Source organism: Vigna umbellata, chromosome 2, assembly GCF_029865625.1.
Source record: "Vigna umbellata cultivar VRB3 chromosome 2, Vumbellata_1.0, whole genome shotgun sequence".
NCBI classification, from domain to species: Eukaryota; Viridiplantae; Streptophyta; class Magnoliopsida; order Fabales; family Fabaceae; genus Vigna; species Vigna umbellata.
The window spans coordinates 33,039,661-33,111,749 of NC_142166.1; the positions used below are offsets into that span (position 1 = coordinate 33,039,661).

General features: G+C 38.4%; 2 protein-coding genes, 1 non-coding gene and 1 pseudogene across 3 annotated transcripts; 2 read left to right on the forward strand and 2 right to left on the reverse strand.

Annotated features, from left to right (window-relative positions):
* Positions 1 to 3,302: 3,302 nt before the first annotated feature.
* LOC148203832 (uncharacterized) lies at positions 3,303 to 3,752 on the reverse strand. The gene has a single exon (XM_088107779.1). The coding sequence runs from the start codon at positions 3,750 to 3,752 to the stop codon at positions 3,303 to 3,305; it is 450 nt and encodes a 149-aa protein (XP_087963905.1).
* A 1,374-nt stretch (positions 3,753 to 5,126) lies between these two features.
* Positions 5,127 to 37,371, forward strand: PDR2 (phosphate deficiency response 2). Its single transcript, XM_088106589.1, has 21 exons — positions 5,127 to 5,582; positions 5,669 to 5,761; positions 11,221 to 11,423; positions 11,652 to 11,724; positions 11,817 to 11,989; positions 12,079 to 12,250; positions 12,950 to 13,054; positions 13,147 to 13,257; positions 13,344 to 13,430; positions 13,525 to 13,707; positions 13,813 to 13,863; positions 13,946 to 14,071; positions 19,681 to 19,760; positions 20,472 to 20,580; positions 24,534 to 24,662; positions 30,159 to 30,224; positions 30,316 to 30,387; positions 34,456 to 34,607; positions 34,860 to 34,971; positions 35,054 to 35,170; positions 36,023 to 37,371. Exons 1-21 carry the CDS (start codon positions 5,334 to 5,336, stop codon positions 37,124 to 37,126), a joined length of 3,567 nt encoding a protein of 1,188 aa, XP_087962715.1. The 5' UTR covers positions 5,127 to 5,333; the 3' UTR covers positions 37,127 to 37,371.
* An 18,859-nt stretch (positions 37,372 to 56,230) lies between these two features.
* Positions 56,231 to 61,514, forward strand: LOC124838237 (uncharacterized; annotated as a pseudogene).
* LOC124838238 (small nucleolar RNA R71) lies at positions 56,272 to 56,379 on the reverse strand. Its single transcript, XR_007028825.1, has one exon. It is a non-coding gene; the product is annotated as a small nucleolar RNA R71 (small nucleolar RNA).
* Positions 61,515 to 72,089: the final 10,575 nt, after the last annotated feature.

The window sequence follows — 72,089 nt, forward strand, 5'->3', positions numbered from 1 at the left end:
TGTGGATTCCACAGATCCTATTATGGAGCTCATTCATGACGTATTGTGCTTCCTCCTTATCGAGGCACTTGAGGAGGGGGGTGGGGAACCCTCTCTGATATAGGTCGTCTCCTATCAAAAGGTAGTGGACAATCTTCTTGGCGTCCGTCGGTTTAATTGGTTGGGCTGCATCCTGCTGGGCCATTATTCTCGGATCTCCATTCGCCAGTCCCTTACTTCATCATTTGACAGCGCCAAACATTCTACTGACGGCTACAGTAATACCTGGCGTATAATCGTCATCAACTGCCCCTTCTTTTTCCCCGAACTTAGCTTTGACAACATGTCCGCTCAAGTGTTGCCTTCGCGGGGGATGTGCCGGATATCAACCTTATCAAATAATTTCATAAGGGCAGTTGCTTTATGAAAATACCGGAGGAAGTGCTCCTCCTTCACCTGGAACTCCCCACTCATATGCCGTACGACAAGCTGGGAGTCCGTACGGCATATGATCTTTCGCGCCCCCATATCCCTTGCCAACTCTAAGCAGGCCACCAGGGCTTCATACTTCGCCTGATTGTTAGAGGTTTTGAATTTGAAGATTAAGGAGTGTTCTAGTAAGAAGCCATTTGGGCCCTCTAAGACTATCCCTACCCCGCTTACAAACTGGCCGGACGCTCCGTCGACGTAGAGGTTCACTCCTCATTGACTGTTGGAGGCAATTCCACGGCAAAATCAGCCAAGTGTTGGGCCTTTACCGATCCCCTTATCGCAAACCAAACTTTGACATTTCGACTGCCCATCCTACCATTCGTCTTGCTAAGTCAGGTTTCCTTAAGATCTTGGAGATAGGAAAATCTGTCTGGACCACGACCTGGTGGCTTTGGAAGTACGGCCGGAGTCTCTTGGATGCGTTCAACAAGGCTAGGGCTATCTTCTCCACTAGCTGGTATCGTGTTTCGGCCTCCTGGAGGGTCCGATTTACGAAGTATACCAGCCTAGGTTTGGGTCGTTCTTGAAGTAGCACAGCGTTGACCGCCGATTCAGAGACGTCCAAATAGATCTGCAACTCTTCTTCGGGTAACGGGCAGTTCATCACTGGTGGATTCATCAAGATGGCCTTCACCAATTGGAACGCTTTTTCACACTCACCATCCCACATGCTGCTCGACCCTTTCCTCATCTTCCATAGCACCAGTCGAACCCGTTTAGCCAATCGGGGGATGAATCGCGAAAGAGCGGTGAACCGGCCGATCAATCTTTGGACCTCTTTAAGGGTGACCGGGCTTTGCATCTCCAGCATGGCTGCACATTTATCGGGGTTAGCCTCGATTCCCCGGGCGGTAAGCATGAAGCCAAGAAACTTCCCGGCAGCCACCCCGAACGTGCACTTTGTTGGGTTCAACCACATCCCATACCTCCGAACCTGTTTGAAGACCTCTTCCAAGTCTTCCAAATGTTGTGGGCTGTCGGGGGAGCAGACGACCATGTCATCAATATACACATTCATGCATCGACCGATCTGCCCAGCAAAGATCCTATCCATTAGGCGTTGGTACATGGCTCCGGCGTTTTTCAAGCCGAAGGGCATAACTTCATAACAAAAGTTAACCTTATCTAAGATGAATGTTGTCTTCTCCCGGTCGGGTTCGTACATAGGTATCTGGTTATACCCAGACTATGCATCCAAGAAGCTTAACATGTTGTGACCCGAGGCCCCGTCTACCAACGCGTCCATGCTCGGCAAAGGATGAGAATCCTTATGATATGCCTTATTTAGGTCAGTATAGTCGGTGGACATGCGTCATTTCCCGCTGGCCTTCTTCACCATGACCACATTGGCGAGCCAAGTGGTATATGTTACCTTCCTGACAAATTCGGCTTCCTTCAGCTTCCTGACCTCCTCTTGTACAACTTTTCTCTTCTCTTCTCCCATTCACCGCTTCTTCTGCGCTACTGGTCGCGCCTCCTTAAACAACGCCAATTTGTGTGACATAACCGAGGGATGGATCCCTGGCATGTCGACATCCGTCCAGGCGAATAAGTCTCAATTCCTCCATAAAACGGATCGGATCTCTCTCCCTAATCCTAGTTCTAGCCCTCGGGCAATAGTGGTGGTCACGGAGGCGTCCTTTCCTACCAGGATCGGTTGTGTCTCCCCCGGTGATTCCAGCCGGTCCTCGGTACTCGTCCGTAGATCAAGATCCGTCATGGCCACTTCGGACCCACTTGTCCTTCTTTTCACCGTGCGGGTGTGAAGCTTTAGGCCCGCCACGTAACATTCTCTTGTTGTTTTCTGGTCCGCCCGGACCGTGTAGATTGCTCCTCTGCTGGATGGATATTTCAATATAAGGTGGGGGGTTGACACGATTGCCCCGAAGGAATTCAGACACGACCCACCTAGGAGCACATTATAGGAGGTGTTAGCTTCTACCAACAGGTACCTAACCATCTTCTCCTCACTGTCCCAATCGGTCCCAAGTCGAGTGCATAAATCCACATATCCCCTAGTGTCTACCCTTTCACTTGCGAAGCCGACAATCTGCTCGTTGTACGAGACAATGAGATCGTTTGACATGTCCATTTGCTGGAAGGTTTTCTAGTAAAGGATGTTCACCGAGCTTCCCTGGTCAATCAGCACCTTGCCCACGCTGTAGCAGGCAATTTCCGCTGTTACTACCATTGGATCATCTTGATCGGGCTTGGGTGCATGAAAGTCTTCGTCTGAGAACGTGATGGGCGACATGAAAGTCAACCGTGTGAACAGATCGTAAGGCCCCCACATGACGCTTCCGAGCGGACGACGAAGATCCTCCCCCCGCGAAACAGTCAGAAATCGTGTTGATATGCCTCCGCAGGGTACGGTCGCGACTCCTACTACGGCTCCTGCTTCACCGTCTCTTAGATCGCGGACGGTCTGTCCAGTCATGCCTAGACCTTTCTTGTCTTCCTGGTCTTTTGGGACTAGTCCGTCGCGGACTTAGTCGATTCAAGGGTGCTTGGGGACGGTCGACCTTTACGTACTTCTTTAATTGCCCCGCTCGGATTAATTCTTCTATCTTGTCCTTTAGGGTCACACACTCTTCTGTGGTGTGGCCCAAGTTTTTATGGTACAAACAGTGTTTGTTGCCGTCCGCCCCTGGCGGAGTATGTCGTCTTTTTGGTTCTGGGAACAGTTAAGCAATTAGGGATTCCTAAAAAATTTTCGCCCGAGGGGCATTCAATGGGGTGTACTGTTGAAATCGCGGTCCCCTGGGTGGTTCTCTCTGCTTGAACCCTCCAAACTTCCCAGTCTGACCATCCGATTTCCTTCCGTTGGTCTTTTATCCTTTACTCTCCTGATTCTCCTTCTTGTACGACTGCTTTATCTCCTCTACCCTTATCTCATCGGTCGCCCTCTCTTGCAGTTCTTCCATGGTTTTGGGTGTTCGTCGGCAGACGCTGTCCTTGAATGGTCCGGGCTTGAGAGTAGGTAGAACGTATTGCAAGGCGAGTTTCGGGCTTAAACCCTTCACCCGCCGGACGATCTTCTGGTAACGATCCATGAATGCTCTCAAGGTTTCTTCCTTCCCCTGCTTCAGGTTGACCAACTCGAAGATAGTCAAGTCCTGAGTGCTATTGTCAGCGAACTGACGGTTGAACATGCGCTGCAACCCTGCGAAATTCTCTATGAAATTGGGATGAAGCGAGTTAAACCACTCGAGTGCCTCCCCTTCCAATGATAAGGAGAATGCTCGGCACCAGATGGCGTCGTTACCTGTATGGAACGCCATTGTGTTCGAAAAGGTCTTGATGTGGGCTTCTGGGTCCGTCGTCCCGTCAAATATCTTAAACTGGGGCGGGACGAACTGCTATGATATGTGGACGTCCATGATTGCCTGGACGAAGGGGAGTAATGTTGACGAGGTTTTGGTTTTCACCACTAACTGTTTGTCCTCCACGACACTCTCCGCATGTATGGATTTGACCTTACTTCCCTTGACCTCTGGTTCCGTGGGTTTCCATATTTCATCCAGTGAACCGCTACGCTTGGTTTTATCTTCCACAACAACTTTCCCACGCTCCTTACCGCGCTACTCTCCCTCCTTCTCTCTTGCTCCTGACTCCCTCTCCTGGGCAATTCGAGCCGATTATTTAGCCCTCATTGCTACGAGTTCTGCTTCTTGGCGCTACTGCATCTCCTCCATCTTCTGTTGCAACATTCGAATCATCTCAACTGGGTCGTCAACACTCATGTTTCTCGTGGTCACCATTGGGTTTATCAAGCAACTCGGCCCCACGGTGGGCGCCAAAATGTTTTGGTTATGGGGTTGAGTCACCAAACTCCTTCACAATTTTCCCTTCTTGTCATCCAGTCGTGCTCCAAGCTCCGCTGTCTTACTTTTCCGTCTAAGAGGGAACCTGTCAAAGATCCTCCGATGCTAAAGTCAGTGTGTGAACCGTTCAACAATTCAATAGAACAGTAATAAATGTGTAGTAAATGCAATGTACCTACCACTTACCTTTGACCTGTATTTATAGTTTTTGTCATGGGCTTGGGATTAGTGAAAAGTTAATCATGACCCAATTTTAGTCCAATAGCTTTAATCGCTGCTTACCTTGATCCTATGTGGTCTTCCTTGGACCGTCCGGTTAGGTTGATCTTATATGGTCTTCCTTGGATCATCGGTCCGTATGATACACACGTATAACAAAGGAGCATAGAAAAACCAAAAACAGAAAAAATATACACACATTTCATAAATTTATCAGTTGCTAATTCATTTTTGCTTTTATTTTTCCTATATTTATTCCAATTTTCTTTTCCTTGTCGCATGTGTGTATGGTTAATTCCCATGATCTTCTTTTCTTAAAAATTTCTTAGAAAAATATATGAAAACGGTAAACTTTTTAAATCATCATTAAATTATAGATTACATGTAAATAAAATGATTATTTGCTGTAATAATTACTTTAAAAGCTATTTCTTAGCTTTAACTAAAACTGATTTGTAATTAATTTAGATGACAAAATATATAACTTATAACAAGATAAAATATATTGTAATTATCCGAAACTTAAACTCCATCTTTTTTTCTAATGTGGAACAATAATAAAGTAATTCATAAATTAAAGGAAAATGGTTAAGTAGTTAAGCTTTAGCGGTGACGTTGAGGGAAAAAGAATAGCTTTAGTGAGAAGAGTCGCTCGCTCGCAAACGGAGACCAAATCGTCGCGAGTGGCGAGGGGTTGAACCTAGCCGCTCTCATCATCGACAGTTAAAGAACTGAACCTTTTTGGTCAGATCTGAGATTTAGAACGCTTCGTAATCTCAAACCCTAACTACTCCGGTGGCCAAAGCCAACGGCGATTCGATGTCGAGTTTCCAAGTCGGCGGCAAGGTTGTGGACCGCGTCGATTTGCTCAGGAAGAAGCAATTGACGTGGCGCCTTGACGTTTGGCCTTTCGCCATGCTTTACTGTGCGTGGCTTTCGGTTATTCTTCCCAGCCTCGACTTTGTGGATGCAGCGATCGTTTTAGGCGCGCTCCTTGCGCTTCACATCCTCGTTTGGCTCTTCACTGGTTGGTCTGTTGATTTCAAATGTTTCGCTCACTATAGCAAGGTAAATTGTTTTTTTGTATCCGTTACGAATTATTGCTAAGTGTGTATAGAGTTATCTTAGTTTTTTTTTCTTCGGTTTGTGTTCAGGCTAAAAATATTGACCAGGCTGATTCCTGCAAGATTACCCCGGCTAAGTTCTCGGGTTCTAAAGAAGTTGTGCCGCTTCATTCTCGGAAAAGTGTAAGTCCCGACAACTTTTTAATGGTTGAATTGGAGCGTGGTAGAGTGTTTATGTTATTCTTTTTTTCATTTGGAAGATAGTAAGTGTTGAAAAACAGGATTTCAGAGGAGGAAAGTATGTTGACTTTATGCATGATAATACATACTAAAAAAGTGTACTGGAAGATGATTAAAGCTCAGTGCAATGAGAATTGGAAGAGTATGTTAGTTAGTTAGTGTCTTGGGTTTAGTTCTTGAAATAAGATGGGTCTTGATATGTTGTAAGGTTCAGTCCTAGAAAGAGGATTTAAAATAAATTATGATCTTTCTAGATTGACAATTTGTGAACCTCTTACGAAAGCAAATGCATTGTGTAATTTGAAAGAGGTGGCTAAATTGTTGCCTTTAAGTTTATTCGGATTTTTTATTTGTTTTTCTTATCGTGGATCAATGCCTATAGAAGGAAGGTTCTTACTATCTGTGCTCAAGGCCTAACCCAACTTGCAAAATAGGCTTTTAAGGTGGATTGCCTAAGCCTTATAGGCACTATTTAGTTCTTATATATAGTCAATTAGGGTCTCAACTGCCCAAGAGCTACATGTCTGGCTGCACTCTAGGATACTTTAGCTTGGTCTTTGTGGTTAGTCCTTTCATACCTTTCCATCCCAGTGATGACTGCGATTTTCTTGAGTGATTTCCTTGGAATAGCATGTAATGAAATAATAACTTTTATAGAATGCTGATGAATTGCCACACTCAGATACTTGGCTATCTATTTTTCTTTGGTTTGGGGGTGAGTGGTGGAATTTGTGCATGGAATATATCTCAGGAAAACTATCAAGTTTTGGTAAGGTGGTACTAGATTATTGGGTCAATTGCCTTAGAAGGGGTTGGTATATTATTTTTCTTTAGTACTTGACGAGATTAGTACTAATTAAAATTGTGAATAGATTTTGGAGCATTCTTCATATGCCAATTTAGAGGTTTTGAGCTATGGTTTGGAGGAAAGGCAAAAGATTCAAGGACTTCTATTCGTTGCTACCTCTTATGGACAGAGCAATCTTAACCTTTTTATGATGCTCGAGATAGGACAGTTTTTTGTAAGGAGAAGTTTGCTGGTGTATTATGGGGAGACATTCCTCTTTCTTTCTATTGAAATACCGGGTATCTATCTACTGGCATCATATCTCCATTATTCACGGAGTGATTCGTGTTTTGTAAAAAAAATTAAGTAATCCATATATTGCATGGAGGAGCTGGAAGGAATCCTTCAAGTACAATTGAGAGAAAAAGAAAGCCAGTTACACATGGATGCTCACATTAGGAGCAGCTTGGGTAATTTGATTGATATGTCTTTCTGATTGAGAAGTTTCCCAGAAGAAGAGTGCACGATGAGTGTTATGATGAAAATGGAAGGGCTTCTTTTTCAATACTTGCAGTCATGTGTTCTGAACACAACTTAGATGATGTTCAAGAATGAAGTCATCGGACATTTTAGCTGTTCATGATCTCACATCTTAATGAATTTTCATGGGGCTGAAGCAAGAGGCCTCTATGGAAGATAAGGGAAATTCAAAACTTTTTTATGACCACTTCTTGTCAGAGGTCGGGATTACCTTTGGAAATCGCATTGAAGGGGATCAAGGAGGAGAGGAGTGTGGAACTAAAAGAAGCATAGTTGGATCCTTGTTTAGGAGTGGAGCTTTGTCCAAATGGATAATTGTTCAAGTGGTCTATAGGCTTGGCCACACAACTTTAAAACACTCTCTCTTATTCTTTTCCAGCTGCCTGCCCTAACTTACTGCCACCAATAGCTACCGCTGCTGTCATTGCTCGCCGCCCCAGTCAAGTTTTTTTTTTTTCTTTTAAATTTTTTTCTTCTTCTCCACTTTTACTATAATTATTTTTCAAAACAATACCTATTTTTCAGCAATGGATGAGTCAAATTTAAATACAACTGTTTCTAATTATTGTGGGAAAGTTATGGAAGGAGTTACTAGAGCAAAAGAACATCCCATTATTGTGGTGTTTTGATATGATGTTATTATTATTTGAATTTCTAGACATAATATTATTACTTTTGCATTATAATTATATGTTGTGGTATTATATTTCTTTTGACCAATGTTTTCGCCATAACTTGTTATGGTTTCCTTTATAACTTTATAAAGGATTTTTGAATCTCTGATATTTTCTGTTATTCGATATTGATAACACTAAAGATAAGGAAAATTTATAGTATATAAGTGAGTGCAAATCTCATCTTATAAGCCAATTTTGTAAAGTTGAGTTAGGTTTAAAATTCACTTTTTAAGATGGTATTAGAGTCATCCAAATCCTATTTTAGCAAAATTTGTTATTTGTTGGGTTTATCATGCTACCTGCCATCAAACCTTTATCGGACTACCCATTGATGTTTTGTGTCACCTGCTAGTGGGATGGTATCGAATGACCTTCTATGCTCGAGATGTATATGTCTTGACGTGATGGGGTGTGTTGAAGATTCCACATCTACTAGATATAAGACGAGTTTACATGATATAAGTAAGTGCAAACCTCATCTTATAAACTGGTTTTGTAAGATTGAGTTAGGTTTAAAGTCTACTTCTTAAAAATATATTTTATCTAATAGATATAATTTAGTTATTATATTAATATATTAATTTACAGTTTTTAAATCATGATTTCTCATAAAGTTATATAATATAAAAAAATGTAATTACTAATGGTTCAACAATTACACTTGAATTGATAAATTGTGGATACGTGTTTTCACTGTCAGGTTCAGGGGGAAAGTATATGGTAGAAGGAAGTGAAAGGAAGGGAGAGACTATTATATATGGTCTGTACAGGGGTTGTTTTCAGTAGTTTTTGGAGAAAATTGTAAGTGAAAGGAAGGAAGAGACAGGTCCTTTTGAAAGCTGTCTGGTTTTCATAGGAAGATCATCCAAGAACCTGTCTTGGAGTTCTTTACAGTGTTAATAAAATCTGGGTACCTATCATTCACATTGAATGCTAACACTATGTGACAGCATAAAAGTACTTAGAAAACTTAGCATTGGTCTTTGTATTTTGACAAAATGGGGTTGAAGCTAGTGCTGTTGGAGTTGGCTTTGCAAGCATTCTTTGATCAGTTCTTGGTGGGGCTGAATTCAATATAGATAAATAGATAACCCCATTAGATAGTTACTTGTAGAGTAGGGTTTTACTCAAAACACTCTAGTGTTCTTATGGGATTCTGTTAGTATGAAAGCTTTAATCTGTAAGTAACTCAGGGTGTATCGTACCAAAATTCCAAAGGATTTGAAAAGATATTACTTTTTTATTATAAAGTCCTATAGTATTCAATGAAGACTTTTAAATGATATAAACAATGTAGTCAATACTGCAATTTAAAACATGGAATCACACAATGTCATGATTCTGCATACCACGTCCAATTTAGAGTCCATGCAAGGTTGCACTAGGGTGGGATTGATGGGATTGTTGTAATAAATGTTAAAATGTTGGAATTGTTGTGTTTTCATGTTCTGCTGTGTTCTAGGTTTTGGGTTCTGCATCTGCCCAAAACTGTTCTTTGGTCAATAAGCTTTGGCTTAAAACCCAAGGCCAATTAAAAAAATTATTTTTCTTCAAGCAAATGTGGTTTCATGTTACTAAGTAGTTGGTGTCACGCTTCTCCCTCCTTCTTGTCTGCTAAGCAACACCTTCCCCAAAGTTGTGGCTGTTTTGATTGCTTGACCACACCATAGGGGAAGCTGTGTGGATGCATAGTACTCAAGATTTCACCCTTTCTCCTTCACTCAGTTTTGACTGCTTTTCTTTTACTCTCTCTCTCTCTCTCTCTCTCTATATATATATATATATATATATATATATATATATATATATATAAATATATTGTATTTATGTAGAATTAGAATCTATAATTGGTGTTATGATCCCACAATTTAGGATCTTGTGAGCCCTTCATAATCCCAACCATCTCAATTTTGATTACCTTGGATATAAATAAGTCTTGTGATATTCAATTAAGATAATAAGGATTTTGAAGTAGGTCATTGAATTCTAGTGGTATCAATTATGGATTTTCAGAATTAAAAGTTTGTTTGTATCGAAGTATATAGATTTTGATGAATCATTTTCAAAAAGGAATTTTGAGGGACTTCACCTGACTTTTTAGTAGGAAGTATATCCATCAAATAATCTCACATAAACCCTTGAGACTTTCCTGGATTCTTTTTCTTTCTTTTTGTTGGTTAGGTTTTTCTTTCTACTATCTAACACAATCTATTATTCTCTCTTTGTTGAAGGGCATAGAGGCATTCATGTGCTGCACTAAATAACTTCACAAAAATTGTCATTTTGATGGATTTCCAATTGATCCAATTTATGAATCTTTATTTTCAATATTATTAAATTTGGTAAGAAGACCATAATCTTGAATTTATTATTTTAACTCAAGAGCAGAAATTAGAAGATGATTTTACTTTTGTGTATCCACACCTTGTATTTCTTTTACTCTTGTAATTTTAAGTGCTCTAAATTCAGAGTTCTTTTTCAAAATTTTTAAATTCTTACACTATGACAACTTTATTTAAGTCCAAACTATAAAATCTCAATTATAATAGTATTTTAAAAAGATCTGACAATTTAATATTTCTTATAGTCTTTTAAAATTTGCAAGACTTTAATGCTAAAGTAGTCTTTTATGATCCCAATCCAATACATCCCCTTAGTTCAGTTAGTTAGTCTTTTCTGTTCCTTTCTGTACGGCTATAAATGCCTTAGCTGATCACTTATGTAAATTGGCTTTTTCACTCGAAGTATAAACTAGTCACTCTGACTCTCTAAAACTGAAAACGGAAATCTTTTCAATTTTAGAGTGGAATCAAGACTGAGGCCTTTGGGTCAAGGAGGGGCAAACTGTTGAAGTTCTGCAAGTTTGCTGTTGAATTCCAGAATATCGTGTTTCTGTCATATAAAAACAATTTTAGAGGGTTTACTGGGTTAGATATATATTCAGATTGACCACATTGCTAGCTTGATGTGTTTGTTCTTGATTTTATATTTATTGATTTTGTATTTCGTGATTGTTAGGAGGATAGGTTTTCAGGTTGGAAAAGAAGAATAGATGTACATATATGTATAATATTTTCATAATTTTATGTTTGAAATTTATTGTATAATTTTTATCTCATGTTCTTGTTAATGCATATTCTGCACGAATTCATAATTGTGAGTCTGTGATGCCTTTTATATCAATACTTTCAAATGTAAACTGTGCTGCGTGTATGCAATTTTCTGAGTATGTTTGTTGGCATTATTTTAATTGTTTTGTTTGTTAATCCAGCTCGCCCCTTTTTACATTGTTTACTTTTACAGTTTGTGTTTTGATAAGAAATTTTATTTCTCTTTCTTCCTCTTTTAGAGGCCCTTCCTTTGATTTGTGTATCATAGTAAAGTTCTTAGTTATGCAGTCTGCAGGTTCTTCATCAGCTGTGGATTTGGAAGAGAACTACTTTGATTTTAGAAAACAATGTTTTGTGTATTCAAAGGAGAAGGGAACATTTTGCAAGCTTTCCTACCCTACCAAAGAAACATTTGGATGTTACATCAAATGCAGTGGCCATGGCTCTGAAGCTAAAGTTCTTGCAGCTACTGAGAAATGGGGACGGAATGTGTGGGTTTCCTTATTCTCTGGTCATTTTATAATTCTTTAAAACATAATTTTTAATTCATAATATTTATGGATTGGACTTGGTTTGGCTTAGATGTAATACCCTAATTTTGGTAATTTTGTTGATTCTTGATTTTGTTCTCTCTCAAGAAGACATGCATCATCTGATCTATTTGCATTATGTTGCTTTAGTTTTTCTCTCTAATAATTTTCTACATGTTGATCTTCTAGATTTGATTATCCTCAACCAACATTTCAGAAATTAATGAAAGAGCATTGCATGGAGCCTTTTTTCGTATTTCAGGTACCCTTTGTTAAATAATATTTAGTTTTCTGTTTTTTGTCTGTAATCTTCAAGCAAACTCTTTGACTTGTTCTTGTTTATATTATGACCAGGTTTTTTGTGTGGGGCTCTGGTGTTTGGATGAATATTGGTATTACAGTTTGTTCACTCTATTTATGCTCTTTATGTTTGAGTCAACCATGGCGAAAAGTAGATTGAAAACTCTAACTGAGTTGAGACGTGTTAGAGTGGACAGTCAGATCCTAATGGTACATCGCTGTGGCAAGTATGTTATCTCTTTCTTAATAATTAATAACCCTATTTTGGATTTAGAGGAGTAAAAGTTTAATACTTTCATTTATATTTGGATTATAGGTGGGTTAAACTCTCTGGTACAGACCTTTTGCCAGGGGATGTTGTCTCCATAGGCCGCTCTTCTAGTCAGAATGGGGAGGAGAAGTCTGTACCAGCAGACATGCTTATATTGGCTGGAAGTGTGATTGTGAATGAAGCTATTCTCACAGGCGAGTCTACTCCTCAATGGAAGGTGTACCTCTTTTCTGAACTACTCACTAAAGTATTTGTCTGATAGCCTATGGATATATGATATAATTAGAAGTATAAATTGTTTTGCTGGGAGGGGACTTATTTTCTTAAATTCTGTGTAGTTGATTCTTGTCTGATTGCCAAAATTGCATTTTTATTTGTTAATTGGTTTGCATATCTTTGGTAGTAATTACTTCTGGAGTATTTCTCGGCATACTTCTATGCTGCTTTTAGTCTTGAATTTCTAAAAGTCATAGATATTTGATTTCACCCAGGAAGCCGATCAACTTGTCATACTATTAATATTTAGTTTGTCCTTTGGATACTGTTGAGCCATAGTTGTGCTGCATAATTATTTTCCTGCTCTCTCTATTTGTTTTTAATATTATAGTCCAACTTCATTGATGATTGTTATACAGAGCATTAATACTGACTTCAGTTTGTTATTTCAAAAAATTAAATGCTTATGCATGTCCCTGAATCCGGTTTACTTGTTTATTATTATATATCTGAACATGCAAATTCGTTATTATATTTGCTCTTCTTTCGCATAAAGGAATAAATAAGCTTGGGATAGAACATCTTTAATATTATGGTTGGCTGGTATATCTAAATACATCTCTGACGAGTCTATGGAGACTGGACCTTATTTTGTCATGTTCTCTTGCATGAATCTTATTCAGAATGTTTATTCTTTTAGATTTCAATTGCGGGTAGGGGTATGGAGGAGAAATTGTCAGCAAAGCGAGATAAAAGCCACGTTTTGTTTGGTGGGACAAAAATATTGCAGCATACCCCAGATAAGGTTATATTCAAGCTGGGAAATTATACGGTTTTTGTTTATTGTTCAGCTAGTGTTCATGCTTCTCATTTTATTTTTAATTTTGTTGGAGTCAGAGTTTTCCTCTTAAAACTCCTGATGGTGGCTGCTTGGCTGTTGTCCTGAGAACGGGTTTTGAAACAAGTCAAGGAAAGTTGATGCGAACAATCTTATTCTCTACAGAAAGGGTAAAGTGATATAAACCTTACCGAGGCTGATTTTTTGATTTCAGTGTTGGTTTGATGATTTTTCTTGTTATTTCTGAATTGACTAGGTGACTGCCAATAGCTGGGAAAGTGGATTATTCATTTTATTCTTGGTTGTGTTTGCTCTTATTGCTGCTGGTTATGTGCTTGTTAAGGTAATGATGCTCTGCAGATGCATGGTTAAGATGGTATGATCTTAATCGTCAATTGTGATATGGCTTGATAAATTGTTAATGTTTTTGCTTGCAGGGGCTGGAAGATCCCACAAGGAGCAAGTATAAACTAATACTAAGTTGTTCACTTATTGTTACTTCTGTGATACCTCCTGAGTTACCAATGGAATTATCGATAGCTGTTAATACTTCTCTTATTGCCCTGGCACGACGTGGGATTTTTTGCACAGAGCCTTTTAGGATACCATTTGCTGGAAAGGTACCTGGAGGCCTGTCTAAACGTTTCTACTCATGTACCTTGTTTGGTATAGAGATCATATGACATTTTTTTTATATAATTTCTTGTACATACCTTGCCATACAGGTTGATATATGTTGTTTTGACAAGACAGGGACACTTACATCTGATGATATGGTATGCCCATATTAGACAATGATATTGATTTAGCCGTTTAGACTATTGGTTGCGGTCTAACTTTTTAATTCCCACTTTGTAGGAATTTTCTGGAGTTGTTGGGTTGAATGGAACTACAGATTTGGAGTCTGATACAAGTAGAGTGCCTGTACGAACAGTTGAAATCCTGGCTTCTTGCCATGCATTGGTGTTTGTTGAGAATAAGCTGGTATGCCTCTCTGCCTGGTGTGATTAAACTGAACCTTAGTTTTTAGGCTTGGCTATAGTATTACTTGAGATCTAAAACTGAGAAAAATAGTTCTGAAGGGCTTGTTAGACCCTTCTCAATTCTCTTATTTATATAGATAAAACTGATACAATAGATGGATGGAAGATGAAGAGATTGTCCTAGACTGCTAGGAACAATCATTATAGATAACCCAACACACAACTACCTACTTTAGGCCGTGCTATACTAATCATAGGTAGACTTAATAATTATTCTAACACTCCCCCTCAAGCTGGAGCATACAAATTGTATGTACCAAGCTTGGAACAAATAAACTCAATCCGAGGTCCCCTTAACGACTTAGTCAACACATCTGCGAGTTGGTCATTTGATCCAACAAACTCAGTACAAATTTCTTTTGACAATAATTTTTCCCGAACAAAATGACAATCAATTTCTATATGTTTGGTTCTCTCGTGAAACACTGGATTTGATGCAATGTGAAGAGCAGCTTGGTTATCACAATACATCTTCATACTCTGGATGTCACAGAAGTTAAGCTCTTGAAGGAACTGCTTCACCCATATAAGTTCACATGTTAATGAAGCCATTGCCCTATATTCAGCCTCAGCTGTTGATCGAGCCACTACATTTTGTTTCTTACTTTTCCATGAGATAATGTTTCCTCCAAGGAAAAACAATATCCAGTAGTAGATCGTCTATCAATAGGAGAACCTGCCCAATCAGCATCACAATATCCTGATACCTGAAGACTTCCTTTTTCTTCATATAAGAGCCCTTGCCCGGGAGCCTTTTTCACATACCTTAGAATGCGAATGATAGCATTCCAATGGCCAACACATGGAGCTTGCATAAACTGGCTAACCACTCCAACTGCAAAAGATAGATCCGGCCTTGTAATAGTGAGATAGATTAGTTTTCCAACTAGCCTCCTATATCTCTCCGGGTCGGGGAGTAATTCACCTTCTTCTGTTGTTAATTTTTGATTTGGATCCATAGGGCTATCAACAGGTCTACAATCAATCATGCCTGTTTCTTGCAAAATATCCAGAGCATACTTCCTTTGGGAGATTACAACTCCATCTTTTGACTGAGCTACTTCAATGCCTAGGAAGTATTTGAGGCTCCCAAGATCCTTGGTTTGGAAATGTCTACACAAGTACTCCTTCAACTGAGATATTCCAGCAGTATCATTTCCTGTAATAACTATATCATCAACATATACTATCAAGTAAACACATTTCCCGGGAGACGAATGATAATAAAAGACTGAATGATCTGCTTCACTGCGTTTTAGCCCAAATGTTTGAACAATGGAGCTAAACTTTCCAAACCAAGCACGTGGTGATTGCTTGAGCCCATATAGAGATCGGTTCAATTTACAAACCATACCAGACTCCCCCTAAGCAACAAACCCTGGAGGTTGCTCCATATAAACTTCTTCCTCAAGATCACCATGGAGAAAGGCATTTTTGATATCCAACTGATGAAGTGGCCAATGACGAATGGCTGCCATTGCAAAGAACAATCGAATGGTAGTCATCTTTGCCACGGGAGAAAAGGTGTCACAATAATCAAGACCATAAACCTGAGTGTACCCTTTTGCAACCAGCCGGGCTTTGAGCCTATCAATGTTACCATTAGGGCCGACTTTAATTGCATATACCCATCGACAACCAACCGCCTTTTTGCCCGGGGGAAGTGGCACAAGCTCCCAAGTGTGACTGCGGTCAAGAGCCTGCATTTCTTCAATCATGGCTTGTCGCCATCCAGGATGATCAAGTGCTTCTTTCACATTTTTAGGAATAACCACAGGAGATACTGAGGATAAAAGGGAATAAAAGGAGGAAGACACTCTGTGATAACTAAGAAAATTATAAATGGGATGAGGGTTTCGAGTGGAACGAGTACCTTTTCTGAGAGCAATGGGCCAAGCAGAATCATCTTCACCAGGAGACGTGACAGGAGATGGTGACGGAGAAGAATCTGAAGGAGGAGATCCACCATTTTCTGGAAGAGGATTACTCACCGGGGTACTGTGTTGAAGGATATCAGTATGTGGAGAGGAAGGTTCAGGAGGACCTTGGGCATGACTTGGATTGACTGAGGCATTGGAGATATTAGACTCAACCACTGGAAGAGGAAGGACCTGGTGGAGGATATGAACATCTTGAATAGAGGGAGAGAAGAAAGGTGTCTGTTCAAAGAAGGTAACATTGGCAGACATGTAGTACTTTTTGGTTTCAGGAGAGTAACACCGGTACCCTTTTTGAAGCCGAGAATAGCCCAAAAAGACACATTTGATCGCACGAGCAGAGAGCTTGTCGAGCCCCGGAGACATGTCGTGAACAAAACAAACACAACCAAAGACTCGAGGAGAGGTGTGAAAGAGAGGATCATTGGGAAAGAGAATGGAGAAAGGAACTTTATGATTGAGAGAGGAGGAGGGCATCCTATTAATAAGAAAACATGCAGTTAAGATGGCATCGCCCCAATGATGAACATGAATATTAGCACCAAGCAAAAGGGTACGAGCCGTTTCAACCAAGTGCCTATTTTTTCTTTCGGCTATACCATTTTGCTGGGGTGTATGAGGACAAGTGGATTGATGCAAAATACCATGGGAGCTAAGAAGTGAAGAAAAATTTGATGAGAAATACTCTTTAGCATTATCACTTCTTAAGACTTTAATTACGTGACCAAATTGGTTCTTGATTTCATTCAAAAAGGATGTGAAAATGGGTAACAATTCAGAGCGATCTTTCATTAGATAAACCCAAGTACATCTAGAATACTCATCAATAAAAGTAACAAAATACCTAAAACCAAAAGAAGAGACGCGACTAGGTCCCCAGACATCAGAATGAATAATAGAGAAACTAGAAGTACACATTGATTGAGACCTTTTTGGAAAGACAGATCTAACATGTTTTCCTAATTGACAGGACTCACATTCTAAAGTCTGAAGACCACTAAGTTCATGACACATCTTTTTTAACTTTGACAAGTGAGGATGGCCAAACCGATCATGTAACACTTTAGGGGGAAGAGCTGCGACACAAGATACCCGTGGACGAGATCCAAAATGGTATAAACCTCCAGCTTCATATCCTTCTCCAATCTGTCTCCCCGAGCCACGCTCCTGTATAACAAAAGATTTTGAATCGAAAGTTATTGAACAATGTAACATTTTGGTTAACTGACTTAAGGAAATTAAATTGAATGGACAGTTAGGGACAAAAAGAACAGATTTCAGAGTTAGAGAGGGAGACAGGGAGACATGACCGACTCCCTTTGAACAAGTTTTAGAGCCATTTGCAAGGGTAATGAAATGGGGTTTTTCTTGGAGGGAAAGGGTTGAGAACAATGAGGTATTACCAGAAATGTGATCAGAAGCACCCGAGTCAATTACCCATGAATTTAGACCTTCCATGGATTGAGAAATGCAAGCTGTGGACGTACTTGGGGATTGAGATGATTGCGCCAAACTGTTAGACTTTAATCGCAGATACTCTTGATACTCTTCCTCAGTGAACTTGGAGTTGGAAGTGGAAGTTTCAGCCTTAGAGATATTGGCGGTTTTTGAAGGAAAGCCATGCAAGGAGTAGCAGTTTTCTTGGGTGTGACCCACCCTCTTACAGTAAGAGCACTGTGGACGTCCTCGACCTCCACGTCCTCCTCCTCTAGTGCCACGTCCTCCTCTTCCTCGCGTGGCAACTATGACAGATGGTTCCATTGTTTCATGAGCTTCCTGAGACTGACACGAAGAAGACGTGTGGTCAAGGCTTCCAAGGAAGGGACCTAATGACTTGTCAGAAGTTGATCTCTGATGTGACTCAAATCTGGATGCAAAGCACGGAGGATCATCACCATATAATACTTGTCAAGCTTCTTTTTGATATCTTCCGAAGATTCCACTTCCAAGAACATTCTCAATTCTTCCACAGCTGCTTGGGCTTCAGTCATGAATGAGACCATATCATGGTCTGTCATTTTGAGACAGGCGAGCTTGTTTGCGGTATCATAGAGACGTTGAATATCATTAGCATAAATGCTTTAAGCTTTCTTCCAAAAAGTGACATGTCTTGAAGGCTCTAAGAGATATCAAAAGCCGGGGTTCCACAGATTGCCACAATAGGGCACACAATTGGAAATCAGCTTGTTTCCATTGTTCAGCTTTGTCAGAAGGGACTTGGCTTCCATCCTGCTCGAGGTGGTCATAATGTCCTTGACCAAGGAACCACATTTCTACAGCAGCAGACCAACATAGATAATTCTTTCCATTTAGCTTTTCGGAAGTGATTGAGGGACTTCCAGAGAAAGAAAGAGCACTTCCAGACGCCATTCTTTGATAAAAAGAGGAGAAGGAACCAGAAAAACCGTGAAGGACCAGAAAAAACCGTGAAGAACCAGAAAACCCTAGGGGGTTTCTTAGGGTTTTCTTAAAGGGGAGCTTCTGGACACGCCAAAGTAATATTTTGAGGGGCAGAACGGACAGAGGAGCAGAGGGCGACAGCTATGGAGGTGGCGCGGCGACTTTCCGGTGAGCAGAGGGCGGCGCGTGGACAGCACGCGCCTGTTCGCAGCGCACAAAGAGGCGGCGCGTGGCGGAGCGTGGAGGAGAATCAGGCGAACCCACCGGTGGGGTTGGCTGTCGCGTGAAGAGGCGAACCAGATCCAGTGGTCGCCGGACGGAACAGTGACGGCGGTCGGCGGCAGACAACGGCGGACGGCGGCGGACGGTGGCGGACGGCGGCGAACGGCGGTGGACAGCAGCGGACAAATGCGAGGTGGCGGACAACCAAGTTGAAGAACTACAAAATGCAGTTGACAGCTGCAGATAGTGGCGAGACAGCCGCGGACAACGGCGAACGGCACCGGACAGATGCAAACAGCAGTGACAGTGCTGGTGGACAACCCAGGACAGAAACCAGAGCAGGATGAACCTGCTCTGATACCAACTTGAGATCTAAAACTGAGAAAAATAGTTCTGAAGGGCTTGTTAGACCCTTCTCAATTCTCTTATTTATATAGATAAAACTGATACAATAGATGGATGGAAGATGAAGAGATTGTCGTAGACTGCTAGGAACAATCATTATAGATAACCCAACACACAACTACCTACTTTAGGCCCTGCTATACTAATCATAGGTAGACTTAATAATTATTCTAACCGTATTGAACGAAATGGATCCTTCTAATGGAAAAAAAACTTGACATTTGTCACCATTGTCATATTCATGAATTCATCTAGGAGTTAGGATCTCACACTGTTAGGTTCCTGGGTATGGAACCTAACTCAGACAATCTCACACACACACAATCAAGAACTCAACAGTAAAAAGAATGATTTCTGTACTGATATGAAAACAATGTACACAAAAAACATTAACAGAGGCCTAATCCCCCTCACAAGGTCCAAGACCTGTCTATACAAAAGAATATCACTAACTAACTTCCTACGAGACCCCCCGGCCTTCTTATACAAAAGAATATCACTAACTAACTTGTTTGTTTGCTCCTTTTACATCTGCTGTTGTTTGTTGCTATTATATTCTTATTAATGAATTCCTTAATTTCCCCAGGTTGGTGATCCTCTCGAGAAGGCTGCACTAAAAGGAATTGACTGGAGTTATAAATCTGATGACAAGGCTGTACCCAAGAGGTAAATGAATTGTTGCTGCTTACTTTTGTTATCTAAATTATGCTTTATTCTCTGTGCAGCTAAAAGATTGTCTTTTCTAATCATGTGTGATAGGATATAATATGATAGGTTATAATGGGTAATAGGTGTGCAGGAGAGAGAAAACAGTTGAAGAATTAATTGTTCAGTTTAGGAGTTAATTGTTGTTGGGTAGTTAGAAGTGGGTTGCCTTTATAAGAAGGTAAGGGGGGTCTGGTAGAGGGGAGAGTTTTTGATATCAATTGTATAGACAGGAACCTTGATCATGTGGAGGGGGATTATGCTCCCAGTTACTGGTTGTACATGACATTGGTTGATGTGAATACATATTTTCATTCTTTTCTTACCATTTGGGTGCTATTGTGTGAGTGTGTGCTGTGAGACAGTTAGGTTTCATACCTAGAAACCTAACAATGTGCAAGGTCAAATTTTATGGCTTGGAAATTTATGATATTTTGGCTCATTAAATTTTATTGTTGCCAGTAATGATTGGCAACCTGGTTTACATTCTGTCGCTCCTGTTGTCTGGGCAAGGGAATATAGTGATTAAAAAAAGCAAGGAATTTGTTATTTCTTGGGTTTCAAATGCTTCATTCTTGTTCTTTCTTTTTCCTTATTAATGTATCCATCTTGTTTGTATTTCTAAAACCCTTTCTCATTTTTGTTTTTTCTTGAAATGTTCTCAAATATCAGGGGAAATGGCCATCCTGTCCAAATTGTTCATCGGTTCCATTTCTCATCTCACCTAAAACGAATGGCAGTTGTTGTTCGCATTCAAGATGAATTTTTCTCCTTTGTGAAGGTTTGTGGGTTAATCATTGTCTGTATGCCTCAAATATTATTGATTTTAGTTGCTTATTGGGTATTATATACTTTGGCTTATAGTCAATGAAACCATGACTTGGGCATTTATACTCCCCAAGTAAAAAGCTCTGTAGTATCTTTTATTTTGTGTTGTTATGAAATGGTCAATAAAGTCTGAGTTGGGGAAATGGAAAATTGATTGGAAAAATAGCCAGGTGTGTTAACTAATCATCAAAGTATGGTGCACAAATATTTTTTTCTAACTTCTAATATTTCCTGTAAGAATTAATAACGTCCAGAAAGCATATTGTTTTCGTTTTCAATGTTTTGAATACCATTTGCTATTTAAAAGCTTTCCGTTTAAGATTTGTGTTTTAAGTTTAAATCTTCTAGTGGGTTTTTCCTTGTATGATTAAGGCATGTCTTGTATTAATAGGGTCTCGTAAGAGGTGTCAGGGCTAATATTGACAATCTGTCTAAAGCCTAAATTGTGAAGAATAGTTTTCTATTGAATTCTCTCTTTATTACTCCCTCTATGTAAATGTGTGTATTATAAATGATAATTTGTATCATATTATTTATGCTAATTTTGTATATAAAGATTGCTGCTTCTCTGTTTATTAATCCTTTTTCTTTTTGAAATTAATAAGGAAATTAATTGTAAGAACCCATCAAATTTTGTAAAATGAAAAAATCATCTTTAAAATATTAGGGCCTACAAAATGAAAATAAAAATTATATTGGGCATGTTACCCTTGGTTGTCTTCACTTTGATTGACTTATGTTAAATGTAAGTCCCACATTGGCCGGAAATGTAGATAAAATATACTCCCTTAAGCTAGCTTTGTGAGTGCGTTAGGTCCAGAATCTGTTTCTGATGTATGTGTTGGCAGATTTATATTTTTAAAATTGTAAGTGATTATCCTAGTTTGTTAATAAAAAAACATTCCTTCTCACGTCGAACTCTTACAAAAGATATGTTGTAATTTGAGATAATATCTTTAGAATCTTCTTATTTAGAGGAATATATATATAATCTTTGATTTTATTTTACTTTCCTAGTTTTCCTATTTTCCTTTATTTTACTTTCCTAGTTTTTCTATTTCCCTTTATTTTACTTTCCTAGTTTCCCTATTTCCCTTTATTTTACTTTCCTAGTTTCCCTATTTCCCTTTTTAGGAGAATTAGATTATTACAAATAGAGAGTATCAAAATGTATTTTTTATGATTGAGAATAATAAATCAGTCTTATTTTCCACATGGTATCAGAGCTTGTCTGATCCGCTTCCGCTGTCTGCCGGCGGCCCCCCCTAAAAGTCTCTTCTTTAACATATGTTTTTAATGGGATCCAATTGCCCTAGTCAAGTTCTACCTTAGAATTCTAGCTTTTTCTCCAGCATTACCAACACGTCTGTTCTTCTGATAACACCTACACAAAACTGTGCTTCCAGAATCTGGCCTAGCTATAAGCTATACTTCTAGAGTTCAATCTGACCTAGCTATAAGCTATACTTCCAGAGAGTTGAATCTGACCTAGCTATAAGCTATACTTCCAGAGAGTTGAATCTGACCTAGCTATAAGCTATACTTCCAGAGTTCAATCTGACCTAGCTATAAGCTATAGTTCCAGAGAGTTGAATTTGACCTAGCTATAAGCTATACATCTAGAATTTGTCTCAGAATGGGATTCCCTTTCAGACCAGTAGTTGCACCTGTAGTTTAAGTAATGCCCATAGTTGGCATCTTCACTGACTTCCAATCAGAATCCTCGTTCACTGTATTCCGCTGTGCATCGCCGCTCTCTGTCGCCGGCCACCGTTGTAGTTTCGACCGGTGACCAGCGGATCTGGATCGTCTCTTCAAGCGACAACCAACTGCGCCGGTTCCGATGGCTACTTCTCATTCACGCGCCGCCACGAGTGTCAAATCAGTCCGATAGTCGTTGTCACCCGCCGTCGTCAATTTCTCCGGCAAAGATAAGGGTTGGGTGCGCCTCAAGGAGCGTGACTCAACCCTGGTAATCCAACTCCCAGAAGCCTCCGCATGTGCCGCCTTTCTTCAGCTAGTCTCGGGTGCGTGTTCGTCACGTGCCACCCTCCCGGTGTCGGAATCACACCGCGCTGCTGTCGGTCGTGTCGCCGGACGTCCATCTCTGTAATCTGCTCCTTCTGATATGTCACTTTAACGCCATCATCTCGCCACTATACTGAATCGCTGGATATACTTCATGATTCGTTCTCTCGACAGGGAGACCTCTTTCGACGCCATCGCGTCAGTTCTTTCCTCTCCATTACGAAGGGTTCTCTACCTCTCCATTTGTTTCTGTTTCTCTAGCAATAGTGCTTCGTTCCGCTACTACCATAATCGGCGTCGACGCAATTAGTAGCCATCGTGGTAGTCAGTTGTTGTAACCTTTGCGGTTTGTCGCTGCCGCCTCAATAAGTTGCTGCATTTTCTTTGGTCAAGAGTAAGAGTGCCTCATGAAGTGCACTCGTTGTCGTTTCCGCTGTTTGCTGTGAGTGGAAATATTTTCAGCCCCTGCAGAGAACTTCCTTCTTGGGCTAGAGTTTAGCCCATACTTCTTGTGATACAGTGTTAAGTATCACCATTTAGGAGTAGTCCAGCAGAGAACTTTGGACCTCCAACATGTCTTTGGCCTTTTGATGCCATCATAAGTCCCAATCTTTTGGTTTCTGACAATGCCTTGTTGTAACAGCTCACTGAGAGTTGTTCTATGAGACCACTCGCTGATTTGACTCGTTCGATGTTAGGGGTTTCAGATTTGTCCCCAAGTACGGATCGATTCTCACCTGTTCTTTCACCTTCACGTCATTGACGTGTGTTCAATCGTGAGGGGAAGAAAAGTTTCAGCCGCTATAGGGTGGTTAAGTCCCTACAGGTTTGTTGCTGTTCAGGACAGTAAAGTCCTTGAAGGCTCGTTGTTGTTAGGGCAGTTAAGTCCCTAAAGGTTAGGACAGTGAAGTCCTTGAAGGTTCGTTGTTGTTTGGGCAATTAAGTCCCTAAAGGTTCATTATTGTTCAGGGTGGTTAAGTCCCTAGAGGTTTGTGGTTGTTAGCCTTTGAAGGCCTCCCATATGTTACTCATGGAAATCATGTTCTTGAAGTTTTGTTGCTGTTCGCCACTATTGATGGCAATCCAGTTCTTATAGTTTGTTGCTGTTTGCTGCTGCAAGTCATCATCTATTTTTTATGGAAATCTCCCTCGTCCATTGCTGTCCAAGTTGAAGTTTCATGGTGCTAGTTCACCTTCGTCCATTGCTGTCCAAGTTGGAGTTTCATGGTGCTAGTTCGTCCTTGTCCATTGTTGTCAAATTTGGTTTATTGACGTTCTCTGCAATTGAGTTTGACTATTCCAAGCTTGGTTCATACAATCTTGTATGATCCAGCTTGAGGGGGAGTGTTGTAATTTGAGATAATATCTTTAGAATCTTCCTAATTAGAGGAAATAGATATATAATGTTTTATTTTATTTTACTTTCCAAGTTTCCCAATTTCCCTTTATTTTACTTTCCTAGTTTCCCTGTTTCCCTTTATTTTACTTTCCTAGTTTCCCTATTTCCCTTTTTAGGAGAATTAGATTATTACAAATAGAGAGTTTCAGAATGTATTTTTTATGATTGAGAATAATAAATCAGTCTTATTTTCTACAAGATATGCATGTGATGCAACAAGTGTTGATTTGATAAGTTATTGGCAAATTGTAAAATCATTATTTTGTTTTCTGGGATTTGGGAGTTGGTTCTATTAATGTTTGGCTAACCAGTACACTTTTTTTCATTTTCCTAGAGCTTTTATGCATATTAAGTTGGTAAAATGTTTGAGTGGACTGGTTTGATGCTACTCTAAAGCCTGCTTCTTTCTTAACCAGTGAGTTACGGTGTTGTTTTCCTTTATTGTTTCCCTCTCAAACTCTTATGACCTTTTATTTCAGGGTGCTCCAGAAGTTATACAAGACAGACTCATTGAGGTACCACCATCATATGTTGAGACCTACAAAATGTACACACGTCAAGGGTCTCGTGTTCTTGCTCTGGCCTACAAGTCCCTTGCTGACATGACAGTGAGTATATTATGGGTTTTCCATTATTGCATGAACCTTTCTCCAATGTATATTCAATTATGAACGGAGAACAAGAATAATTATTTTAGTTTACTGCCTTATTTTATTTGTTGAAGTTGGTAAATATTGTTGATTGGAAAACATGTTCCTTGTGTGTCTATTTTCGCTTTAACTTCTAATGAGACCTATTTTTGTACAGTTTGACATTCAAGTTAATTTCCCCTTTTTATTATTTGGCCAATGTGTTAGGCCTTGGAGAGTTTATGAGAGGAGAAGGGTGAGGAATAATACCTAACTGTTATACCGCAAAGAGAGAGTGTACCCACTCAAAAAAAAGTTTTTGTAATTGGTACATGTTTTGTTAAACCGCCCATAAAAACCATATTTTGACTTTTAGCTGGAGAATATCCGACAAGAGCTTCCATTGAATGAATAATAGATCCAGATCCTAAAAACAACAATGCTTTTGAATAAGCATGAGTAATCAAATGAAATAAAGCGCCTCGATAAGATCCCATACCCAAAGCTAACATCATATAACCCAATTGAGACATTGTAGAATAGGCCAAATTTTTCTTAATATCTTTTTGAGCAATATGCAGATCTTTTGGCAGCTCCTTCTCTACCTGCTTCGTTCCAATAGCTAACTCCAACTGGGACGCATGGAAAACTGGATGAATCCTTGCGTTCTCAGGTAACTGCAACTTGAATGCTACTTCCCCTATCTGCTGAATCACCTTAAACGGTCCATAATACCTAGCTGCTAATTTCGGGTGCAACCTCACTGGCATCGTAACTTGTCGGTGCGGTCTGATTTTGAGAAATACCCAGTCATCCACCTTAATCGTAACTGGCTTCCTCCCTCGGTTAGCTTGTTTGACCATCGCATCCTGAGCCCTTGCCAAATGGAAACGAAGTTGCTGCAGTGCCTCATCACGCGTCTGCAATTCTTGGGCTACAACTTCTACCATCGTTTCTCCCGGTACAAACCTGGTCAAAGTAGGGGGTGATCTTCCATAGACAACTTCAAAAGGGGTACTCCTCGCTGCTCCCTGATAGCTGGTATTATACTAGTATTCGGCCCAAGGGAGAATCATGTTCCAGCCTTTAGGCTGTTCAGAGCAAAAACATCTGAGATACCCTTCTAAAATTCTGTTGAGCACTTCCGTTTGTCCATCAGTCTCTGGATGGTAGGAGGTGCTCATCTGAAGCTGAGTACCCTGTAACTTGAATAATTCCCTCCAAAACAAACTGAGAAAGAGTGGGTCTCGGTCACTGACTATAGTTTTGGGTATCCCGTGCAACTTCACAATCTCCTTTACAAACGCTTCAACCACTGTCTTTGCGGTATAAGGATGTTTGAGAGGAATGAAATGTGCGTACTTGCTCAGACGATCCACAACTACAAGTATCGCGTCGTACCCCTTGGATTTCGGCAACCTTACTATGAAATCCATGCTGATATCTTCCCACACAGCCTGGGGTATTGGTAGGGGTTGCAACAATCCTTGGGGAGAGGCTACTAAATATTTATGTTGCTGACCTACCAGGCACTGAGTTACAAATTCTGTTACAGCCTTCTTCATTCCGATCCAGTACAAGGACTGTGCGATCCGGCGGTAGGTGCGGTATACTCCCGAATGACCTCCCGTCGGTGTAGTATGATGCTCAACCAGCAGCTTCGGAATCCAACTTGACTTGGCTGAGAGAACCAGTCTCCCCTTGTAATGCAGCCTCCCATTCTCCATCGTGAATGCTGGATGTTTGTCAGGATCTTGGTTTAGGGCGGTTATAATTTTTCTAAGCTCTTCATCCTCATCAACTTCCTTTACCACTTCTTGGAAGTCTTTCCAGTATGGTCTTACTACCATATTCAGCTCCTTCTCCCTTCCTGGAATACCCTCCTCGGTTTCCTCCTCCGATTCATCTCTTTCCTTTCTAGATAAAGCGTCAGCCACCTTATTAGTTTGCCCCGTCTTGTAAACGATTTCGAAATCGTAGCCCAGTAGCTTGGCTATCCAGTGTTGTTGAGCTGGGGTGGTTATTCTCTGTTCCAGCAAAAACCGCAAGCTTTTCTGATCAGTGTGCACAACGAATTTCTGACCCATCAGATAGGGCCGCCAGTGCTGAACCGCCAACGCCACCGCCATGAGCTCCTTCTCGTAGATCGACTTCCCCAACGTCCCCTCCGACAACGCCTTACTAAAGTAAGCTATGGGTCTTTTTCTCTGTGTCAATACAGCCCCGATACCCACCCCCGAGGCGTCACACTCCACTTGAAACTGTCGTGTGAAATCTGGTAGCGCAAGCACTGGGGCCGTCGTCACCGCCTCCTTTAATCGACCCATTGCTCCTCTAGCAGCTTCAGTCCAGACAAAGCTCCCCCTTTTTAGCATCTTCGTTAATGGTCGCGCTATCTTGCCGTAATCTCGGACGAATCTCCGGTAATACCCGGTGAGTCCCAAAAATCCCCTCAGCGCTTTTATAGTTCTCTGTTCTTCCAAGGCTAGAACCGCCTCCACTTTCTCCTTGTCCATTTCGACACCTCCCCCTGTTATTACATGGCCCAAATATCTTATCGATGTTCTTCCAAACTCACTCTTCTTTCGGTTGACAACCCATTGCTGTTCCTGTAGTCGCCCCATCACGAGATTCACCTGCTGCATATGCTCCGTCCAAGTCGGACTGTACACGAGTATATCGTCAAAAAAGACGAGAACGAACTTCCGCAGGTAGGGTCGGAACAGCTCGTTCATGGCACTTTGGAAGGTGGCCGGAGCATTGGTGAGGCCGAAGGGCATCACCAGAAATTCGTAGTGGCCCAAGTGCGTTCTGAACGCCGTTTTTGGAACATCCTCTTCTTCCATCCTTATTTGATGGTACCCGGATTTGAGGTCCATTTTCGAAAAGTACGTTGCTCCCCCTAGTTCATCCAGAAGCTCTTCAATCACCGGGATGGGAAACTTGTTTGGAACAGTCACCCTGTTGAGAGCCCGGTAGTCGATGCAAAATCTCCAACTTCCGTCCTTCTTCTTAACGAGGATCACCGGACTGGAGAATGGACTTATACTGGGTTGGATAACCCCTGCATGTAACATCTCCGCCACCTGTCGCTCGATCTCCGATTTCACGACATGTGGGTAACGATAAGGATGCACATTTACAGGATCGGCCCCTTCTTTTAAAACAATTTGATGTTTTGCCATTTTATTAGGTGGCAGTCCTGGAAATTCCTGGAATACCCCTGCGTACTGTTCCAAAAGTTTCTTCATATCCTCCTTTTGTTCTCTCGTCAACTCACTTTCTTCCTCAGTCTCCCAACTTGCCTCTTTGCCCTCCAGACTCCAAACCAACGCACACGACTCTACCTCGCTAAGTTTCAGCAGTTGTTCGGGTTCTATCACCCTCCTCTCCAACCTCGGTCTCCGGTTATGGTGCGTTTCTGCTCCCCTTGCCAGAACGACATGGTGGATTTTCCCCAGTCTACCGTGATCTCACCCAACTTAGCCAACCACTCCACTCCGAGAATCATGTCTACGCCCCCCAGTTCGAACAAATAAAATCTCTTCATGATCTCGACGTCCCCCATGCAAACCACCACTCTCGGACAACACCCCCGCTTCTTCTTTCGTTGACCATCCCCCAAACTGACGTGATATGGGGATGTGTCTTCCTGCTCGAGTTTCAGCTCCCTCACCAATTCTTGACTAACGAAGTTGTGGCTCGCGCCACTGTCCACTAGTATCAACACCTTTCTCTCTCCCACTCTCCCCTGCAGCTTCAAGGTTTTTGGTTGAGTCAGCCCTCCGGCTGAGAAAGCCGACAACTCCATGCATGGCGGTTCTGTCTCCGCCCCTGTCTCTCCTTCATCTCCTTCTTCGTCCTCGGCCAACAGCACCACCCTCAAGCTCTTCTCAGGACATTGGTGCCCGGGACTAAAGGGCCCCCCACAGCGAAAACATCTACCCTCCTCCCGGCGCTTCAAGTACTCAGGATACGGCAAATTTCTTGAGCTCCGGTTCCGACTGTCCCCGCCGTCGTAACCTCCGCTCCTCACGGGTTCAGTCCCTGGCGCCGTGTCGCGCTTCACCGATCCCACACTCTCTATCGGTGTCGCTCGAACCATGCTACCCCTTGGTTGCTCCGTCCTCGTCACCACCGCTCCTCCTCCTGACGGTCGTCCCCACGCGGGGGTAGTCTTCGCTGCCGTCCATCCCATCAACCCTAGACCGCGAAGAGCTTCCTCTACGTCACGCGCAATCTTCATCGCCGTCATCAAATCGCGGGGATCATGTGGTCTCATCTGACACCGCAGCTCCTCACGTAACCCCGCAATGAAATAACCTAACAATTGGTTATCGGAAAATTCCTTTGTCTGCCCCGCCAATGCTTCGAATTCTTTCACGTACTCCTCCACGGTAGTGGTCTGCCTAATCGCCGCTATTCTTTCGTAAATTCCCCCACGGTGGCGACTCTCGAATTGGATCAGCAATGCTTCCTTCAACCCCTCCCAGGTTCGATCAGTTGCCTTGTCTTTCCAGAACTTGAACCAGTAAGCCGCGCTTCCCTCCATGCTGATATGAGCCAATTCGACTTTCTCCGCTTCCGCTACCTTCTGAATCTCAAAGAACTTCTCCGCTCTGTTAATCCAATACAGAGGATCAGGTCCTTCGAATATGGGTAACTCCACCCGTCGTCTCCAATTAAAGCCGTTGTTTGATCGCTCTCCCTCTCTTCCCCCTCCTTCGTTCTCGCGCCGGTTCCCTCCATTATGGTTCACTGAATCCTGACTTTCATCCGACCCTGATTCCCCTTGGTTGTTACGTTTTCCCATCAACCGTAACAATTCTTGAATGTCTTTGCGCATCGCGATTGATTCTTGGCGATTCGCTGCCGTCTCTGCCTTCAAACCGTCGACCGCCAACTCCAGGTGCTCCATCTTCCCCTCAACCTTGACCATTCTTCCCTCCATCACTCGCGCTTTCCTCCGATCTGATCCGACAGGTCGGACCACTTTGTTAGGTATTCAAGATGAAATCCCTAACAAGCTCTCTAACTCTCACTCACTTACACCAACACGGAACATAATAGAATGAGAAAGAATGGAATTGCATTCACACCAACAAATCAAGAATACAATGTACCCAGGAGCTTAACCTCCTTCACTTGGTTCTAAGACCGGTCAACTACATACAAGTCACTAACTAACTTTCAGAAACAAATACAGGGTCCTTATATAGACCCTGTTCCCGCCCTCTTAACTGTTATTCTGTTAGATAACAGTTAGGTATTATTCCTCACCCTTCTCCTCTCATAAACCCTCCAAGGCCTAACACAATGTTGATTTGAAAGTTAAGTATAACTAAGTCAGAGGACTGCACTTTCCCATGTTCTCTGTGGAAGAATGCTTGGTTCCCTTCTTTACCATTTTGTTGCTTCATGAATTACTTTCAACACTTGCTTGTCTATTGTTGCTTATTATTTTTATGCTTGAAGGTCAGTGAAGCTAGAAGCATGGATAGGGATACTGTGGAGAGTGGATTAACATTTGCGGGTTTTGTGGTAATCAGTTAACATTCTCATACCTTGGAGTTAATTGTAGACATTCTTCCTTTTCATTGATGCTAAAAGTCAATTGTGTTGCTGTTTTCAGGTATTTAATTGTCCCATAAGATCAGATTCAGCCACTGTTTTATCTGAATTAAAAGAATCTTCACATGACTTGGTAAGTTTGGTATTCAAATTAGCTTCTCTTTCAAGAAAAATAATTACTTTCTTGGATGTAAAAACTCCAGCCTTTATGGGGAAATGAGCTGGATATAGCCTCTTTTTGTTACTTTAGTAGCTGAAGTTTAGCTAACATGTCCGAGAGTAAATTTTAAAAATTTTGTTGAAAATTTGCTATTTTGTTTCTTGATGTTTTAAATTTTAATATATATATCATGATACGCATACATATGTTCAAGCACTTTGGAATTGAGCATAATGGGATTGTAGAATCAATGTGGTCAACATAGTGGGAACAGGGCTTGAAGAAAAGTAAATGTCAAAAGTTAGTAGTCCTAAGCATGGGCATTTAGGATGGATAAAAATCATAAGTTTAGGTATAAGATCAGTAGTTCGAAGGTTGGGGTCAAGATAGTTCTAATCATGTGTTAGACAGTAGGATTGTATGATTCAGCAACTTTTGCTTGCTGCTATTAGTAGAGAACACTCAAACAAGATTTCTAAGATTATCTTGGATGACCCCATCATGCTGTCTCTCATTTCTGATATACAAAACCTTCACATGAAATCTTTACACCTCAAGTCCAACAAACTCTACTGTCATTCATTGAACTCTTCCGTAACTATCTGTTAGCACTATTTGAGCTTTGATAGTGGGTTCTGACCTGCAACCTGTGTTTGCTACTTGGTTATGGCTTGCGGGTGGTCTTTGAGTAAGAAAAGGTGTATGTTATTGGTTTTTTCCCTGCTTTCTGTTTCTGATTTTACCTATATCTGCTATCAGTTGAGGCAATGGTCAAGAGCTTGCTGGTTTGTTATTTGCTTTGAGTGCTGTGTTTTATGTGCTCGTATAATTTTTTTAAGACTCTGTTTTCAGACTTTGGTTATATTCAGAAATTTCCTAGTTGGTGTTTGGACCGTGGGAAAGGGGAATTAGTTGATACAGTTAGGATATTGATTAGTTAGTTAGGGTGTTAATGAGTTAAATAAATATGATGACGTAGGGTGTTAATGAGTTAAATAAATATGACGACGTAAGGAGAAAGAGGGGGATGTTCAATTTTGTAGATTGAGCATTAGCTCTTGTGAAAGGAGAAATCCCGTGTGAAGCTGAAATCCTTTGAGAGAGAATGTTAGCTCTCCTATTTCCTGTTTTTTTCATTTTATATCACAAAAATCTTTCTTTTCTTTCTCTTTCAATTCTTGGTTCCTAGAAATCAGTCAGATCTGTTGTTTTCAAGGTGCATGATGGAGAGTAGGGTGAGTGCTTTGGAGAAATTGGCCAGTGTCATGGGAATATGCTTACAGGTTTTTTAGGGGTTTCCTGACCTTTGGTATTCTGAAATACTGTATCCTATAAATACAGTAGTATGTTGTATCAGAAGTTTTAAGTGAAATAAAAACAGTTTTAGCTATTCTAAACTCTTTAAGTCAGGTTTAAAAACAAGAATGGTTTTCATAAGGCAGTGTTTGGTAGACATGAGGCAAATCAAAGAATAACTTCTGGAATTCAAGAAAGGAAATGAGTTTTCAGATGGTGAGAAAAAATCAGTGTTCAAGGGCAAGAATATGAAAAAAAGTGGCTTTGTGAGGGAGGCAGCCAATTCAGGGGCAGTACAACATTCTTGGAAGCACTAACAGCACTTTCTTATAGAGTCAAGAGAAATCATTCGTGAGGGGAAGAAGGTTAAAGATGGGGAAAGGGTGGGGAGACACATCCCTCTCACATGAAGAAGATTGAGGGAATACAAGAGATCAAAATATTGGAAAGGTGGATGCAAAAGCAAGACAAGTGGAGATTGATACACACTCTGATAGGTTTCTGATTAAGAAACCTAATCAAGAACCCTCTAAATAACATCTCAGAACAGTAAGAAGACAAGAATGGGAACAAAATTGAGTATTATTCACAAAAGAATTCTCTGTACACTTACAGTAACAAGGGCTTAACCCCTTTCACAGGACAAAGCCTGTTAACAATTCAACTACCAAAAGTCCCTTTCCTACTAAGCACCCAACTATTTATACAACCGTCATTTCCGCCCTTCCTAACTGTAATAAGCAGTTAGGTTCCTAACTGTAATAAGCAGTTAGGTTCCTAACTGTAATAAGCAGTTAGGTTCCTAACTGTAATAAGCAGTTAGGTTCCTAACTGTAATAAGCAGTTAGGTTCCTAACTGTAATAAGCAGTTAGGTTCCTAACTGTAATAAGCAGTTAGGTTCCTAACTGTAATAAACAGTTAGGTAGTTTAACTATGTATTTCTCTTCCTTCTCTCAAAAACTCTCCATCTCTTCTCATTCCTATCATTGCCCTCTGCCTGAAGCTCAACCTTGTCCCCAAGGTTGAAATTGGGGTATTGTTCCTTGATAGCAACTTCTTCCCACGTCGTCCCATCTTGTCCTCCCTCCTGCCATTCTATCAACAATTGTGGCACTTCCTCTTCCCCGTTTTGCGTTAATCTCCTCGCCAGAACCCTAACCGGCCAAAATTAGGGTCCATCGACCTGCAAATCTGGAGGCAACTCCTTCTCCACTCTCTGTTCTCCTATTGCCTTCTTTAATTGTGATACATGAAAAACAGGATGTATGCGTGCTGTCTCGGGTAATTGAAGCTTATAGGCTACCTCTCCCACTCGCTGAATCACCTGAAACGGTCCAAAATACCTGGCTGCTAACTTTGGGTGAAGTCTGGTTGGCATGGAAGATTAAAGATGGGGTCTTATCTTCAAGTAGACCCAATCACCTACTTCAACATTCGCAGGCCTCCTTCCCTTGTTGGCTTGTTTTGCCATTAACCCTTGTGCCCTCTTTAAATGGAACTTCATCTGTCTTGAAGCCTCATCTCGGGTCTACAACTCTTGGCTCACCGCTTCCACCAGTGACTCTCCCGGTATAAATCTTTGCAAGGAGGGAGGTGGCCGCCCATAAATCTTTGATAGCTGGTATTATACCAATGTGGTTGGAACTTTGATAGCAACATGGGAATCCATGTGGAGTTGGCCGACAGCACCAACCTCCCTTTATAGTGCAACCTTTCCTGCTCAAGGGTATACGCTGGATGGGTATTCGCAAGGGAGTAGGTCAGAATGCTCTGCAATAATACCAAGGTTCATTCTTGGACAGAAAGGTGCAGTCAGCCACATTTGGTGGTTGCAGAGGGAGAAACAAAAGGGGGGATACTCTATCAATTACATCAAGAAAACCACGATGAATTGCTGAATGATCTCAAAATAGTGAGATCATTAGAATCCTTGGACCCAGGGGAGTTTTCTGTTTTTTTTTTTGGAGGAAGAGCCTGTCAGTCCATCATATTGTAATCACCAAACAGTGAAACCGTACAGTAGACATTGCTATCAAAGGCACCGGAGATGCAGAGCTGGTTCTTGAAGTTGGTAATCTCCCATGGGCTTGAATTGAATCTTTGTTTTGAACTCAAACAATGGGTCTTATAATAATAACCCTCTCTCAGCTCAAGAAACATTTGGCGCAACACATTAGGGACAAGGGATAACGGATGAAGGGCTACAATGTGATTCAGTTGACAGCAAATTCTGCTAGAAGTTGTCAAAAGATGCGGAATGTGTACTATGGGAATAAATTTTGGGGAAACAATTACATGAGATTTGTTTGTTATCATTTGGTTGTTTTACTGAACTATTTAAGGAAAAAATATTATTTTATTGATAACAATCATATTAGTTATATTCTCTTCATCTCTATTTGTAATGATAAATCCTTTAAAATAGGGAAATGTTATGCTGAAATGACATGGAAGATTCTTAAGATATTTTTTCTTAATTACTATGGAGATATTGATAATATTTTTATTCTTATAATCTATTATTTACAACACCCCCCATAAGTTGGTAAGTGAATATCAATCATTTCCAACTTACATATAAGATCCTAGAATTTGCCCTTATCGAGGTTCCTTTAGTGAAAATGTCCATTATGTGAGGTTCTATAGGGCATGTATTGTAACCAATAGGTAGATTTTCATCAGTAACAAAGCTTGTAGCGTAAGAGCAAGAAGAAACTGACTAGCATCTTCAATTTAATTTATAGGTGATGATTACCGGTGACCAAGCTTTGACAGCTTGTCATGTTGCTAGCCAAGTTCATATTATATCAAAGCCCACATTAATCCTTGGACCAGCACGAAATGGTGAGGGATATAATTGGATGTCGCCTGATGAGACTGAAAACATTCGCTACAGGTAATTATTTTTCTTTTCTGGCTGCACCCTCCTATGCATAGTTATGTTCTTTTCTAGTTTTGGACAGGTAGTTGTTGAATGTAAGATCCCTTGGCCTTAGATTTATTACGATCTCTGGTAAACTTGTTCTGCAAAATTTTTAAGCTGGAGTTTTGCTGCCAATTCTTCCAAAACACACTCTTTTACAGTCATTGTGGTTTTCTTGTCATTTTTAAAACAATTTAGACTGATAATATGTATAATTGGTTTCAGTGAGAAAGAGGTTGAATCTTTATCAGAGACCCATGATCTCTGTATTGGTGGTGATTGTATTGAGATGTTACAACAGACATCAGCTCATCTGGTGGTCATTCCTCATGTGAAGGTTCTGATCAATGCCAAGTAGCTAAACATTAGAACAGAGTTTCTGATACTGGCTTCATCAATGACAATTCTTTTTGTCTCAGGTTTTTGCCAGGGTTGCTCCCGAACAAAAAGAACTTATCATGACCACTTTCAAAACAGTTGGACGGTTAACTTTGATGTGTGGGGATGGAACCAATGATGTTGGGGCTTTGAAGCAGGTAATGTGTACAGGTTATATTTATAACTTTATTTTTTGTTTTTCTGAATATTACTTTTGTCTGTAATCAGTTTAGTCTGCTTACATATTACAACCTCCGTATCCACAAAAAATTTCATTCAAGGAGAGTTGTCAAAGTAGGCCACTAGGCCGTCGTTGTTTGGCTGCCACCCATTGAACCAACTTAACTGGGCTGAGTAATGTTTCAACTCATGAAAAATGTAATTTCTAGATTAAATATGTAGAAATCTGTGAGCTAGCCCGATTCACTGTGAATATGCCTTGTCTATCTTCAACTCCATAAAAAATAATCTGGGGTTTGTGTGTTGAAATAATTAGAAAATCCATGTAATCATTAAGTCTAAGGTAGGAGGTTAAGTGTTAGATTAACTAATTCTTTGTCCAAGTAGCTTAGGACAATGCTTTTGATGTGTAGTCTTTCTATTGTATCAAGCTTCTAATATATAAATACCGAACTATGAGAGGGGTTCTTCACGCCCTCTAGAAATATATTTTTCTGTTTTAATCTCAAGTATGTGAACTGATTTTTTTTCTTAATTTTGGCAATCCGACTCATCCATGATTATGGGTTGAACTAGCTTGATTCTCAATTTGGACCTCTTGGATTATATAGGATAATCTATTGGAAACTGTTTTTGAATACGTAGCCACGTTACTTCAGTCTCCAATGAGTTTTTGAATTATTGTAAATAAAAAGTTATAAACATTTATTATATGGTATTCTGTTATCACTGATATTAATGTGATGCTGCTAATCATAAATTGGCATTATATTGAAGTTACCAAAGAAATAATAAAGTATGCAACTCTCAAGCTAACTTTTCTGGTTTAGGCCCATGTAGGAATCGCTCTTCTAAATGCAATTCCTCCAACTCAAAGTGGAAACTCCTCTTCGGATTCGTCTAAAGAAGAAGGTTCAAAATCTGCTAAGCAAAAGAAATCTAAGTCTGCACTGGACACATCTGGAAAGAGTGCCGGTGAAGGCACTTCCAAAGGCAAAGTTGCTTCAAAATCAGATTCCAGTAGCCACTCTTCTGGTAACCGTCATCAAGCAGCTGTTGAGATGCAACGACAGAAGCTTAAGAAGATGATTGACGAGCTTAATGAGGAAGGAGATGGTCGTGCACCCATTGTGAAGCTTGGTGATGCCTCAATGGCATCTCCATTCACTGCTAAGCATGCATCTGTTGCTCCTACCACTGACATAATTCGCCAAGGTCGGAGTACTCTAGTTACTACCCTCCAGATGTTCAAAATTCTGGGTCTCAATTGTCTTGCTACTGCATATGTGTTGAGTGTTATGTATCTGGATGGTGTGAAGCTAGGTGACGTACAAGCTACAATAAGTGGAGTATTCACTGCTGCATTTTTCCTCTTCATCTCACATGCACGTCCTCTTCCAAGTCTTTCTGCTGAACGTCCTCACCCCAACATCTTCTGTGCTTATGTTTTCCTTTCCCTTTTGGGGCAATTTTCTATTCACCTGCTTTTCCTGATTTCATCTGTGAAAGAAGCTGAAAAATACATGCCAGATGAATGCATTGAACCTGATGCAGATTTTCATCCTAACCTGGTGAATACTGTTTCGTATATGGTGAGCATGATGCTTCAGGTGGCGACATTCGCTGTGAACTATATGGGCCATCCGTTCAACCAGAGTATTTCTGAAAACAGACCGTTCCGGTATGCACTTGTGGCTGCTGTTATTTTCTTTACCGTGATTACATCTGATCTGTTCAGGGAGTTGAATGACTGGTTGAAGTTAGTGCCATTGCCAGTGGGATTAAGGGATAAACTATTGATATGGGCGTTTCTAATGTTTTTGGTTTGCTATTCGTGGGAGAGGCTATTGAGATGGGCCTTCCCTGGTAAGATCCCGGCTTGGAAGCGGCGACAACGGCTTGCTGTATCTAATTTAGATAAGAAACAGGTCTAAGTAGTTGACCAAGACAAACACTGACGATGATGAGACTGCATGAATTTTGCTATAGGGTTTTTTTTTTATCATTTCTCTTTCTAGCTCTTTTTCCCAACAATCAATGAGGAATTTATCGGATGTCAAATTGTTTTTGGGAGAATGGTATGAATTTTAGGACACGTGCCCTCCCTTCTATCTTTGTTAATGATTTTGTTAGCACACCACTTTTTAATTATTTTAATGCTACCATTCATTATACCGGACCTCCTTTTCTACTTAACTGGTAAATGATAATTTCTTTAGCCCTTCCGTGTCTGATTGCAGCACGAGTTTGTTATGCTAAGAACACACGTGATAGCATAGCAGCAGAAGCTACTTTGAAATTTCACACTAATAATTACAATCTATATAAACACATCCAATTAAAGTAAATGGACAACAGTGTTTTAATATTGGCAACGTTTATGTTATGTTTATATTATAACAGCACTTATTGGTATTGATTGTATTCTTCAATTTTAGAGATTTATATTATAATTAAAAAACATTTTTAATATAAAACCTTCTAAATTTAAGACTTCGTTTAATGAAATATTTTTTTGAAGCATGCTGATGTTACATTATAGGAATTTTCAATTAAGACCTTTGGTCTTAAGAAAATTAAAAATTGAGTAATATAAAATCAAATTCAAATAAATAAATAAATTGTTAAAAATAAATTTATCTTATAATCTTTTAAGGGATTATAATCTATATTTGCCTTTAAATGTTTAGAAATTTGACTTTAGCGACATTTTCATGGGTGGGGCTTTTCTTGCAATTTTGTGTTAGGGACAATATAGTAGAGTTGGGGACAACATAGTAGCCTAATCACATTTTTTTCCTTTTTCTCTGTACTAAATTAAACAAACTCAAGAAACTTTAAACAATCCCGCTCTAAAAATATTTAATGTTAAAAGACGCGATTGTGTACATGGAATTTGGAAACTGAGTGAAGAAGGGAGAAAAACTCCACTGGAGAAAGCTTAACTAAAAACTGTAGAGGCTACTACATGACATAAACTCCAATTTTACCACACTTCTACATGAATGTTTTTTTATTCCATTTCTTTTTCATCTATGAATGTTTGAAGGCTATATTTTTCAAAAAAAATCAATTTTAAACAACTTTTATATATTTATATATTCATAAACTAATGTTACAATTAACTTTCAAGGAAGATGCTATGTGATCAAAGTAAAAGTTGTTGTCGGTGACCTAAGTAATACTTATGTGTGAGAATGATCGTTGTTATCTAGAGAAATTCCTACGCGCCCATTGTTTGATTGCTAGGCACTCACTCAAAGAAATTAAAAGTCACACTAAGACTTATTATTATTATTATTATTATTATTATTATTATTATTATTATTATTATTATTATTATTATTAGAGATAAAGGCTTAAAATATCTTTTAAATGTCATAAACCATTTAATAAGCACTGTTTTAAAACGTGTGGCAGAGTCAACATTTGAATTGCAAATCAGGAAAGTAATGTGTAAAGTTGGTAATATAATATTTTTACGGATAATATTCCTAAGATAAATACAATATTAAATAATCAATTTATTACTTAATTTTCGGGTTTAAATATTAAATAATTAGATTTAGCTTTTAAAATTCTTTTTGGGTTTTCATTTTCAGATTTAAATATATATTTCTAAATTATAATAGGTTTTCTGGTTTTGGTGTTTAATAACATTTATTAGGTTTAGTCCTCATTGTCCTTTTTTCAATAAATATGTGATGTCAACTATTACTTTGACGATGTGTCAATTGTATATCCATGCATAAAATATCATTAAACAATAACACTAAGTAAGACTTAGAAAAAAAAAAGCTTTATAATAATTAATTAAATCAATAATAGTTAAGTTTCAAGTGTGTTGAAACTAATGAACATACTAAAATTAATTTATAACGTACTTTATCGTACTGTTTAATGCATATTTGGATGCTAGTTTGAAGAGCTCAAAATTAGTTTTATTTTCAAAATAATAAATTACTTTTCTTTTATTTTTTGTATTTTGAAACTAAAAAAAGAATGCGGATTGAAGATTTATTATATACACATTCCTAGATCTCTCTTTTAATGTGTTTACACAGTACACCGTACACAAATAACATGTTTTACTTTTCCTTTTCCTTTGTATCTCTTTTCAACTTTAAGCATTAATTCATTCTCTAACAAATTGAATTATTTGTAATTGACTTTTAGATATACACAGGACACAAATATATATATATATATATATATATATATATATATATATATATATATTTTTTTTTTTCTAACTTATATAACCTTTTACATAACCTTTTAAATCATATATTGTGGATTTTATGTTTTAAAATTAAAAATATTTGACTGAATTTTTTTTATTTTAAATTAAAAATAAAAATTATTTAAATTCCTGTATTTAAAGTAAATATTTTTTTATGAATAAAATTTTTTTTAACTAAAATTTAGTAAATAAATTACGTACAAACCCATATATATATATATATATTATATATATATATATTGTATTTTAGTTATAATATATATTTATAAGTATATTTGAATATGACACATAAATTATTTGTATAAACTTTATTTTAATTTATTTAAAACTTTAATCACTTGCGATAACAAATAAGTTCTAATTTATTCGAATTACAAAGTCTTTATTACACTCTGACCAACATTATTTCCTCGAGCACAGTGTGTGTAGAAAACAGCAACACTTGTTTGTTCCAAACTTTTCTTAATTGAATTTTGTTATATGACACAATATTGCACGTTGTTGGGTAATGTTCATCACACTGGAGCTTTTTACGTCTCATGGTTTTGCCGTATATATATATGCAACAACTTCTTTCCACGTATTATGAAAACACAAGTCCACAAATTCTGCTGTGTATGAATGAAAAGACAACTTTTCACTTTGTATATGTTTCTTCTAACACTCTCCAAAACAACAAACAAGAAACAAATAACACCATTCTTTCTCTACAATGAAAATTGTTTCAGCTTCCTAAGCTGTGAAAACTAGAAATAACTATATAAGGCATGTCTGATGAACAAGTATCATGAACTGCTATCATGTGATCATCTGTATGAATATGATGAAGAGGATTTTAAGTAGTATATATGGTGAGGTCGGAGTTGATGAAGTTTTGGAAGGTTGATTCATCACATGGAAGAACTATGCCTCTTGAATTACTGTATCCGTATTCCTCTGCAGATTTCTTGAGGAGCTGCTGAAAAATAGGGTTCTTCAAGTAAGAGAGTGGTAGGGTAAATCTTGTATGTTGTTCCCCCACGTAAACAACGAATTGCCCCTTTGGTGCTTTTCTCATCTCTTGATCTTCACCTTCAAACTTTGGCATTTTTCTTTGGAATAATTAGCATGAATATTGTGTGTTTAGGGTTTATATAGGGTTACAGAAACAGTAGGTATCAGAAATTGTTGACATATATCGAGAGATTCTTGGAACCTAGGTAGGGTAGTGAATGTTATTGATTTTGTACTGTTTATTGGATATAACTCACATGGGTTAGGTTGAGGTGCAATGAATCAAACCTACTCAACATAGGTGTAGTGAATATGGAAGCAAGTTATACAAATTGCCTCTACACTACATACTACATTTGTTCTTACTTCAAAAAACTCATGCTTCATCTTTTACCACATTTAAGACACACCATTCTTTTGTTTTCTCTTGCTTTGGAAACATCACACTCTTTTTTTCTATTTTTTATCTCATCACCATTTTGTCATCATCATTTCATGCAATTGTTTTAAACATAAAAAAAAATCATGAAAGTGAGTTTTTCTTTTTTAACAAAATATTCTTTATACTATGTTAGGAAATTGAACTGCAAATCTATTCAATCCAACCTAGTTATTTACTAAAATTGTTTGAGTGACTTACCTTCCTTGTTAACACACTATGGTATAACCTTTTTATTTATTTTGGAATTCATAAAGGTATTTTATATATTATAATCAAATTTATAAATATAGAGGTATTTTATTTTTTATAGCTGTAAATATTTCATTGAGATCTATTTTGACTTTTTAAACTACTGAACACAAAAATATAAAGTGAAAAAAATGGGCAACAAAAATAGCCCTTAACAACTAAAAAAGTAACAAGATTTGAATAGTAAATATATTATCTATTATATTATTCATAAGATGAAACTTTGTAAGTACACATATTTATTAATTATTGGTTTACCATAGGGTCACAATATCCATTGAAAATTGAAAGACACTTTAAAATATACTCTAGCCAAAATTTGACTGTGCATATATCTTTTATAAGAAGCTTCTCGATCCAAATGAGTTTTTTAATTTATATATTTAAAGTAGTTTCATATTATTTACTGTCGTTGATTATATTAGGAGAACTTTGTACTGTATATTAAGTACGATTTCGATGGTAACAGTTGATTTTATATATTCTGAAAAAGAGTTTTGGATGAGATTAAATTGTGAATATATATATATATATATATATATATATATATATATATAATATATATATATATATATAGTTAACTTTGTATATATATACTTTATATACAAAATGACAGCTAACAAACACGATTGGACTAATGACACTTCACACTAATAATTAAGCTAAAGCACCTATTTATAGTACTAATAGTTTTGTCAAACATATAGAGGCCTTTACTATAGGCAAAACTAAATTTATTAGCATAATTATTGAATTCAAGAAGTGACCAAATCCAGCTATGCAATCTTAAACAAGCATTAATACTGTTTAAAACTCACTATTAGTTCAATTTATACTGAAAATGATTTACATTGTTCACAAAAATTGAATATGATAATCTTAAGCTATTTTCTCTTTTGCATGATTCACTGTATGGAACAAACTACTTTTATTAAAAATATAAACAAAACATTATTTAGTTTTAGTTTGAAAAACTAAACCATCATAAAAGAAATATTACTTACATTCACCATTATTTCTTGAATGATTATTATTCTAAATGAATATTTAAAGGTGGTCTTTTACAGGTAAAGTTAACTCTAAGTTTGTAATGTACTTTATTAAACTTTATGTTTCACTAGTAATTGTTTTCTTCCATAATATTGCAGTTTAATATTATATATATTAGTTTATTGGATATGATTTATTTATACACAATATATATATATATATATATATATATATATATATATATATATATATATATGATAAAAAAATATTAGATTCTCATATCTATATCCAAAAGAAGATAAAAAATATATAATTTCATAGTTTTGCTTTAGAATTGTTGTCTCTACGTGTAAAAGTTATTTGATTGTCTCTACGTGTAAATAATTGAGTTTATTTAGCATGAGATACACAAACAGGTTAAAAATAACTTTTTAGTTGCATAAATATTCTATGGATATTTTGATGTATGTTAGTGCAGCTGCACCTAAGTTGAGCTCATTGAGATGTGAAAATAAATTGATTAAAGTTTCATGACACCTTAATGATAAATCCAAGAATGAAAAATAATCAAGATCACGAGGAATTAATCCAAGCGTTGGATGAAAAAGTGAAGAAATTTAGTAGAAAAACCTAAAACAAGTCCAATCCAGATTTTATATAAAGAAACTTAGGAAAACACACTAGGGGAGTGCTAAGCCTCTGGGGTTAATTGAGTTGTAATTTCTTAACTGGATTATGAGGTTAGATGAATAAATTTGTTTCTTCTTTTGATTCTTGTTGTGATTTATTTTTATCCACGTCTTTTGCTTTTTAATCAAGTAAAAGTAATGATTTTTACATTATTGCAATTTAGCATGGTGTCAAATCTACATAACATATCAATCATATGAGTCAAATGATTTTTAATTTTAGTTGAGAATCTAGATTAAAGTTAGAAACTTTCATATGATTGAATGTGTTTTTGTCAATAATTGAGAATGTACTTTGATTAATAGTAAAAGCTTTACAAGAATTAATCAAGAATGTACTTTGGTTAATTAGCTATCTTGCTTCTGTTTCTTTATCATGAGATTAGTCAAGATATAATGATGCTTTAGCCAATCAAGCTTCAACTATGGTGCTCACATAACCAAGAAATACACAATAGATGCAAACCTCATGAATAATCAACAAATAAGCAAGAATGTTATCATAAAATGCATGGAACAATTCCTCACCAAAGACAGTGTTTCACTCAAGCACTCAAAAGTGTTTCACTCAAACTCAAAGGTGTATAGTGAGGTATCACTCTTACACTCTACCATCACAATGTCACATGAATCAACTTTGCCTTTCATTTAACCAGATATCAAACACACTCACAAACAAGTTATCATCACAAGGACTTTTTAAGGCTTGTATTGAGGCTGGGCAAAGAAGAAAATTGGTTTTTCTAGACAACAAAATCCTTGAGTTAAGAGAGTGCACAATTCATTTATTCACATTAACAATAATCTCTCTTTCTCCTTTTATGTGAGAAACCAAATCTTCAACTTACTCCCAACTTTCCTTTCATTGAGCTAAACCTTTTCTTTTTTTTCTTTTCTTCTCTTTTCCTTTTCTTTTGCTTTTTGCTTTTGCTCAATGCTCTTTGATAAATTTCACAAAGTTCTTTCCGGTTTCTCACCACTCCAAACTTGAACCATTCTCCATTACCACAAAAACACACTCTTCTTAACTCAAGGTAAGGATTTCAAAAAGGGTTTTTCCACTTTTCAAATTTAGGCTCAAGGTGCAGAGGTTAGAGAAACATTGATCTTTATTGGGTTCACCTATAAACATTGGCTCTAAGGGAGAAGAAAAACATGGCCTTGATCATTTGTAAAAAGCTAGCAAGTGGTTCAATCATAGAAAATTAGGCAAAATCAATCATGCTTCCAAAGCAATAGCACTCAATTAATCAAAAATTCTGGAGCCTAGTCTCTCATAGGTTAACATAAGTTCCACAATTTAATAAACATCCTGCCCTACATATTAATTATAATTGAAATCATCATGCATCTGTTTTTACAATATTATGAGCAACCACCTGTGTTATTAGCATCATGCATCATCTCAACATCAATCAATATAATTAGCATCATAAAGCAACACTCATCACAAACATAACATCATCATCAAACCATTGCATCACATATTAAATTTTAAGCCAAGTACATCATAACCTATTCTAGAAACAGAAGCAAATTAAAGTTCACAAAAATAAAAAGACAAGTTTAGAAAACTAGGGTGTCTCGCAGGTAGCGCTTGTTTAACGTCACGAGCCTGACCCAAAATCCTTCAGCATCCTTTAGTAGACACATATCTTTATCACCAAAACCCATCAGTAAGTGTCTAGTAACATAATATCCTTCAGTAGATACTCAATCACCTAGCATCCATCAGTAGATGCAAATCCTTTTCACCAACACTCATTAGTAAGTGTCTGATAGCATAGTATCCTTCAGTAGATACTCAATCACCTAACATCCATCAGTAGATGTTGTGCTTCTTCTCTTGATGATCTTGTGCTCCTAGTACAAATTTTCGAATTTTATACTGCAAACACTAAAAAACACCACACTAGAGCACCTAATTAGCACAAATAGATAAAAAATTAAAAAGAAAAAAAATTGAACGGATAGAAAGATAAAAAGATAAAAAGATAGAAAGATAAAAAGAAAAAAATAAAAAGGTTAAAAGATAAAAAGATGAAAAAATAATAAATAGAAATAAAAATAAAAAGATAAACAGATAAAAATTAAAAAATAAAAAGATAAATAAAACTAAAAAGGTAAAAAGATGAAAAGATAAAAAGAGAAAAATATAAAAAGAGAAAAAAATAGGTTTAAACCCTCTGTTGGCCCTCATATTTGTTGGCGAATCTGATAACAGTTGAAAAACTGTTATTTTCATGCTTAAAAGTGATACTAAAAGCAACCTTTAGACTTAGAAACTAGCTTGAAATCATGCATTTTGTTTATATTTTCAGAAATAAGAGAGCTGGACAGGTTTATGCTTGATTTGAGTGTTTTTGTGCAGGTTTTGAGGTGAATTTGGTGAAAGAAGTGAAGAATGAGAGAGAGGACATTAGAAAAGACAAGAAAGAGTGCAAAAAGAGAAGTCGAAGGCACCGCTCAGCGGCAAACTACCGCTGAGCGGCACTCAAGAGGTGGCGTTGGAACCGCTGAGGGGCAAATGGCCGCTGAGGGGAAGAAAGAAGACGCGTAATCACCGCTGAGCGGTAAATGGCGCTGAGCGGCACTTTTTGGGCTTGGGCTTTTATAATCTTTTGTAACTCTAGATTAGTATTTAAGGGCTTGCACGTCCTTTAGTTAGTATCTTTGGCAGAAACGAAGCAAACACTCTCTCTTCCACCCCTTGGGGTAGATTGGGAGATGGTGACAGCTCTCCTCTTCTCTTTCACGGGTTTTTCTATCTCTTTCATTCTTTCATTGTTATTCATCTAGGTTCACCATGAATATGGTGAACTAAACCTTGTATGTTTGTTGGGGAATCAAAGTAATCTCTTGAAGCTCTCATATATGGATTTGTTGAATACATCTTTGAATTAAGACATATGCTTTCTTTCATCATTAGTTAGGGTTTTTCCTCTTTGCTCAATGCTTGCATTGTTTAACTCATTCTAATGCATGATTATTGGTTTTGTTGATACGGACACGTACGGGGAAATCTAGATCCGGGGAATTTCTCCCAATATTTTACTGACAATATTATATTGGTTGCCTTAAGCTCCTGCGGTAATGAACTAATCATTAGGAATGCTAGGAATTGTATGAACTATTTGATTAGGGAGAAGCCATCTAGAATGGTACATTAGTGAGTGGCATTAACAATGATGATTTGAATGATGAATTCCTAAAATATATGAGAGTGGATGAGATGAAATTGACCCCCAACAACATATTCATTCATATAATCCATTGAAAGTGTTTATCTTATGTCTTTGCCATTGATCAATTCATGCATACATGTTTATTTTCGTCTTGCATATTAAAATTTCAATCATTGTTTTCTTAAGTCTTAGCTAATCAAGAAATCACATAACTAAACTAGGCCGTGAGTCCTTTGGGAAGAACGATACTTGGTCTTACCAAGTTTTATTACTTGAACGATTCGGTCATACTTGCCGATTGTGAAACAAGTTTGTGACATCATATTTTGGTGCTTACAAATTTATCCATCAAGTTTTTGGCGCCGTTGCCGGGGATTCGTGGTTTAACTGGTTAATTTGTGTGATTATTGATTATCTTTGACTTATTTTTTTTATTTTATTTTAAATTTCGAATTTTTATTTTATTTTATTTTATTTTTCTGTTTATATTTTTCAATTTGTATTTTATTTGATTTTATTTTATTTTTCTGTTTTCTGTTTTTCTGTTTTCTATTTTTATTTTCTGTTTTTTATTTTTTGGTTTTTATTTGATTTTATTTTATCTTTTTAGATTAGATTTTATTTTATTTTATTAGATTTTATCTTTTTATCTTTTTAGGTTAGATTTTATTTTATTCTTATTCTATCTTTTAGGTTAGGTTAGATTTTATTTTATTTTATTTTTTAGATTAGATTTTATTTTTTAGGTTTTATTTGATTCTATCTTCTAAATCTTTTTATCTTCTGAATATATATCTTCTTCTATATCTTTTTGTGCTAACAAATATTTCCTAGAGTTTTGTGCCTAATGTCTGCAGAATGCAATTTGGTCAAGAGTTTAACTATATGGGCACTCAATTCTACCAAAGTAATCTCAACCAATGGTGGGAACCTCACTCAAGCATGGATCAAAGCCAATTTTGGCAAGCTGCCGGACAATTTGAGAACCAACCACAACAACAATGGCAGCAAAAATCCTCTCTATCAGAAAGTTTGGAGGACACCCTTCAACGATTTTTGAAAAGTTCCGACTCTACTCAGAAAAGCATTGAAGAATCATGTAAAAGGATGGAGATGCACTTTCGTTACATTAGTCAGAGATTGGATGATGAGGTTAATACTGAAGTTAACCTTAAGGAGGAAGGGCAAGTCATTATCACTGAAAGTGACAAGATTCTTGATGAGGAAAAATTAGAGGGAGATGAGGAAAGGGTAGAGAGAAAAGAGAAAGAAGAGTTGAGTGAGAAAGATAAAGATGAAGAAAAAGAAAAAGAATTGGTTGAGAGAAAAGAGAGAAAGAAAATTTGTGTGAAGATAAAGAAGTTGAGGAGAAAAAGAGAAAGGAAGAAAAAAATAAAAGAAGAGAAAAAGAGAAAATTTAGGGAGAGAAAAAGGAAGAAAAAGAAGATGAGAGGAAAGAAGAAGAAATCACATGAAAAATCACATCCTCATCTAAAGAAGAATCATAGGAAGGAAAAGAAATTCAAGTGCTTTATGGAAATCTTCAAGAAATTGGAGATTAAAGTTCCTATGATTGAGACACTGCAACAGGTTCCTGGTTTGATCAAATTTCTAAAGAAGTTCAGTAGAAAGAAGAAGAAAAAGAAGAAGGAACATGAGCTTTATTGGGCAAGCTAGTGACGTTAAAGAAGCGCTTGCTGGGAGGCAACCCAGTAGATTTACAAACTTTTTATTTGGTTTTATAATTTGTAATTTGTGAACATTATTCTGGACATTATTTTGTTGGATTTAGCATCTACTGAAGGATGCTAGGTGGTTAAGTATCTACTGAAGGATACTAAGTTTGTAACACCTGCTGATGGGTGTTGGTAAGAAAATTTTGCATCTACTGATGGGTGCTGGTGGAATTTGGGTCAGGCTCGTGACGTTAAACAAGCGCTACCTGGGAGGCAACCCAGTTGATAGATTGTTTTCTGTTTGTTTATTTTAGTTAGGGTTTGCATAAGCATTTTTAACATTGAATTGCAGGGAACCAGTGAGGGGTATGTCTAGGAGGCACGTAGGTAAAGAAAAGAAGGAGAAGAGCACATCACGCAAGTGCCGCTGAGCGGTATTTTACCGCTGAGCGGTACTCTCGCAGAATGGGCTTTAGTTCCCCTTAGCGGGACCCGAGCCCATTAGGGTATTTTTATACCCTAAGCTGCGCATAAGCTTCTATTTTCAGGCCCTTCTCTGCACACACACTCCCACATACCTTTTCCAAGGTTCTCCACATCTTTTCCCTATTCCCTCTTAAGAAAATCTCCCTTTCACTCACTTTCTCACTAGTTTTCCATCTAAGTTTGGGGTTGGGAGAGAGCATCATTGAAGGGGATGATTTCTTCATTGTGGTTTACTAATGCTTAACAATGTATCTGTTGGTTTTGTGAATTATGTTTGATGCAGGGATGGCCTCCTCATCGGGCAAAAAGAATCAAGACTATAAGATCCAAGAAGAGGAAGAGGAAGATACAGAGAGCTCGGACTGATGAGGAGCTGAGATAGCATTTACTGATGAATGCTATCATATGATTATGCTTTTGTGGTTTAAGTTTTCTGAACTTATTTGTTTTTGTTTTTAGATTAAGGTTTGATGTACTCTATTGAACACCTGGTTCCTTATGATGGTTTGCTATTAACTGTGATTGTGTGATAAGTAATGCTGAATGATGCTTATGATTAATTGATGTTGAGATGATGTGCACATTAAAATGCTTATATAGGTGATTCACAAGCTTTGTGAACAAATGTGTAATATCATGATTGTGATTGTGAAATTAAGCAGGATGTGCATGTCAAATGTGAATAAGCTTATATGTGAGGTTTTGAGCTCCAGAGTTGTTATTGTTGAATGCTATTACTTTGAAAGCATGAATGACTTTGCCCAGGTTTTCTATGATTGAATCAATTGCTTGTTTTGCATCATATGATCAAAGGCCGTGTTTTTGAAACCCTTTTTATTGGCCAAATTCATAAAGTTAGCCTTCTAAAAAGAGAACACGTTGTGTTCTATCCTTTGAACCCTTAGCATTAAATATACACTGAACACCCTTGATTGAAAATCTTTACCTTGAGTTAAGTAGAAGATCTTGTGTGGTATTGTTAAATGTTCAAGTTTGGGGTTATTGGGGAAACATGAAAAAGGAAAAAGCATTGAGCTAAGAGCTAAAAAGTAAGAATATGCAAAGAAAAGAAAAGAAAAGAAAAAGAAGCAAAGCTCAATGCAAATGCAAAAGCAAAGGCAAAAGAAAGTTGGGAATGAATAAGAAGATTGTGTTGTTATGATTCTCTTAACTCAAGGATTTTGTGATCCAGAAAAACCAATTTTCTTGTTAGCCCAGCCACATTATAAGCCATTGAAAAGTCCTTGTGATGATGCATGCTTGTGAATGTATTTGATTGTGGTTAAATGAAAGGCAAAGTTGATTCATGTAACATTGTGATAGTGGAGTGAATGAGTGAAACACTTTACCTCTTATACACTTGTGTGTTGAGTGAAACACTTTACCTAGTGAGGAAATATTCCATAAGCACATGAACATCCATGCTTAATTGATTGATCATTCATGAAAAATAGCATTTGTTGGAATTTAAATGACCTTGTGAACACTAAAGCATGTGCACATTTGAATTAACTCTTGGTCATAAGTTTGAGTGAAGTTATTACTTATCTTGAAAATAGGATTTTGAATGAGTGAACCATCATATGAATTGGTTGGAGATGGAGTTACATTTTGTTTGCTTGAGGACAAGCAAAGTTCTAAGTTTGGGGTTGAAAATACTTACCACTATACTACAAACTTGTTTCACAATCGGCAAGTATGACCGAATCGTTCAAGTAATAAAACTTGGTAAGACCAAGTATCGTTCTTCCCAAAGGACTCACGGCCTAGTTTAGTTATGTGATTTCTTGATTAGCTAAGACTTAAGAAAACAATAATTGAAATTTTAATATGCAAGACGAAAATAAACATGTATGCATGAATTGATCAATGGCAAAGACATAAGATAAACACTTTCAATGGATTAAATGAATGAATATGTTGTTGGGGGTCAATTTCATCTCATCCACTCTCATATATTTTAGGAATTCCTCTTTCAAATCATCATTGTTAATGCCACTCTCTAATGTACCATTCTAGATGGCTTCTCCCTAATCAAATAGTTCATACAATTCCTAGCATTCCTAATGATTAGTTCATGAGTGCAGGAGCTTAAGGCAACCAATATAATGTTGTTAGTAAAATATTGGGAGAAATTCCCCGGATCTAGATTTCCCCGTACGTGTCCGTATCAACAAAACCAATAATCATGCATTAGAATGAGTTAAACAATGCAAGCATTGAGCAAAGAGGAAAAACCCTAACTAATGATGAAAAGAAAGCATATGTCTTAATTCAAAGATGTATTCAACAAATCCATATATGAGAGCTTCAAGAGATTACATTGATTCCCCAACAAACATACAAGGTTTAGTTCACCATATTCATGGTGAACCTAGATGAATAACAATGAAAGTATGAAAGAATAAACCCAATAAAGGTGAAGAGGTAGCCTGAGCATCCAAGATCCTCCTTCAAAGGGGTGAAAGAGAGAGTGTTTGCCTCGTTTCTGCCAAAGATCCCTAACTAAAGGACGTGCAAGCCCTTATATACTAATCTAGAGTTACAAAAGATTACAAAAGCCCAAGCCCAAAAAGTGCCGCTCAGCGCCATTTACCGCTCAGCGGTGGTTACGCGTCTTCTTTCTTCCCCTCAGCGGCCATTTGCCCCTCAGCGGTTCCAACGCCACCTCTTGAGTGCCGCTCAGCGGTAGTTTGCCGCTGAGCGGTGCCTTCGACTTCTCCTTTTTGCACTCTTTCTTGTCTTTTCTAATGTCCTCTCTCTTATTCTTCACTTCTTTCACCAAATTCACCTCAAAACCTGCACAAAAACACTTAAATCAAGCATAAACCTGTCCAGCTCTCTTATTTCTGAAAATATAAACAAAATGCATGATTTCAAGCTAGTTTCTAAGTCTAAAGGTTGCTTTTAGTATCACTTTTAGGCATGAAAATAACAGTTTTTCAACTGTTATCAGAATCTCAAGTGGGTGATCGTTTTTTTCGGTCTCAATTGGATCATATACTTATAAAATTGAGCCAATTAAGCCCTCTCCGTTAACTTTTCACTCACGGTGTCTAACTATGATTACGTGGTTCGTGCACATCAGCATGGTTTGATTACGTGGAATTTTTATTTAAATTAAAGGATTATGACATAAGCCACCACGCGTTCTTCATTTAGTCAGGCCATGGGCCTCGCTGTCGTTCGCTCGTTGCGGTCAGAGCTTCGCTGGCGACAGTCACTCCATGACTCTTGGTTGTAGGATGAAACAGAGGATCCTCAGGTTCATAAGTGGCAGCGATAATCGTGAAAAGCCTACTCAATGAAACTCATTCAGTTCACTGCAATTTTCAAATCCTCTGAAATGAAGAAACTTATCTTTTTCCACGAATTCGTTGATCAGTATCATTCCACGAACAACATTTCTCAATGTTAAAAAATTCTTACGACTGAAGTGATTTCCTTTCCACAAATGAAGTTTTTGCAGAAGATGCCAAGGGAAGATATCTGAGCCCGTGTGTTCCCCTTCACAAAGCAGCATTGAAAGGTGACTGGAAAAAAGCGAGTAAAATCTTGGAACAAGATTGGGAGCTGCTTACATCCACCATAACAAAGGGTTGGGCCACAATCCTCAACATAGTAGTGGGTGCTAACCATGTTCACTTTGTGGAGGAGCTACTAAAGTTAATGCAGCCTGATGAATTAGAATTGCAAGACTTCGAGGGTAACACTGCATTCTGCTTTGTTGCAGCAGTAGGGAATGTGCAGATTGCTTAGATGATGGAGAGAAAAAATGAATCCTTGCCAACAATCAGGGGTGGAGGAGATTTCACTCCTCTTCACTTGGCTGTTTTACTGGGAAGAATTGAAATGGCATGACATCTGTTCCCTAAAACCAAACAAATATTTCAAGAAGTCGATTGGACAATGATTTTCTTTCTTTCTATAAATTGTGGCCTCTACGGTAAGCATTTTTTCTTCATAAAATCTTCCATGCACACCGTGAAAATGTAATTATTGAACATCAAAATGCAGACCAAGAAAATGCAAACAGACCCATCATTCTTATTGTGTATCAAATCACCCCGAGATCTACATCCTACAAGAACATAAAAAAACAATGATACCCAGTAAAGTAATAGGGATTATCACCGTGAAAATGGTTTAAATTTGTCATTTTTATTAGAGAGAAGAAATCTACGGTGCCCATCGGCCATCGGGTCAACCCCATGGAGGAATCTACGACGGAGGAACCACCGCCATTGTCTCCGATGCAACCTTTATCCACCTCGAAGACCAAATCTGGGCCCAAACCAGCGATCCCTACCGCGAAGCAGAAGACCAAATTAAGCGTCTCACCAAGGACCCTTAGGTCGTTCCTGCTCTGGTGCAGCAACATGCATATCGTCAAAACCCCCAACATCTGCTTCCACCACTGCCAACAACTCCCTTCTCCTCTTCCATCGCATCCATCGGCAACCACGACCTGAACGTTTCTCCACCTGCATCATCGGACACCACCATGACCTCAGTAACAAATCCAATCTCTCCCACATCGTTTCCCCCTTCCACTCCAAGATTCGGCTAAGCCCCAAAGCCCAAAAAAAAAAAATCAAACAATTTCCAATCTTAACAATTTTTAATTTATCCAAGAGAGCGGATGTTGATTAGAATGTGACAGGGAACCTTGACTTTACGTCTCTTCTGTTTTATAATCAGTATTTCAAGGACTTGGTTGCTGGGATAGTTTAGTAAATGAGAAGACGACCTGGTTGAGAAGCAGGAGAGTGACGACAAAGAGGCCATAGACGGTGGAAGCGTCGGTGGTGTAAGTTCAAAAGGTTTTGACTTGTGACACGTCAAACACAGATGATTTAAATAACTAATTCCACATAATATAACTCTTATAAATCAGCATATTATATGTGCACCACGTCAACAAACTTTGACGCCATCTGTGAAAATTTATCGGACAAGACTTAATTGGTTTAATTTTTCAAATACATGAATCCAATTGACTCAATTTTACAAGTATATGGACCCAATTGAGACAAAAAAAAATGATGACCCACTTGAGATTCACCAACAAATAACAGAGGGTTTAAACCAAAAAGATAAAAGAGAAAAAGATAAACAAATAAGAAGATAAGAAGAAAATAAAAAAATAAAAAGATAAAAAATAAAAATAGAAAGAGAAAAAGATAAAAAGATAAAATGATGAAAAATTAAAAAGAGAAAAAGATAAAAAGAGAAAAAAAAGAAAAAGATAAAAAATAAAAGGATGAAAAGATAGAAAGATAAAAAGAAATAAAAAGATAAAAATTAAAGATAAAAAGTCTAATCGGTTAAGAATCACACAAATAGAATAGTTATAGCACGAGTCCCCGACAACGGCGCCAAAAACTTGATAAACAAATTTTTAATCCCCGAAAACGGAGTCAAAAACTTGTTAAGACCTCGGCAAGTGTACCGAATCATATCAAGTAGTAATAAATTGTAAGACCAAGTATCATTTCCCAAGAGACTCACGACACTAAACAGTTATGTGATTCCTCAACTAATTAAGACTCTAAAGAACAAATTTTGGGGTTTTTGGATGCAAATGCAATAAAATATACATGAATGCAATTTGATCAATTGAGGCTACACACAAGAATGAATGGATGAAGTTGATGATATTGTTGTTGGGTTTAGATTTCACCTAATTTACTCTCATGCATATATGAATTCATCTTCTTCATTAATGTTAATGCCACTTTCTAATTTACCTTTAACCCGATGTCTCGGTGAAGAAAGCCTAATCCTAATTACTAGTTTACAATGTCTTGTCTACTTAGCAATTAATCATGCACTAAATTCGCATAGAAGCTTAATGGTAACCGATCCTCCTATTCCTATGTCTAGGTGATATTGCTTTCGGGAGAATTTCCCCAATTCTAGATTTTCCCGTACGTGTCCATATCGACAAAATCAATGATCATGCAATTGAATGAGTTAAACAAAGCATCCATAGAGTAAAGAGGAAAAACCCTAACAATTAATGAAGTAAATCATATATAATCAAGAATCAATTCAATACATGAGAGTTTAAGAGGTTACATCTTTCCCAAAAACAAATAAGGTTTAGTTCCCCATGATCATGGAGAAACTAGATGAACAATGGAATGAAAGAATGAAAGAATGAAAGAGATTGAAAAACCCTAGAAAGAGAAGCGGAGACTCCCGCATCCCCAAATCTGCCCCCAAGGGGTGAAAAGTGTGTTTCTGTGCTCAAGCCATAAAAAAGATACAATCTCTAGGACGTCCAAGTCTTTAAATAGAATATAAAAATAACACAAAATAGGTCCAAGCCCATAAAACTAAAAGAAAACAAGTCCAAGCCCACGTCGTTGGCGCTCAGCGCCCTAAGTGGGGCGCCCAGGCAGAAAATGATACTCAAACTTGCGCTTAGTGCTACTTTTTTTGCACACTGGTTGACTTTTCTACACTCTGGTTGACTGGTTGACATTTCTGCACTCTGGTTGACTTTTCTGCACTCTGGTTGACTTTTATGCATTATGGTTGACTTTTCTGCATTTCAACCATTCGGTACTTTAACTCTTCTTTCAAATCATTCCAATAGCCTACAAAATCAAGGGAATCTAGCACAAAACCATTAAATTCACCTTCAACTTTCTTATTCACAAAACTAAAGCAAAAACATGAGTTAAAGCAAGTTTCTCAGTCAGAAATGGTGTTTTTAATATCAAAATTAAAGCAAGTTTCAATCGTTATCACTGAGTTGATTCATTCATGCTGGATTAGAGGTTAGATTAGTTTATTAATGAGACTCTTGCACTTTAACTGTCATGCCGCTACTCTGATTTGGCTCATTATTCAATCTTTTTTGTGCTTGCGATTGGGTATACGCTTAGTTGCCTAATCAGTGTTTAATCTTCGTTTAGTTGATTAAACTGTATGGTGCATGATTGATTGGATTGGTGCATTGCATTCGCTTAATTTGCAATTTTGAAGACTGAATTAGCCTTCGCTTAGTTGGGTGATTCGTGTTGGATTTGAATTATAGTAGTGTGTACTTGTCGTTAATCTGTGATTGGAAGCATAATAATTGAGTTAATGGCCAACCGTTTTAATTATGTGTTTACATCTGTGTTTATATTCGTCTCTTTAATTTAGTTCATTTGCATTCACAAACTCTTCACCAACCCCCCACTACATGTTCAACCTATTGACTGAACCACATTTGGTCCTTGAGAGACGACCTAGGAGTCACTTCCTAGTCTATACTGTATTTTTAATTGCACATCAAATTTGTATGGGGTGTGACCCCCATCAAATTTTGGCGCCGTTGTCGGGGACCAACGGTTCGGTTTTAGGTCTTTTGTTGTGTTAGTGTGTGTTGTGTTTTGTCTTGTGTTGTGTGTGTTTTGTGTTGCGTTGTATGTGTTTTATTTGTTTGGTGTGCTTTGTGTGTTGGCAATTTTTGTGCTATCATTTCATGATTTTAGGGTGTTGTGACTTAGTGTATGACTAGGGGCAATCCTTGGCCTATACCATCCTTTGATCCTGAGATTGATAGGACTTTTCATAGGTTAACTAGATATTCTAATTTATCTTTAGAGTCTGTTTTTGAGTCAGTTCCATTAGATACTCTGCATCCTACTACTGATTCTGAATCCACTGCTCAATACTTTTTGCATACTGCATCTCTATCTTCATCTCCATCAACATCTACATCTGCACATTTTAATCACACTAAGAACAATATGGCACAACCTCCACCTCGTGAGAGGACTCTTAGGGAGATGACTGCACCTGATTTCACTTATGAAAGCTTGTGCATCCAATATCCTCATGAGGACATGCCGTATGTTCTCAAAACTAGACTGATCCATTTGTTGCCCAAGTTTCATGGCCTTGTAGGTGGTGCCCGCATAAGCATCTGAAAAAGAATTCCATATTATTTGTTCATCCATGAGGCCTCCAGATGTTCCCGAAGATCACATCTTTTTGAAGGCATTCCCTCGTTCACTACAAAGAGTAGCAAAGGATTGATATTATTACTTGGCGCCTAGATCCATCACTAGCTGGGATGATCTGAAGATGTTGTTCTTGGAGAAATATTTCCCAGCATCCCGGACCACAACTATCAGAAAAGAAATTTTTGGGATTAGGCAGCTCGGTGGAGAGAGCTTGTATGAGTACTAGGAGAGATTCAAGAAGCTATGTGGAAGCTTCCCTCACCATCAGATATCTGAGCAACTCCTTCTCTAGTATTTCTATGAAGGACTGAACAACATGGAGAGGAGTATGATTGACGCTGCCAGTGGTGGAGCGCTTGGTGACATGACGCTTGTTGAAGCTAGGCATTTTATTGAGAAGATGGCTTCTAACTCCCAGCAGTTCAGTGCGAGAAATGATGCTATTGTGGTCAGGGGAGTTCATGATGTTGCTACCCACTCTTCATCATCTACAGATAAGAAATTAGAAGGCAAGCTTGATGCTCTTGTGAGTTTGGTGACACAGTTGGCATCCAATTAGAGACCAACACCTCCATCTGCTTCTGTTGCATGATTGTGTGTTATTTGTACTTCCAATGATCATTATACAGATGTTTGTCCTTCTCTGCAGCAACCTAGTGCCCATGATGCACCCCAAGCTTATGCTACAAACATTTACAACAACAGTCAGCAACATCAACATCAACCACAACAACAACAAAACTATAACCTCTCCGATAACATACAATCTAGGGTGGAGGAATCACCCTAATTTGAGATGGTCCAACGCTCCCCAGCATCAGCAAGAGCAACCACCACCTTTCCAGAATGCTGCAAGTCCTAGTAGACCATATGTGCCTCCACCAATTCAACAGTATCAGAGGCAACAACAGCAGTATGAGACACCTACCCAACCAATTGCTCAACCTTCCACTTCTTCTAAGCTTACATTAGAGGAGCTTGTGAGGCAAATGACCATTCAAAATATGCAATTTCAGCACGAGACAAGAGCTTCCGTCCAGAGTTTGACTAATCAGATGGGGCAGATGACTACACAGCTGAATCAGACACAGTCTCAAAATTATGATAAATTGCCATCCAGACTGTGCAGAATCCTAAGAATGTGAGTGCCATCACCCTCAGATCTGGGAAGCAAATTGTTGGGCCCACCGTGCCACCTCCGACACCTGCACCTTTTACACATGTGATGACAAATTTATGAACACCGAAAAAACGACGCCACAAACTTGTTTAACAATCGGCAAGTGTGACCGAATCGTATCAAGTAATAAACTCGGTAAGACCAAGTATCGTTCTCCCAAAGGACTCACGGCCTAGTTTAGCTATATGATTTGTTGATTATTTAAGACTTAAGAACAAATTGATTGTAGGTTTAAATGCAAGAGACAATAATTAAATATGTATGCATGAATTTGATCAATGGAGAAAACAGAATACAAACACTTCAATGAATTAAATGGATGAGTATGTTGTTGGGGTTATCAATTTCATGTTATCCACTCTGATATACTTTTAGGAATTCATCATTCTTTTCATCAATGCTAATGCCACTCTCTAAATCACCTTGCAAGAAGGCCTATCCTTAATTACGAGTTCATACAATTCCTAGCATTCCTAGTAATTAGTTCTAAAGTGCAGGAGCTTAAAGGCAACCAATATGCTATTGGGAGAAATTCCCCGGATCTAGATTTCCCCGTACGTTCCCGTATCGACAAAATCACTAATCATGGCAATGAATGAGTTAAACAAAGCAAGCAATAAGCAAAGAGGAAAAACCCTAACTAAAGATGAAAGAAAGCATATATCTTAATATAAGACTTTAAAACACAAATTCCATATATGAGAGTTTCACAAGACTACATTGATTCCCTAACAACAATACAAGGTTTAGTTCACCATATTCATGGTGAAACTAGATGAACAATAATGGAAGAATGAAAGATAGAACCCTAGAAAGATGAGGAGGTAGCCTGAGCATCCAAGATCTTCCTTCAAGGGGTGGAAAAGAGAGTGTTTGCTTCGTCTCTGCCAAAGATACAAACCCTAGGACGTCCTAAAGCTTATATACTATTCTAAAATATACAGAAAATTAGGCCCAAGCCCAAAATAGTGCCGCTAAGCGGTAAGTGCGTGAGTTGTTTTTCTCCCCTCAGCGGCCTTTTCACCCCTCAACGGAGCCAACGTGACTGCCTGAGTGCCGCTCAGCGGTAAACTGCCGCTGAGCGGCAGTTGCGGCTTCTCCTTTGGCACTTTTTTATGTCTTTTCTGATTCCATCTCTATCCTTCTTCACTTCTTTCACCAAATTCATCTTAAAACCTGCATAAAACACTGAAATCAAGCATAAACCTGTCCAGCTCTCTTATTTATGAAAATATAACCAAAAGCATGATTTCAAGCTAGTTTCTAAGTGTTAAAGGTTGCTTTTAGTATCAATTTTAAGCATGAAAATAACAGTTTTTCAACTGTTATCAACATGCACCTGCTACTTCTCAGAGAAAAGAGGACTAGGCTGGTCCAAGCAGGACATTTGAGGCAGGTGGACCTTCTTCCTCTTCCGATGGTTGTTCTTCTTCTTTAGGTGGTCCTTCTACTTCTTCCACCACCCCCACCAGTGCATCTCCTACCTTGCACTGTCTGATTCCTCTTCCTTTCCCTCCAAAGGCGATGCCTAGAAAAAAGATGGAAGATGTGGACAAGGAAATATTGGAGACCTTCAGGAAGGTAGAGGTGAACATACCTCTACTGGATGCCATAAAGCAGATTCCTAGATATGCAAAATTCCTGAAGGACCTATGCACACATAACAGGAAAATGAAAGGAGATGAAAGAATTAGCATGGGTAAGAATGTATCCGCACTCATTGGTGAGTCGGTCCCGCACATTCGGGAAAAGTGCAAGGACCCAGGCACGTTTTGCATTCCTTGTGTGATTGGAAATAGTAAATCTGAAAATACCATGCTTGATCTGGGTGCTTCCATTAATGTCATGCCTTTGTCAATTTTTAAATCCTTGTCTCTTGCTCCTTTACAACCTACGGGTGTGGTCATTCAGTTGGCCAATAGAAGTGTTACCCACCCGACAAGTTACATAGATGATGTTTTGGTCCAGGTTGGCGAATTGATCTTTCCTGCTGACTTCTATGTCTTGGAAATGGAGGAGGGATTCTCTCATGGATCCGCTCCCATCATCTTAGGCAGGCCATTTTTGAAAACTGCCCGAACCAAAATTGATGTGTATGCTGGAACTTTATCCATGGAATTTGCTGATATTGTTGTTCACTTTAATATTCTTGATGCAATGAAGTTTCCAGCTGAGGACCATTCTGTTTTTAGGATTGACATTTTGGATGACATTATTTATAAATATGTTGTAGATGAGTTTGATTCTTTCCATGAGAAAGAGCATTCTTTTCTATCTTCTCTGAATACATGCATTGGATCGGAATTTGAATCGGAATCTTTGAATGATGTTGATTTTGATGTGGATTTAGATATGGATTTTGATATTCATGATGTTAAAGATATTGATGATGTTGATAATGTCTCTATCATGGATATTGATTTGGAGTCTGATGAGTTAGGTGTTGTGCCCTCACACGTAAATTCTTTAGAGTCAGAATGCACTAACCACTTTCCAGGAAGTACAAATGAATCTAACTTGCAGGCACCTAATCTTGAGTTCAAACAGCTTCGAGATAACCTCAAGTATGCTTACTTGGAGGATGATGAAAAGAAACCCGTGATCATTTCCATCTCTCTTGATGTTATTCAAGAGGAGAAGTTGCTGAGTGTGCTCAGAAAGCACAAGAGGGCCATTGGTTTGACATTGGCCGACATACTTGGCATCAACCCATCTACTTGTATGCAAAAAATTCTTTTAGAAGAGGGAGCAAAGTCAGTTAGGCAACCACAACGAAGACAAAACCCTGTGATTATGGATGTCATCAAGAAGGAGGTGACCAAGCTTCTGCAAGCTGGGATCATCTACCCTATATCAGATAGTCAATGGGTGAGAAGGATGAGTTGATTCCTACTAGAGTGCAGAATAGCTGGAGAGACTGCATAGATTATAGGAGGCTCAATCAGACAACCAGGAAAGATCACTTCCCCTTGTCATTCATTAATCAGATGCTGGAGCGTCTGGGAGGTAAATCTCATTATTGCTTTCTTGATGATTTTTTTGGTTATTTTCAAATTAATATTGCTCCTGAGGACCAACGTTCACCTGCCCCTTTGGCACTTTTGCCTATAGCAGGATGCCATTTGGCATATGCAACGCCCCTAGTACCTTTCAACGGTGCATGCTTAGTATTTTTAGCGATTTTCTTGAAAGTTGCATAGAGGTGTTCATGGATGATTTCACTGTATATGGATTCTCATTTGATACATGTTTATATAGTTTGGAAAAGGTTTTGAAAAGATGCATTGATACTAACCTTGTTCTAAATTTCAAGAAATGTCATTTCATGGTTGAACAAGGTTTAGTGTTAGGGCATATCATTTCTAGGAAGGGAATAGAGGTAGATCTTGCAAAAATATCTATGATTTTGCAATTGCGTTACCCCTCTTGGGTGCGAGAGGTTCGATCTTTTCTTGGACATGTAAGTTTCTATAGGCACTTCATCAAGGATTTCAGCAAGAAGGCGCTTCCCTTGTCCAAACTGTTGTAAAATGACATTGAGTTCGACTTTGATGATAGATGCCAACAGGCTTTCGACTGCCTTAAGGAAGCTTTGACTTCGACGCCAATCATTCAGGCACCGGATTTGACAGCCCCATTTGAGCTTATGTGTGATGCATCGAATCATTGAGGGTTGTCTTGACGCAAAAGATTGATAAGTCGCCTCGAGTGATCTAATACGCTCCCAAGACTTTGGATGCTGCCCAAGCGAATTATACCACCACTGAGAAAGAACTTTTAGCAATTTTTTTGCTCTTGATAAATTCAAGTCTTATTTGCTTGGTTCTCCTATTACTGTTTTCACTGACTATGCAACTCTAAAGTTTCTATTGAAGAAGGCTGAGTCGAAGCCTAGATTGATTAGGTGGATGCTCCTACTCCTAGAGACGATCTGCAAATCCAAGACAGGAGTGTAGCACAAAATCTGGTTGCTGACCACCTCAGTAGGATTGAGAGAGTTGGGGATGAAGCTAATGTTTTGGCTATCCAGGATAACTTTCCTGATGAAAGCTTATTGACGGTTGCACTTTCTTACCCTACCCCTTGGTTTGCAAATATTGTCAATTATTTGGTTGCTTCTGCTTTTCCTCCCTTAGCATCGCGTGCTCAAATTGCTAAAATTAAGAGCGATGCTAAGTATCACATTTGGGATGACCCATATCTGTGGAAGTTGTGCAGTGATTAGGTTACAAGAAGGTGCATTCCAAACCATGAGATTGACTCGGTCCTACAGTTTTGTCACGCTTCCTCACCTGGTGGTCATTTGGAAATTCAAAGAACGACTCACAGGGTGTTAGATTGTGGTTTCTATTGGCCCTCCATATTTAAGGACGCGGAGAGGATTGACAACACCTGTGAGCCATGTCAAAGAGTAGGAGGATCATTTTCATGGAGACAACAGATGCCTCAACAACCCATGTTGTTCTGTGAGATATTTGATGTCTGGGGTATAGATTTCATGGGTCTCTTTCCTGTATCTTTTGGTTTTTCATATATCCTCCTGGCTATTGATTATGTTTCGAAATGGGTGGAAGCTAGAGCCACCAAAACTAACGATGCTCAGGTTGTTGTGGATTTTGTTAGGTCTCACCTCTTTTGCAGGTTTGGAGTGCCAAGACCAATTGTTAGTGATAAAGGAACCCATTTTTACAACAGATCCATGCAAGCTTTGTTGAAGAAATATGGGGTGGTGCACAGAGTCTCTACACCATATCACCCCCAATCCAATGGCCAAGCTAAGATCTCAAATAGAGAGATTAAGAATATTTTGGAGAAGATTGTCCAGCCCAACCAGAAAGATTGGAGTAATAGGTTGGACGATGCTCTTTGGGCATACAAGACTGCATACAAAGCACCTATAGGGATGTCTCCTTACCGGGTTGTCTTTGGAAAGGCATGTCACTTACCAGTGGAGATTCAACATCGGGCGTACTGGGCTATGAAGTCTTGCAACTTCTCCATGGATCAAGCTGGAGAGGAAAGAAAGTTGCAACTGAATGAGCTTGATGAGATTTGATTGGAGGCCTATGAGAACTCGAAGTTCTACAAGAAAAGGACAAAGAAGTTCCGTGATAGTTCAATTGTTAGAAAGGACTTCGAGGTTGTCCAACAGGTTATATTGTATAACTCTAGGCTCGGACTCATGGGGGGTAAGTTAAGATCAAAGTGGATTGGACCTTTTGTTGTGACTAATGTTTATCCTTATTGTGCAGTTGAGATTCAAAGTCCATCCACAACTACAAGCTTCAAGGTGAACAGGCACAAACTGAAGCCTTTCCTAAACAATCCTTCTTTGTTGGATGTAGTGGTGGAGGAGAAGTCTTTGCTAGAGCCCGCCTCTCTTCTTCACTGACTAAGGGAGTCTTCTTTTCTCCTTCCTTTCCCACTTTTAATGTACTTTGTCTATATCTATTGACTGTTCTGATTTCTGATCTCATGATTGTGACACTGATAACAGTTGAAAAACTGTTATTTTTATACTTAATTTTGACATCAAAAACATCTTTTATGACTTAGAATCTAGTTTGAAATCATGCTTTTGCTTAAGTTGTGGAAATAAGAGAGTTGGATGTGCTTGATTTTCCTTGTTTTGGCAGGAATTTAGAAGAATTGGATGAAAGAAGTTGAAGTAGCAAGGAGTTGGACTCAGGAAAGGAAGGAAAAGTGCACAATTCAAGTATTGCATTCACCGCTCAACGTCATTTCACCGCTGAGCGCCAAGCTTGCATGTTGAGTACACTGTCTCGCGCTTAACCGTCATCGCTGGGGGCTAATTCTCAGTGGCGCACTCACCGCTCAGAGCCATTTCACCACTGAGCGCCGTTAACTTGGGCTTGGGCCAATTCTTTGTATTTTTTAATAAACTATATAAGGGTTTAGTCGACCTAGAGTTGGTATCTTTGGACAGAAAGAGGCGAAATTACACTCCTTTCACCCTTGGAGGCGGATTTTGGATGCGGAAGCTCCGATCTTCAACTTTTAGGGTTCTATCTTTCATTCTTTTCATTATTTTCATCTAGTTTCACCATGACTATGGTGAACTAAACCTCCATTGTTGTTGGGAAACAATGTAATCCTTTGAAACTCTCATGTATTGAATTGATTCTTGATTATATATTCTTTACTTCATTAATTGTTAGGGTTTTTCCTCTATACTCTATGCATGCTTTGTTTAACTCATTCAATTGAATGATTATTGATTTTGTCATTATGGACACATATGAGGAAATCTAGAACTGGGGAAATTCTCCCGGAAGCAATATTACCTAGACAAAGGAATAGGAGGATCGGTTGCCTTTAAGCTTTTGTGCGAATTTAATGCATGGTTAATTGCTAGGGAGACAAGACATTGTGAATTGGTGACTAGGATTAGGCTTTCTTCACCGAGACATCATGTTTAAGGTAAATTAGAAAGTGACATTAACATTAATGAAGAAAGATGAATTCATAAATACATGAGAGTGGATAGGATTAGTCGGAAACCCCAACAACATAATCATTCCATATTCTACGTCAATCACTTTTGCGTCATTCAATCCAATTGATCAACACTTGCATTCATGTTTATTTTTCCATAATATAAACACAACAATTTCGTTTACAAGTCTTAATTACTTAAGAAATCACATAACTGTTTAGGCCTTGAGTCTCTTAGGAAACTATACTTGGTCTTACCATTTATTATTACTTCATACGATTGGTACACTTGCCGAAGTGTTAGCAAGTTTTTGGCGCCGTTGCCGGGGACTCGAGGTTTAACTATTCTATTTATGTGATTATTGTTAACACTCGACAAGTGTACCGAATCGTATCAAGTAATAATAAAATGGTAAGACCAAGTATTGTTTCCGAAAGGAATCACGGCCTAGATAGTTATGTGATTTCTTGATTAAATTAGACTTGAAAACAAAATCATTGTGTTTGAATTGCGGAAAATAAACATGAATGCAAGTTTTTGATCAATTGAATTGAAAGAAGCAAAATAGATTGATGTAAAATATGGAAAGATGATGTTGTTATGGGCTTCCAATTTATCATATCCACTCTGATGTATTCAAGAATTCATCTTTGTTCATTAATGTTAATGCCACTTTGTAATTTACCTTAAACCCGATGTCTCGGGGAAGAAAGCCTACTCCTAATCACGAGTTTACAATGTCTTGTCTCCCTAGCAATTATTCATGCATTACATTCGCACATAAGCTTAAAGTCACCGATCCTCTTATTCCTATGTCTAGGTAATATTGCTTCCGGGAGAATTTCCCCAATTCTAGATTTACCTATATGTGTCCATATAGATAACATCAATGATCATGCAATTGAATGAGTTAAACAAAGCATGCATAGAGTAAAGAGGAAAAACCCTAACAATTAATGAAGCAAAGCATATAAAATATAGAACCAATTCAATACATGAGAGTTTCAAAGGATTACATCGATTCCCCAACAACAATGGAGGTTTAGTTCACCATAGACATGGTGAAACTAAATGAAAAACAATTAAAGAATGAAAGATAGAACCCTAGAATTTGAAGAAATGAGCTTCTGCATCCAAAATCCACCTCCAAGGGGTGAAGAAAGTGTGATTTTGCCTCTTTCTGTCCAACGATACCAACCTTACGTTGACTAAACCCTTATATAGTTTGTAAAAATTACAGAAAATAGGCCCAACGATAAGTTTTGGCACTCAGCGATAAGTGCGGCACTGAAATGACACTCAACGGTGGCGCTCATTCGCGAAATAGAAGAAAACTGGCACTAAATGAGAATCCGAACATCTAGAGAATTATTTTCTTCTCCAAAGACACTTCTACAACCCTCACCACAAAGATCTAACCAGAGTACTGAAGAGATGGCTGGAGAAAATAATGGTAGACGTACTTTGGCAGATTACACCACTGTTGTTGGCCCTCATCACTTTAATAGCATTGCTAGGCCGGGTGTCAATGCTGAAAACATGGAGGTGAAACCGGCGTTGATACAATTGGTGAAGAGCAACCAATTTATTGGACTGTCACATGAAAGTCCATATGAGCATCTAACCACATTCAACGAGATTTGCAACACTGTAAAGATTAATGGTGTGTCGGATGACGCTATAAAGCTTAGTTTGTTTCCTTTCTCATTGGGAGGCAATGCTAAGCTATGGTTGAATTCTTTCCCAGAGGATAGCTTTACTGAATGGGAAGCCGTGGTTTCAAAGTTTCTAAACAAGTACTTCCCACAATCCAAAATCAACAAAGGAAAGCAAGAAATTTCTTCTTTCAGGCAAGGTATGGAGGAAACACTAGGTCAACCACGGGATAGATACAAGAGCTTGTTGAGAAAGACGCCCACTCATGGCTTTGATGAAGCAACGGTAGTCATTCTTTTCCTTGGAGGTCTTGGTTCACAAACCAAATTGATGTTAGATGCCTCAACTAGAGGTAATATCAAATTAAAGACTCCAGAGGAAGCGTTTGAATTGATAGACAACATGGCTACTAATGACTACGAGATGCACAGTGAAAGAGGAGATCCACCTCAACAGAAGGGAGTCTTACAATTGCAATCTCAAGATTCCTTGCATGCACAAAATAAAATCATAACTCAACAGTTGAAGAATTTGACAAAGGTACTCGCTCGGTTGCCAAAGGAGTTGAAGAACGTTTCACAGGTTCAACAACAACTCTGTTAATTGTGTGGTGGTGACCATATCAATGGTCAGTGTGATTTTCCAATGGAGGCCCTAGAAGATGTCAATTTTATGGGCAATCAATTTCAAAATCAATTTCAATACGACCAAGGGAACTTCAACCAAGGGTGGAAACCTCACCCAAGCATGGGTCAAGGTCAAAATGGACAAGCTGGACAAGCAGGACAAGTTAATAGACCACAACAACAACCATCACTATGGCAACAAGTATCTGCAATAATAAGAGATCAACAAAGCTAGAAGAAACTCTTCAACAATTTATACAGGTGACTATCTCCAACCATAAGAACACTGAGGCTGCAATTAGAAATTTGGAGATGCAGGTTGGCCAATTAGCTAAGAAGTTGGAGGATATGCCTGACAGGAGTTTTGGGGCTCATACTGAGGTTGACCCAAAGGAAGAGTGTAAAGCTATTGTGAGCATACATGATGAGAGGGTGGATGAAAAAAAAGAGAGAGTTGAGTAGGATAAGAGAGAAGAAAAAGAAGAGAGAAGAGTTGAGGGTGAGACGAGAGAAAAAGAAAAGAAAAGGGGAGAGAAAAATTTTGAGAAAAGTGAAAAAGTTCTTCCTTATCCTAAGGGGAGTGAGAAAATTGATAAAGAGAAATAATATGAGCGTTTTAAAGAGACCTTCAAGCAATTGGAGATTAAAATACCTTTGACTGAAGCGCTGCAACAAATTCCTATTTATAAAAAGCACATGAAGCAAATCCTTGCAAAGAAGAGATATCTAGAGGAGGAAACTATGAATGAACAGGGAGATTGTAGAGCTATTTTGGAGAAACCACTTCCTCCAAAAGTGAAAGATCCAGGAAGTTTTACTATTCCTTGCGTCATTGCGAAGGAGAATATAAGGAAGGCCTTAATTGATTTAGGGTCAAGCATTAATTTGATGTCCTTATCTATGCTCGAAAGGATTGGTGATCTTGAAGTCAAGCCAACAAAGGTGACTTTGCTCATGGCGGATGGATCTTTCAAGAAACCCTATGGTGTAGCGGAAGATGTTGTGGTTTGTATAGAGAAACATAAATTCATGGTGGATTTTGTGGTGATAGAGATGCAGGAAGATGAGAAGATCTCAATTATTCTTGGAAGGCCGTTTATGAAAACAACAAAAGTAATCATCAATGTGGATGATGGGATGATAGTGCTTCAAGACCAAGAGGAAAAGGTGATCTTTAATGTTTTCAAAGCTGAAGAGCAAATTCAAGAGAAGGAGACTAATTGATGGTAACCCCTTTAGGGTCTACCCATCCAAAGAAGTATCAACTAACACTAAGACTAAAGAAAGGGAAGTAGAATAAAGATTACTAAAGCTATTTCCTTATCTAAGTCTTAGATAGATTCTCTTTAACTAAATTCCATTTACATTGTTTTGTAGGACATTAATAAGGTTGGAAGGTGCCTAGGAAAGTTGCCAAGCAAAGAGGCCAAGAAGAAAGTATTGTTGTAGCCAAACCGTGAAGCCTTCACATTGGAGTACATTTTCAACACTTTCCATGTGCAAAATAATCAACCATGCACATGTGGAGGACATTCCAGCCGTGGCCCATATTTTCCACGTGAAACACATTCAAACCATGCATCTCCTTCATCTAAAGCACATTTCCCACGTGAAACATCTTCAGCTGGTAGTCTATGCACGTTTGAATAGCTTCTTTAGCACATTTCAGAGGCTTCTCTTACTCTATAAAAGAGAGCTTCTCATTCTTGTAAAAGCAACTTGAATTGATATAGTGAAATGCTGTTGGATTGTTTCCAGCCGTTCAAGTTCTTTGCATTGTGCCACTTTAGCACACTTATCCTCTAGCTTCCTTCCCTCTTGGAAGGCCGTCTGAGCTAGAACCTCTGCCTACACACTCCAAAACCGCACCAGACAATTCATCAAACACCTTCCGTGCACCTCCAACTACATCTCCGTTTTCCAATTCCGCTGCCACCTCTGGTCTGAGAAGTTGCTCATTCTTGAAGAGTGAAGCTGCTTCCATCACTAATCATGAAGCTACATGTAAGGATGCACCCGTGACTAGCCCTAAAGCTGCAAAGTTGGTCATCGAAGGTAAAAATTGTTTCTTGTCACAGGTTAGGGAAGAAGAAAAAAATGACAAAGGAAGGATGATTCATGATGATTTGATGGGTGCACAATTCAAACTTGGCACACCGGTGAGATTCAAGGACAAGTTGTGGGTTGTGAAAGATTTCAAAGAGAATGGAGTGATAGAAATTGAAGCTCCATATTCAAGAAGAGTCAAGAAGGTGGACCAGAAGCAATTGATGAGTTGGTGCGATGAAAGCAAGAAGAACACCACCACTAAAGATGGAACTTGAGCTTTATTGAGTCAAGCTAATGACGTTAAAAGAGCGCTTTCTGGGAAGCACCCTAGTGATTTGAGAACATTAATTTCTATAATTTTGTTATTTCGGTGATGTAATTTTTAATACTTTGGAACATTGTTTTATTGAGTTATGAGCCTACCAAGGCATGGCATCTTCTGATGGATGCTAGATGGTTGAGTATCTACTGAAGGATACTCCGAAGGTACACCTACTGAAGGGAGATGGTAAGATTTGCACCTACTGATGGGTGTTGGAAGATTTTGGGTCAGACTCGTGATGTTAAACAAGCGCTACCTAGGAGGAAACCCAGTTGATCGAATTATCTTTGTGTGTTTGTTTTGGTTTTGTTCTAGTTGCATTATAGGGATTGATTGTTGAATGTTTGAGTGGTGTGAGAGTGTATGGAGTGAGTGGAAAATATCTGAGATTTGAAAAATTGAGAGTTAAAGTTGAGAGTGTATGGACGCTTAGGGAAAGCTAGGAGGAAGGAGATTGGGTATCGCGCCTACCGCTCAGCGCCAGTTACCGCTGAGCGCGAACGCTGCAGAGTGCAGTTTGTGCTTTTTAAAAAGTTGGGCTCAGCGGGGTTTGGCCCAGTAGATATTTTTCTAACCCTAGGGCGCGTCTAGGCGGCCACTTTCAGCCTTCATTCTTCCCAAGCACTCTCCAAAGAATGGAAAAGATACCGCTGAGCGCCATTCTAAATGGGCTTGGACCGGTTTTCTGTTACTTTTATGGGCTTGGGCCTAATTTTCTGTAATTTTTAGAATAGTATATAAGCTTTAGGACGTCCTAGGGTTTGTATCTTTGGTTGGAGAAGACGCAAAACACACTTTTCACCCCTTGGGGGTAGAATTGGAAGATGGTGACGACTCTCCTCTTCTCTTTCTAGGGTTTTTCTATCTCTTCCATTCTTTCATTATTGTTCATCTAGTTTCACCATGAATATGGTGAACTAAACTTTGTATTGTTGTTGGGGAATCAATGTAATCTTTTGAAGCTCTCATATATGGAATTTTGTGTTTAAACATCATATTTATGATACATGCTTTCTTTCATCATTAGTTAGGGTTTTTCCTCTTTGCTCAAAGCATGCATTGTTTAACTCATTTGATGTCATGATTATTGATTTTAACGATGTGGACACATACGAGGAAATCTAGATCCGGGGAAATTCTCCCAATAACATATTGCCTAGACATAGGGATATGAGGGTTGGTTGCCTTTAAGCTTCTGCGCTTCAGAATTAATTATTAGGGATGCTAGGAATTGTATGAACTCGTAATTAAGGATAGGCTTTCTTCGCAAGGTGATTTAGAGAGTGGCATTAACATTGATGAAAAGAATGATGAATTCCTAAAATATATGAGAGTGGATAAGATGAAATTGATTACCCCAACAACATATTCATCCATCTAATTCGTTTAGTGTTTATGTTCCTCTTTTCCATTGATCAAATTCATGCATACATGTTTACTTATTGTCTTTTGCATTTGAAACCTCAAGAATTTGTTCACAAGTCTTAAATAATCAAGAAATCATATAACTAACTAGGCCGTGAGTCCTTTGGGAGAACGATACTTGGTCTTACCAAGTTTATTACTTGATACGATTCGGTTACACTTGTCGAGGGTTAAACAAGTTTTTGGCGCCGTTTTTCGGTGTTCGTAAATTTGTCATCAATCCAACTTCTTCTTAAGAAATATTTGGTCCTATCTTACTTGTAAAGGTGTAAGAGGACACAAAACAATTTTCTTGCCCTTGTGTTGAATAGTGATTTTGTTGGTGACTCCATCATGTAGAGTTTGTTTATCAAATTGCCAAGGCCTTCCAAGTAATATGTGCCCAGCTTCCATTGGTACTATATCACAAACAATTTGGTCTTCATATTTTCCAATGGAAATGGGTACATTCACTTGTTCTTTAACTATTATTCCTTCATCCTCTTTTATCCATTGAAGTTTATAAGGTTTAGGATGATTATTAGTAGTTAAGCCTAGCTTCTTTACCATTCTTGAACTACAACAGTTGCAACAAGAGCCACTATCCACAATCATTGAACATGTCTTTTCAAAAACTTTACACCTTGTGTGGAATAGATTCTCTCTTTGTGACTGTTCTAGCTCAATATGTTTATTTTCAAGGAGTCTCCTTACCATAAGTAAGTCACCATCACAAGGTAAAGCTTCTTCTTCTTCAGAAGTGGATGTTTCAGACTCACTATATGAAGAACCCTCACTGTCACTCTCATGCGAATTTTGTGTTTAAACATCATATTTATGATACATGCTTTCTTTCATCATTAGTTAGGGTTTTTCCTCTTTGCTCAAAGCATGCATTGTTTAACTCATTTGATGTCATGATTATTGATTTTGTCGATGTGGACACATATGAGGAAATCTAGATCCGGGGAAATTCTCCCAATAACATATTGCCTAGACATAGGGATATGAGGGTTGGTTGCCTTTAAGCTTCTGCGCTTCAGAATTAATTATTAGGGATGCTAGGAATTGTATGAACTCGTAATTAAGGATAGGCTTTCTTCGCAAGGTGATTTAGAGAGTGGCATTAACATTGATGAAAAGAATGATGAATTCCTAAAATATATGAGAGTGGATAAGATGAAATTGATTACCCCAACAACATATTCATCCATCTAATTCGTTTAGTGTTTATGTTCCTCTTTTCCATTGATCAAATTCATGCATACATGTTTACTTATTGTCTTTTGCATTTGAAACCTCAAGAATTTGTTCACAAGTCTTAAATAATCAAGAAATCATATAACTAACTAGGCCGTGAGTCCTTTGGGAGAACGATACTTGGTCTTACCAAGTTTATTACTTGATACGATTCGGTCACACTTGCCGAGGGTTAAACAAGTTTTTGGCGCCGTTTTTCGGTGTTCGTAAATTTGTCATCAATCCAACTTCTTCTTAAGAAATATTTGGTCCTATCTTACTTGTAAAGGTGTAAGAGGACACAAAACAATTTTCTTGCCCTTGTGTTGAATAGTGATTTTGTTGGTGACTCCATCATGTAGAGTTTGTTTATCAAATTGCCAAGGCCTTCCAAGTAATATGTGCCCAGCTTCCATTGGTACTATATCACAAACAATTTGGTCTTCATATTTTCCAATGGAAATGGGTACATTCACTTGTTCTTTAACTATTATTCCTTCATCCTCTTTTATCCATTGAAGTTTATAAGGTTTAGGATGATTATTAGTAGTTAAGCCTAGCTTCTCTACCATTCTTGAACTACAACAGTTGCAACAAGAGCCACTATCCACAATCATTGAACATGTCTTTTCAAAAACTTTACACCTTGTGTGGAATAGATTCTCTCTTTGTGACTGTTCTAGCTCAATATGTTTATTTTCAAGGAGTCTCCTTACCATAAGTAAGTCACCATCACAAGGTAAAGCTTCTTCTTCTTCAGAAGTGGATGTTTCAGACTCACTATATGAAGAACCCTCACTGTCACTCTCATGCTCAAGAATGTAAGTTGACCTTCTATTTCGACACTCAGATGCATATTGTCCTTTTTCCCCACATCTAGAGCACTTAGTCTCCTTACTTTTATGGTCTCTTGAAGGTTCTTTAACCCTTTCTTTTTCTCTCTCTCTTTCCCTAGACCCATCATACCTTGATTTAGATAGACTACCATCCCTCTTGTATTCTCTCTTATAGCTAGAACTAGTAGGGAAGTCCTTTCTAGTGGAGCTT

What these genes read in the sequence shown, in the direction of transcription:
- LOC148203832 (XM_088107779.1), bottom strand. Translation starts at nt 3,752, where the DNA reads ATGGCGTTCCATACAGGTAACGACGCCATCTGGTGCCGAGCATTCTCC.
- PDR2 (XM_088106589.1), top strand. Translation starts at nt 5,334, where the DNA reads ATGTCGAGTTTCCAAGTCGGCGGCAAGGTTGTGGACCGCGTCGATTTG. An exon ending in AGCCTTTTTTCGTATTTCAG is followed by an intron (nt 11,725 to 11,816) that starts GTACCCTTTGTT and finishes TATTATGACCAG; the next exon opens with GTTTTTTGTGTGGGGCTCTG. An exon ending in TGCAGCATACCCCAGATAAG is followed by an intron (nt 13,055 to 13,146) that starts GTTATATTCAAG and finishes TGTTGGAGTCAG; the next exon opens with AGTTTTCCTCTTAAAACTCC.